A 72,089-nucleotide genomic window follows, 5' to 3' on the forward strand; every position below is an offset into this window, starting at 1 on the left:
AATGGAAATTTTCCCATTGAAAATAACATGGGAATCTGACCAATTTTAAGGGTACCCCCTGTAAAAATTTTAATCAATTTCGAACTTTTTCATTATTTTTTTATTTATATTTTCTATTTTTAGCATTTTCAAAATTTTAAATTAATCAGATTCCCATGTTATTTTCAATAGGGAAATTTCTATTTTGTGTTGTCAAAAAAAAATTGGTTACCATGGCAGAACGGTTGCCTATGGAGACATTTCTATTTGGGGTTTTTCAAGTAACACGAAGGTCTACCAATCTCTAGTTTGAATCAAATCAGTGCGTTACACTTCGGGTCGTCTCCTTGTAAGTCGTAGCGAATGCAATGAACGGCCCCTGGTAGTTAGCGGCACCCGGATCCCGGAGCAGTTTGTAAAAAAGCAAAGGAGCAAAGCTGCTTGGAGAGAGAGAGCGGGCGAAAGAAAGGGAAACGTTAATGGGGTGCTGCTGGTGGTTGGCTATCGGCAGTTTGCCGAGGAGTTTTTGTCACTCGTTACGGCAGTTTTGATCGGCGACTCAAAGCCGTCATTAACGAGCTACCACCCTCCCACCGCGATCCACCTTTCACGCGACACGAAAGAAAATACGCCGACTTCCTCGACAATGTCCCCTTTATTGGACGCTTTCTCCGTTTGACCAGCGGATAACGATTTGGCTTGACCACCCGCCAGGCTTTTGCGCTTTTTGACCCGTGTTCTACTTTCTTTTAAAAAAATCCTCAAGAAAATACTTTTTCTCGTATACTTCTGGATTATTTTCTTTCCGGATCTTTTCTTCTTAAATGGGGGGAGGAGGGTTGGAGTGAAAAATTTCGAACTCGTTTTCTCTCTCTCTCTCCGCTGGCCGATTTATCTTTCATTAGTGCGACGAGTCTCCTCCATTAGTGCGATTGCCAATGAAGAAACCTTTTACGGGTAATTGATAAGCCAGCCAGCGTGGCAGGGTTTGTCAAATTAAGATTAAATTTACAGAAAGCTGTAACGAGGACGTTGTAGAGGGTTAAATAATGCAGCGCTATTCTGGATTTATCTCCACATTGGCATTTGATTAATTGGCGGTAATTGACTCTTTGAAGGACTATTTTTCATCTACTAGCCCCTGTAGAAGTGTTCGACCCGCGGTACTTCGGTGGTCAGGGAGAAGTATATTTACAAGGTTTGTTAGCGCCTGTAGAAGTGTTTTCCGTTCGCTACAACAACGTGGATTAAAATAGATAGGTTAGACCAGCGGTTCTCAAAAGTTGTTCCGCGGAATGCGTGGATGGGTCACAGGGATTCCGAAAATTCACAGCGCGGCCATCTTGGTTGGTGTGAAGAGTCTTTTAAGATAAGTAAAAAAAATGAGTTGGGATACTACCAGAATTAGGTGGATCATTAAGGGTTCTATAGCAAAAAAATGGGAACCGCTGGGTTAGACCACCCTTTGATAACGCGTAGGGAAAATTGGTAGGCGTGTAGACGTAACTTTAAGTAAGTGTCATTTTTAATAGCACGACGACGTCACTCGTGATGGGAGGAGTCGAAATATGAAATAACAGTTTCGATGACCACTACAAAAGAAATACAACGCCGCTAGTTAACCGTTTTATAAAAACCTGTATACGAACTCTAGGATAGACACTGACAGCGAGGAGCAACAAACACAAGGAGAACGCAGCTAGGAGCAACAAACACAAAGAGTACGCAGCTAGGAGCAACAAACACAAGGAGTACGCAGCTAGGAGCAACAAACACAAGGAAAACGCAGCTAGGAGCAACAAACACAAGGAGTACGCAGCTAGGAGCAACAAACACAAGGAGTACGCAGCTAGGAGCAACAAACACAAGGAGAACGCAGCTAGGAGCAAAAAACATAAGGAGAACGCAGCTAGGAGCAACAAACACAAGGAGTACGCAGCTAGGAGCAACAAACACAAGGAGTACGCAGCTAGGAGCAACTAACACAAGGAGTACGCAGCTAGGAGCAACAAACATAAGGAGAACGCAGCTAGCCTTTAAACACGCTAACGCAGTGTTGTGTACAAATTCCATTGGACGAGCCTTTACGCTGAACGATTTACGGAAAGGGGGAAGACAATTTCCGAATTTTCCCCTTCCAACGGCAGCAGGAGCTAAAGCGTCTAACCAATGAAATCTGTACGCAAGAAAATGCACGACTTTTGACGTGTTGCGATCTCCTTGTGTGGGATGCTGTGTTTGTTGCTTCTAGCCATAACTAACATAATAATATAAGTGTGACACTGAACGACAGCCTTGTTTACATTGTTCATTTAACTGGCGTAGATACCGTAAAAAAAATCAACTTCGTTTACATTGTTCATTTGACAAAGTGAATAAATTAAAAATATCTTATTGTCATAGGACCGAAAAATGTCGTATTGAAATTACAAATCATGTCTTTAGTTATTTGGAATGAGCGCGCGTAAGATGATATTTATGCGCGGGTGTGGCGACGAATTTCAAACAGAGATCTCAGCCATGGCGCGTATGTTAACGAAGGTAATATTTTCTGTATTTTAAAAATATGGCGACAACAGACGGGTAGGTAGCAGCTTGTCACTCTGCGTGGGCCCGAAATTCGTTTGGAGTAAGCCGCTCGACCTTCTCAATGAATACTTAAACCTTTTTATGTCTATGCTTTCGTCTTGACTCTTTCCGTTCAAGTTCGCGGAAGTTGTAAAGTAGCGTATAATATTAGACCACGTGAATTTCTATACCTTTCATTGATTTTTCTGAATTTTTACAGAACGTGTTCTAAGGAAATATAAGAAAATATTATTGGGAAGATAGTACACTTTTAGTCTAACTAAAATCGCCGTACACGGGGAAAATATCAAGGCAAGATAGGGAAGCTTCTTATTTTAGCGAGGGGTTAGATAGAAAAAATTTCTACACGTTTCAGAGTTTATACGTTTCTATTGTATTTCTGTATTTTATAATTTTTCGATGGTATCTCTGATTTTTTCAAATACGTTTTAATTTTTCCGATATTACTTCCAATGTTTAAATTTTTTTGATATTATTTCCAATACGGTTCTATTTCCCATGTTTCTAACATTTCTAAAACATTTCCCTAGGTTTCTAACATTTCGAAAATATTTCCTTAGGTTTCTAACATTTCGAAAATATTTCCTTAGGTTTTTAACATTTCGAAAATATTTCCTCAGGTTTCTAACATTTCGAAAATATTTCCTTATATTTGCAATATTTCTAAAAAAAAACGATGTTTCCATATTTCTTAAATATTTCCCATGTTTCCCACAATTCTCATATGTTTTCAATGTTTCCAATATTTCTCAAAAATTACTCATGTTTCCAACATTTCTAAAACATTTACCAGGTTTCCAATTTGTCTCGAATATTTCCCATGTTTCCAATATGTCTAGAATATTTACCATGTTTTCCAATATGTCTAGAATATTTCCCATGTTTTCAATATGTCTGGAATATTTCCCATGTTTCCAATATTTCTAGAATATTTCCCATGGTTCCAATATGTCTAGAGTTGTTAATTTTAATTAAAATATTAAACACTTTTTAAGGGTTTTTAATGTTTTTATCTTTTTATCGATATTATCGATATAAAATGTCTAATATCAGTAAACATACTACAAAACATTAATAGTGTTACATTGTTAATTAGTTTAAACTAGTCTAGAAGTTTAGTTTTACTTTTAGATTTGAAAAAATTAGGCGAAAACGGCCCTTTATTTAAATTTTAAGGAAAAATGGCCTCGGTAATTACGAGCGGAAAATTTTACGACTTACAACACTAATGTTTTTCTTAAAAGGGTTTTAATTCGGAGCAAGTTTCATTTGTTTTACATTTTTTCTCAATTGCGAAAGATTTCGTATCCAATTTGCTTTTCAAACCCCGTTTTTTTCTTGTGTTTCTCTAGGTTTAATTCCGCATTTTCTTCCGTGTCTTTGCATCGTCTCTCGATCTTCTTATCTCGGATGAGATAAGGATGGGGATGCGGCGATTTTCTCCGCATTTTAATCTTGGCCGCGCGAATTGACACACCGCCACCATTCCCAGCGCCAGGCCTCTGCCACCGACACTTTTTCTTCTACCAAAAGACACCGGAAGGTTCGCCGAAAAGCGAGAGAGGAGATTGTCGGGGAATCCGCTCTCACTCCTTTAAATTAAAAATTTTCTTAGACCTCCATTCTTTCCTTATCTTTCCGGACGCGCAAATTCTTCATCCCCGGCGCAAAAATCCGCGACTCTCTCGACGATAACGAAGCGCGTATTTCACTCCGATCCCGCCTACGACCCTGCCTGACATTTAAAAGTGACTATCTGGCTCAAAAAAAAACCCGTTTTATTTTTCAAACTTGATAGGAGAAGGCCAAGCCAACTATTAAGAAGTTTGTCCTAGCGACACTTACGACGCCAAAGAGCGCGAGACTGGTATTTCGTTTTACAGTTTCTAAAAAATGCTGGATTTCTCGCGGCAAAGCGTCGACATTCGCGGTATATACATATCCGGTAGCCTTTTCAAATCTTGGCGGGGGTTCTGCACCGCGCGCGCGACGTACGCGTTAAATAAGCGAGATTTTCGCGGAAGTGACGCGTCGAGAAATGTTATCCGTTTTTAGATCGCGAGAATCAACGGCGTTATCTATAGCACCCTTCCAGCGTCTACTTTTACAAGCGACGAATGTACGAGCCAGTGTGAAATTTAGCTAATCACGGGTCGTTCTTGTAATTCCTGACGTCGTGTATATATATATCTTGTCGCGGATGACTTGCCGGAACACAACAACGTCCATAGATCCGCGAGTTTCCGCCGGTCTATTAGGCAAAGCTATGGGAGATTCGGCTCCCCTCCAAACCGTGTCCCGCCAAAATATATATTTGCCGGCCCGATTCCAGGGTGCCGGGTTTCGACAGTATACGCCTGTTTTTTTCCGTCCCAAATTGCTCGCTTACGTATCAATTTGTTCCAAAACGAAGGTTATCCTCCTTATTCCCGCGCTGAACCGAAAACGACACTCAATATTCGAGCGCTAACAGGGAGGCGCCTTGTTCCTGCCCAGGAAACTGTTTACTTCCCAGCTATTAGCTGCCTATGCGAGAGGAATTTTTGCCGAAAACGACAAAGTTTTCGATCGCCCATCTTGCTTACTGAGAAGAAAAAGGTCGTTTCAAATTTAGTTCGTACGACTTTTTTTTAGCTTGTCCGACTCTAATAAACAATCAGAGTGCCCTATATTGTCCGACTCGTTAAAAATCAATATTTTTGGTCCAAGTTTTTATTATATGCATAATTGTTAAGATATTATCACGAAACATTATACAGATTTAAAGTGTTGGTTGCGCGAAATTTGAGCTATGGATAATTAATGATTTATTAGAAAGATCAAACATTTTATAGCAAGTAGAAAATATGTCATCAAAATCGGTTAAACGGTCTTTGAATTATTATAAAAAGAAGATACGCATAATTGTGAAGCTATTCTTACCAAAAATTATACAGATTTAAAGTGTTGGTTGCACGAAATTTGAGCTATGGATAATTAGTGATTTATTAGAAAGATCAAACATTTTATAGCAAGTAGAAAAAAGGTCATCAAAATCGGTTAAACGGTCTTTGAATTATTATAAAAAGAAGATACGCATAATTGTGAAGCTATTCTTACCAAAAATTATACAGATTTAAAGTGTTGGTTGCACGAAATTTGAGCTGTGGATAATTAGTGATTTATTAGAAAGATCAAACATTTTATAGCAAGTAGAAAAAAGGTCATCAAAATCGGTTAAACGGTCTTTGAATTATTATAAAAAGAAGATACGCATAATTGTGAAGCTATTCTTACCAAAAATTATACAGATTTAAAGTGTTGGTTGCACGAAATTTGAGCTGTGGATAATTAGTGATTTATTAGAAAGATCAAACATTTTATAGCAAGTAGAAAAAAGGTCATCAAAATCGGTTAAACGGTCTTTGAATTATTATAAAAAGAAGATACGCATAATTGTGAAGCTATTCTTACCAAAAATTATACAGATTTAAAGTGTTGGTTGCACGAAATTTGAGCTGTGGATAATTAGTGATTTATTAGAAAGATCAAACATTTTATAGCAAGTAGAAAAAAGGTCATCAAAATCGGTTAAACGGTCTTTGAATTATTATAAAAAGAAGATACGCATAATTGTGAAGCTATTCTTACCAAAAATTATACAGATTTAAAGTGTTGGTTGCACGAAATTTGAGCTGTGGATAATTAGTGATTTATTAGAAAGATCAAACATTTTATAGCAAGTAGAAAAAAGGTCATCAAAATCGGTTAAACGGCCTTTGAATTATTATAAAAAGAAGTCAAAATGGTGGAAGTCGAGTTTTTCGGCGAATTTCCAGATTTCTAAAATTATTTTCGGCACTCGTGACGTCAGAAAATGCGAAGCGTATCATTGGCTAATTGTCTGAAATAAATTTTTTACATCTGGGATTAAAATCAGGTTGATTTAACAACCAGGGAAAAATCCTACGCGGCAGTAATTGAAATAGGCAGGGCTACGTAGTAGAAAAATGATATGATACCTTGCGCATAAAAACGTCGTGAGTAAGAAATATATTTTTTATTTCGATAATAAGCCTAAAATTATGATTAAAAATCTCGGGTTTGAAAACTTCTCCAAGTAAACAGAATCCCTCCAATACAGTTCCTTCTACTTTAGGAACAAAACTACGAGGAGAAAAATTCGCCAAAATTTCTGGATTTTGGGGAGCGAAAAAGGTCTGTTTCGGACCCAAAATAAATAAACTTAGGCTTAGAAATTTGTTTCGACGATGACATTTTTGGAAAGAAAACTTCCAGGGCTTCAAAACAAGCCCACTTTCATTCGATTTTATTACTATCAACTTTTCGTGCAACCAAAACATTTTTCTAAGACTAGTTTATTAATAAACAAATTTGTGTATGCTAAGGCGTTAAAACTTTATATTTTTAGCGATTGAAAATTGCCTTAGCTAATCTTTCATTTTGTTTTAGATGGTCCTATCTGTTAAATCTATATAGGTTTTCTACAAGATCTTAGAATACACATAATAGTTGTTTATTAATAAGCTATTCTCATGAAAAATTACACAACACCTTTGATTTTTCTAAAACTAGTTTATTAACAGACAAATTTCTGTAAAACATAATAAAATTACTTCGTCTAATTTTTGATTTGGTTTGCAAAATTGCTTTTTGTTATAAATATTCTTACGTAATAAAAATTGTTTTAGTATTTTGCTTGAAATAGATCTATCCTACTATAATGTCATGGCCAATCAAATTTCGCGCGCCATCTGTCTAAACTCGATCGACCCATTAAAAATAATTTTCACGTTCGTTTTGGTTTCCCGAGTAAAATCTTTGTTTACATTTATGTATTTCGCGTATTTCTAAGAAGCCATTTTTTGTATCGTATACTTTAAAGACATTACGAAAATAAACTGTTACATAATTTAAAAAATATAGGTCGAAAGAGCAGATAGACGTTTCTTATTTCAGTAAAAAAAGCAACGGTTAATTACAGCATTAAACAAACATTATGAATAGGTCTTGATAAGCGTGCAATTGCGGAGACTTGCTTCACTGAGAAGGAGAAAAAAAGGAGATGTTGAATCCACACGAGTTACGTAGGCCTATACTCAGTCGCGATCTTATCTTGGATATTATTCTACTACATTTTGGGCAAATATACCCACGCGTCTTTTCGGAATTGACAATTTGATTAGTTGAAGTTTGTATTTAGTATATATCCGCTCGTTTTATTTTAATTGGGGTAAAAAAAGTCCCCCGAGAATTATTTAAAAAACTAATTCTTTATTCGCATCTTTCCTTTTCTAAGGTTGTAACTGAGTATAGTATTAGCAGTTTTCTCAACAGGATTTTCGTATCGCGTCGAGCGTTTCGTTTTTAGCAGTCGCTGCTGCGGGGAAGAGATATTTTCCTGGCTGCACAGAGAGAGAGAGAGAGAGAGAGAGAGAGAGAGAGAGAGAGAGAGAGAGAGAGAGAGAGAGAGAGAGAGAGAGAGAGAGAGAGAGAGAGAGAGAGAGAGAGAGAGAGAGAGAGAGAGAGAGAGAAAGAGAGAGAGAGAGAAAGAGAGAGAGAGAGAGAGAAAGAGAGAGGAAAAAAGGAACCCAGAATGAGAGAAGAGATTTTTTCTTCCCGAGAATCCCATTTGCTCTCGTCCGGAGAAACAAAGAGAGGCATTCAGCATGATAGATTGAGCGCAGAGACGCGGGCGACAGCCAGTCTTTGAGCTTCTTTCCACGGATCCGCGCTAGCCGCGAACTTACCAACTTGTTTCTCGTGGCCCCGTACTCCGAGATCGAGGCGGTACGGCTTTCGAGTTACGCAGACCGCACTCGTTCCCCGCCTCTTCGTCAATGATCGAGGGACTCTCGTCCGAAGTATAGGAAGTGGGAGCCGAGAGAGAGCGCGCGTTCTAGGCCGGTGCACACGAGGCCAAGATCGGACCCTGAGATAACAGCGCCAATTAAGACGAACAAGAAATAGCGAGCGACCGTTCGCATTATATTTTAGTGACGCGGACGGCATCCCACACTCTTTGCTCTTCCGCTTTTTCTGGGAATGAGTGCTGCAGTGAGTGCAGAAAGGGAAGGGATATCAACGTAGCTTGATTGATGAAGGGCCCAGTATCATAATCGTCCGAGAAGTATGCCCTAACAGACGGCAACGGGCAATCCGATATATCCACTATAACACGCCAGAAGGAATCGACCCCTCGCAAAGGTTCACCCGGGCCACCTCCAAATATGCCTGCCTCCCATCACCACCCACTTCAAAATACCGCCTTTATGGGCTCTTCAGATTCTCTCCTGTGGTTCTCCGCTAGAGGATCTCGTTACTAGTAGTACGACTTTTCCAAGTGTAATTTTGCTCCGAAAATTGTTTGACGATCACAAGTACTTCGAAGAGTCGCGTTTAAGAGACAATATTTAGGAGAGTGTCATACTAAGTTAAATATGTACTAAAATCAATAGATATTAAATCTTAATTATATATTTCGGACATCAATATTAATTATTCGAATTTTCCAAACAATTTACCCTCAACACCTTTCACGTGTCGGTACTGGTAGCTTCACAATATCCCGATAGTCTTACACCATAATCAGCTATAGGCTAGGCTAATACCCGAGGCAACATCCTTAGGCCTAAGCCATCAAGCGACTTTTAAAGACATTAATTCATGTGGTCGGGTTAAAATGCGTGGAGGGTGGTGGCAAGCTCTTCAGGCCACGCTAGCCAACTGCTCCCTACTCTAACCATTTCGTACAAACCTGACCTCAAAGAAACTCCAGCCTTGCAACCAACGCGTCTCATCCAACATTACCCGCTACTGCCATTCAAGGACACCGGTAGCACCGAAGTTTGTAGATAAAACGCGTACGGGTGACCTTCGTCGGAAAACATTGCGACAAAATGGCGTCGCGAACAACGCTTTACAAATCTAAAGGGCGCTTTTTCGATCTCCGTCGTTGTACAAAGTGTGCCTCTGGTTTCAACGCGGAGATAACTCTGGTCTATCGGCGGATTCGGCGCTGGAAAGCATCGAAGCGCGACTAAGATAGGCGCCTGCCCTCGCGGTCAAAATATCTTTGACCAGGACATCGATCGATTCTGGCTCGCGGAAAGGGACTTTGGAACGAAGAAAGCACCCGGAGAAGTTCTTTTTCGGAAAATAGCGCTTTGTTTTTCGGCTAATTTCCTGTCGTGACCGCTTCGACCGTGTAAACTTATCGCCCCTGCGAAAGCGAAGATACAAACTACTCGTACCATTCGATAAAAAAGCCGTGTTCCCTGGCTTTCAAACGGAATACCCAATGGATAATTGATAGCGATGGCGAAGAATCGTTTTCGTTTCATTCTCTTTAGTTCGCATGACGACTCTTTAGTTTTCGAGATATGACGGGACCTTTGTAGGCGTTTTTCTTCGTCCTGGAAAGGGTACGGAAAAAGTCAGCTGGTTATTGATGAGCTTTTTTTCCTGTTTACGTTTCCACAAATATTAACTCGCCCGTTTACTTACCCGCCTTCCAAAAGGCGTTTTCTATATCTTAGATATATTTTACTTTCATTGTTCTTCTATTTTTTGGATGATAGAAATATAGGCTATCCTAGAAAGCTTTATCTATTAAAATTCACGCGTTCTTCGATGTATATTTTGGTTTTAATATGATGGCAAAATCGTTTAAGAATGTATGCATTTTCTCACGTCACTAAGCATTTTAATTTACGTCGGGGCATCCTACTGACGATTTGTAGAAAACGGAGATCTAGACCTTAAAAATTGAGATCTCAACCTTTAAAATGATTATCTCAACCTTTAAAATGATTATCTCGACCTGCAAAATGGCGTTCTTGACCTTCAAAATTACTATCTCCACCTTCAAATGATTATCTCGAAATTCAAAATGAATACTTCGAAATTCAAAATGAATACTTCGAAATTCAAAATGAATACTTCGAAATTCAAAATGAATACTTCGAAATTCAAAATGAATACTTCGAAATTCAAAATGAATACTTCGAAATTCAAAATGAATACTTCGAAATTCAAAATGGTGATTTCGCAATTCAAAAAAATTATCTCGAAATTGAAATGATTATCTCGAATTTCAAAATGATTATCTCGAAATTCCAAATGGTGATCTCGACCTTCAAAATGGCATTAAAATTGGGACCTCAATATTAAAATTGATTATCTCCAAAAGATATTAAAATTGTGATGTCAACATTCAAAATGATTATCGTCAAAAGATATTAAAATTTGTAAATAAAATTAACTACGTCTACTATAGAGAGATCTCGATCTTAAAAATTTCGAAATTTCAAAGTGTAAATTTGGTTACCCATGGTACACCGTGATACAGCGAATGAGGTTCGCGACGTCACTCGATACCCGATACCCTGGTCGTTGAATGTATCCTTTATGGGCCAGTTGAAATCCCCCGCTCTGTCCCAATATACCACGAAGAATGATTAATTTTCGAAGATGTCATATCCGTTGAACAGCCGTTCCTATTTACGATACGTGGCGCAGATACGAGCTGGAAGAAAGCGAACGATACATTTGGCTGCGTCGAAGGTCGTCGAAGGTCGTCGTGGCCCGTTTAGAACGCGGCGGCATTTTCTAAACAGGGCCGTTGTCTGCAAAATGGGCTCCTTTTGAACTTGGCAGCGCCGCGAAATATGGATCCCTCAAAATTGACTTCGCTACCGCCGCGTCGTAAGCCAAGCGTGAACGCGGTTTTTACAATTTAAAAATAATGTTTATTTTAAAACCATAAGCGTGCCCCGCGCTAAGATACCTCTATAAATAGTCGACTTTTTAAAACGTATCGTTACGTCGATCCGAAAATATGGTAACTCTAAAATGTTAGTTTCGATGACTTGGATTTCGTACGTTTAAATTTTTTTGAAATTGTCTTTATCCACGTTCTTTCCAAGATTTACAATATTTTAGAATTTAAATTTTCAGGTAAATTTTTGCGATATCGTAACTAACAATGTAAGTTACATACACTCTAAAGAGTTGTTTACCCCCGTACCGTAAGTAAATACATACCGGGGGTAACTAAGTTACAGCAAGAACGCATAGAAGTAACTAAGTTACAACAAGAACGCATAGAAGTAACTAAGTTACAGCAAGAACGCATAGAAGTAACTAAGTTACAGCAAGAACGCATAGAAGTAACTAAGTTACAGCAAGAACGCATAGAAGTAGCTAAGTTACAGCAAGAACGCATAGAAGTAACTAAGTTACAGCAAGAACGCATAGAAGTAACTAAGTTACAGCAAGAACGCATAGAAGTAACTAAGTTACAGCAAGAACCCATAGAAGTAACTAAGTTACAGCAAGAACGCATAGAAGTAACTAAGTTACAGCAAGAACGCATAGAAGTAACTAAGTTACAGCAAGAACGCATAGAAGTAACTAAGTTACAGCAAGAACGCATAGAAGTAACTAAGTTACAGCGAGAACCCATAGAAGTAACTAAGTTACAGCAAGAACGCATAGAAGTAACTAAGTTACAGCAAGAACGCATAGAAGTAACTAAGTTAAAGCAAGAACGCATAGAAGTAACTAAGTTACAGCAAGAACGCATAGAAGTAACTAAGTTACAGCAAGAACGCATAGAAGTAACTAAGTTACAGCAAGAACGCATAGAAGTAACTAAGTTACAGCAAGAACGCATAGAAGTAACTAAGTTAAAGCAAGAACGCATAGAAGTAACTAAGTTACAGCAAGAACGCATAGAAGTAACTAAGTTACAGCAAGAACGCATAGAAGTAACTAAGTTACAGCAAGAACGCATAGAAGTAACTAAGTTACAGCAAGAACCCATAGAAGTAACTAAGTTACAGAAAGAACGCATAGAAGTAACTAAGTTACAGCAAGAACGCATAGAAGTAACTAAGTTACAGCAAGAACGCATAGAAGTAACTAAGTTACAGCGAGAACCCATAGAAGTAACTAAGTTACAGCAAGAACGCATAGAAGTAACTAAGTTACAGCAAGAACGCATAGAAGTAACTAAGTTAAAGCAAGAACGCATAGAAGTAACTAAGTTACAGCAAGAACGCATAGAAGTAACTAAGTTACAGCAAGAACGCATAGAAGTAACTAAGTTACAGCAAGAACGCATAGAAGTAGCTAAGTTACAGCAAGAACGCATAGAAGTAACTAAGTTACAGCAAGAACGCATAGAAGTAACTAAGTTACAGCAAGAACGCATAGAAGTAGCTAAGTTACAGCAAGAACGCATAGAAGTAACTAAGTTACAGCAAGAACGCATAGAAGTAACTAAGTTACAGCAAGAACGCATAGAAGTAGCTAAGTTACAGCAAGAACGCATAGAAGTAACTAAGTTACAGCAAGAACGCATAGAAGTAACTAAGTTACAGCAAGAACGCATAGAAGTAACTAAGTTACAGCAAGAACGCATAGAAGTAACTAAGTTACAGCAAGAACGCTTAGAAGTAACTAAGTTACAGCAAGAACGCATAGAAGTAGCTAAGTTACAGCAAGAACGCATAGAAGTAACTAAGTTACAGCAAGAACGCATAGAAGTAACTAAGTTACAGCAAGAACGCATAGAAGTAACTAAGTTACAGCAAGAACGCATAGAAGTAACTAAGTTACAGCAAGAACGCATAGAAGTAGCTAAGTTACAGCAAGAACGCATAGAAGTAACTAAGTTACAGCAAGAACGCATAGAAGTAGCTAAGTTACAGCAAGAACGCATAGAAGTAACTAAGTTACAGCAAGAACGCATAGAAGTAACTAAGTTACAGCAAGAACGCATAGAAGTAACTAAGTTACAGCAAGAACGCATAGAAGTAGCTAAGTTACAGCAAGAACGCATAGAAGTAACTAAGTTACAGCAAGAACGCATAGAAGTAACTAAGTTACAGCAAGAACGCATAGAAGTAGCTAAGTTACAGCAAGAACGCATAGAAGTAACTAAGTTACAGCAAGAACGCATAGAAGTAACTAAGTTACAGCAAGAACGCATAGAAGTAACTAAGTTACAGCAAGAACGCATAGAAGTAACTAAGTTACAGCAAGAACGCATAGAAGTAACTAAGTTACAGCAAGAACGCATAGAAGTAACTAAGTTACAGCAAGAACGCATAGAAGTAACTAAGTTACAGCAAGAACCCATAGAAGTAACTAAGTTACAGCAAGAACGCATAGAAGTAACTAAGTTACAGCAAGAACGCATAGAAGTAGCTAAGTTACAGCAAGAACGCATAGAAGTAACTAAGTTACAGCAAGAACGCATAGAAGTAACTAAGTTACAGCAAGAACGCATAGAAGTAGCTAAGTTACAGCAAGAACGCATAGAAGTAACTAAGTTACAGCAAGAACGCATAGAAGTAACTAAGTTACAGCAAGAACGCATAGAAGTAGCTAAGTTACAGCAAGAACGCATAGAAGTAACTAAGTTACAGCAAGAACGCATAGAAGTAACTAAGTTACAGCAAGAACGCATAGAAGTAACTAAGTTACAGCAAGAACGCATAGAAGTAACTAAGTTACAGCAAGAACGCTTAGAAGTAACTAAGTTACAGCAAGAACGCATAGAAGTAGCTAAGTTACAGCAAGAACGCATAGAAGTAACTAAGTTACAGCAAGAACGCATAGAAGTAACTAAGTTACAGCAAGAACGCTTAGAAGTAACTAAGTTACAGCAAGAACGCATAGAAGTAGCTAAGTTACAGCAAGAACGCATAGAAGTAACTAAGTTACAGCAAGAACGCATAGAAGTAACTAAGTTACAGCAAGAACGCATAGAAGTAACTAAGTTACAGCAAGAACGCATAGAAGTAACTAAGTTACAGCAAGAACGCATAGAAGTAGCTAAGTTACAGCAAGAACGCATAGAAGTAACTAAGTTACAGCAAGAACGCATAGAAGTAACTAAGTTACAGCAAGAACGCATAGAAGTAACTAAGTTACAGCAAGAACGCATAGAAGTAACTAAGTTACAGCAAGAACGCATAGAAGTAACTAAGTTACAGCAAGAACCCATAGAAGTAACTAAGTTACAGCAAGAACGCATAGAAGTAACTAAGTTACAGCAAGAACGCATAGAAGTAACTAAGTTAAAGCAAGAACGCATAGAAGTAACTAAGTTACAGCAAGAACGCATAGAAGTAGCTAAGTTACAGCGAGAACGCATAGAAGTAACTAAGTTACAGCGAGAACGCTTAGAAGTAACTAAGTTACAGCGAGAACGCTTAGAAGTAACTAAGTTACAGCAAGAACGCTTAGAAGTAACTAAGTTACAGCAAGAACGCTTAGAAGTAACTAAGTTACAGCAAGAACGCTTAGAAGTAACTAAGTTACAGCAAGAACGCTTAGAAGTAACTAAGTTACAGCAAGAACGCTTAGAAGTAACTAAGAACTATGCACGACAACATTGTTTTATACTTCTGTAACTTTTCACAATGGAAACGCCATTTAAAATGGTCTGTGGCACCTATGAGCAACAAACACAAGTAGAACGCAACTAGCCTTTAAACACGCTAACGCAGTGTTGTGTACAAATTTCATTGGACGAACCTGAACTTTTTTCGGGCGAAGGGGAAGACAATTTCGGAATTTTCCCCTTCCTACGGCAGCAAGCGCTAAAGCGTCTAACCAATGAAAACTGTACGCAAGAAAATGCACGACTTTTGACGGGTAGCGTTCTCCTTGTGTGGGGTGCTGTGTTGGTTGCTCCTAGGGGGCAACATCTGGACAATGCCAAAGTCGTCTATTCCCCCCCCCCCCCCCAGAGCTGCTAGAAGATTCAAATATGGGAAGATAATTTTTTAATTTGTATTCGCTGACTGAAAAACTATAAATAATAATAATAATAATAGATTTATTCATTGGATCATCATATAAGTTTACAACTTCTTTACATAAGAGTCCAGTTATACATTAATTAAATTAAATTAAAATTAAGAAGGAGAAATTTCCAACAAGCGTCACTAAAATCACCATAATGACGAATTAATATAAGTCAAATAATGGGTGGTGATTAGGTTTTTGAAGAGATTAATGCTCTCAACGTTTTTTAAGAGATTTGGAAGTTTGTTCCAATTTTGGGAGCCTACTATTTTAACACTTTTAGAAGTTTTTGTCCGAAATGTTTTGAGGATTTTTTCTATATAGAAGTTATCATTAGCTCCTCTCGTATTAATATTATGGGGAGGGGGGAGGAATCTATCTAAGATATAACGAGGGACTTGATTCTTTTTAATTTTATACATAAAGATTAAGAGATTATGCCAATAGGTAAAATCAATAGAATTAATACGAGCAATATGTTTAGCTTCAGTTACTGACGAAAATTTTGGGAATCCGGCAATTAATTTCGTAGCGCTGTTTAGGACTTTCTGGAGATTAACGAGATCAGATTTAGTCGCCGACGCATAGAAAATTATGCCATAGTCGATGATTGGTTTAATAAAAGTATTAAAAATTAGTCTAAGAGAGTCGATCGAGATATGGCTTTGGAGCGGTTTCATAAGCCAAAGCCTACTCTTGACTTTGCTGATGATATACTGTATATGTGGGTGCCAATCCAAAGATTCTTCAAAGTGTAGTCCAAGGTATTTAAAGGTTTTAGTCCTGATGATGGCACCATTACAGATGGAGGTTATAGCACTAGCAGCAGCAGCCTTTTCTCGATTAGGGGAGAAGAGCATCATTTCTGTTTTTTCTTTGTTAAGGCATAAGCCTTTATTAGTCAAGGCTTGTTCGAGTGCGAATAGATCTCTTTCAGCATTAGAGATCAATGTAGTTAAGTCTGTACTGGCCGATGAGATGGCATTGTCATCTGCGTATTCATTAGCTACAGAGAACATGAGGCTCTTATGTAAATCCATAGAGTATACATTAAACAAGAGCGGACCCAGGACACTGCCCTGAGGCACCCCATGTTTAACTTGACGCATTGTTGAATTATGATTATTGTGGGAGACGACCTGATGACGATCCGTAAGATATGACTGGAGCCATTTATGGACAGTGCCATCAACTCCAACCATCCTAAGGGATTGTAATAATGGTTCGTGCTGTACGGTATCGAACGCTTTTGAGAGGTCAATGAAGATAACTAGTACATATAGTCCGTTTTCTAGCTGCTGAATGATAGTTTCAAGTAAATTAAATATTGAGGTCTGAGTCGAGTGACCAGGTCGAAAACCAGACTGATTCCAATATAAGGCCCTATTATCTTCAAGGTATGAGCTTACATTTTTATTGGCCAGTTTTTCACAGCATATGGAGGCAGCGTCCAAGACTGAGAGAGGACGATAGCTAGCCGAATCAGCTTTGTCTCCTTTTTTAAAAGCCGGGATAACCTTTGCAGTCTTCCAGGCATCAGGGAAGATGCCTGTTGAGAATGACATATTGATGAGGTTTGCAATAAATTTGGAAATAATAGCAGCTAGGTTTCTTAGGATGACCGGGGGAATGTTGTCTAGGCCACTGGCCTTATTGTGTTTTATGGACTTCAGGACTCTGAAGACCTGATCCTCCGTCACGATGTCAAAGTTAGTTAACTTCTTAGTTATAGTATAAGGTGGTAGATTATTACTTGCATGTGAGGTTGATATCTGGGTTTTATCGATCAATTTTTCAGCGACATCTACAAAATATGCATTTAGGTAGTCCACTACGCCCTGAGGATCCTCAATAGAATCATCATTTTGTTTAATCTTGGCAATAACTTGTTTTTTATGACTACCTTTAAGAAAGGGAGTTATCGTCTTCCAAAAATGGCATGGTTTTTGGTCTTTAGAGAGATTTTCTTTGAAGTAATTAGATTTAGTATTCCGTATTAAGGTGACAACTTTATTCCTTTGCTTTTTATAGGCCTCAGAAAATCTTTCACATAGCTTTGGGTTTCTGATTTTTGTCTTCAATTTGTCTATCAAATGCATCTCATATTTAACTGCCGGTGTCAACCAGGGAGTAAGTTGTGTTGATATATGTTTATATTTATATGGGGCTTGAGAGTTAAGTTCCTTTATTATAATATTTTGGAGTATTAAGGCGCCATCATTAGGGGTATTAAACCTTGCAGCTGCTAAGGCCTCTTGGATGTTGTTAACAAAGAGGACAGGATTTAGGTTTCTATAATTTCGTACCATTTTAGTTTCTTTTATGTTTTTAGGGCAGAGTTTTTTCCTTACGACACTTATGAGTTCGTGATCCGTGAAGCTAACAGGAACAACTGTAGTCAGATGTAATCTGTCCGGAAAATTAGAGTAGATATGGTCTAAAATAGTTTCAGACCCACTGGTAATTCTGGTTGGGGTAGTGACCATTTGTTTATAGTCCGGAAGGGCGTCTAGTAAGATTCTTGTTTTGGTAGATTTTGGTTTAGCTGCGATATCACAATTTGTATCGCCCAGGAGGATAAGTTCGGTCTTGTGGTCAGTCAGAAGAAGGTCCATCTGTCTACGTAACTCGTCAGTCAGTAAGTTATTGAAATGGCGTGGTGGTATATAAATTATACCAATAATAAGGTCACTTGAGTTTGGATAGGAAATGAGAGTCCAAAGGACTTCCATTATTGTTGGGAACTTGTCAGTTTGATCAAGGGTTTTCTTGACAATTTGAATGCCATTTTTATAGTATAGACATATCCCACCGCCTCCAGTTTCCATTCTATCTTCCCTTATCATAGAGTATCCAGGAATCGCAACAAGAGTATCTGGTATTTCTGGATATAAGAAGGTCTCAGTTATGCCAAGGATGTCGATCTGGTAGAATTGAAGTAAATACTCAATCCCTAAAATTTTATTTTTCAATCTATTCACATTCAAATGTGCAATCTTCAGGCCCTTAGGGCCATTCTTAAGTTTATCGGGTCATACTTCATCCGTTCTCATGTTTGGTTTCCTTAATTCCCGATAGCGTTGGATCCTATACGGGTAGGGCCAGTTTGTGCGATTTAATATTTCCTCATCTTGGTTTATCGTCGAATCGATGATATAAGACCGTTTCCAATTGATATTCTGCTTTGGTTCGGTAAGCGTTACAAAGTCCAAATCGACTCCTATGTCGTTCAGATGTTCGGTCAGTTCTTGGGTCGTTAAGTCCTTGGGGAAATTTGAAAGGAAATATTTGAAAGTTGGGGATGCTGATAATTGCAAGCCCTTAGCGTGATGGTTAGTTCCCCAAACTTTGGCCCTGTCCGTTGGATCTTTTTGCAGTTTATGGCATGACATCCCCACAGGCCAATTATCAGGGGAGATAATTGTATTTACTTCAGTTGTTGAGCTAAAGATATAGCATTTTGAAATGGCATCAGGGTCTTGCGACTTCCTAGTTAGTCTTATGGCACTAACATTAATTTCCTGGGATTCTATGTACTGAATTATGGAGTCCTCATCAGTCCTTAAGGAGCAGTTTCCAATAAAGTAGTCTGCTGTTTGCTGTTTAGTCGCAAGCTTACATACTGCAAGTCTATCACTAGGCATTAGGCCAGCAGTTCGTTGATTAATCCTGGTTATTTTACGATTGTTGGGATTTACATCACTAGATTTCTTGCCTTTCTTTTGAGTATTCTTTCCATGTGGTTGTTTCTGGGAGGCTGGGCGTTCATTCTTATTTCTGGTAGGGGAACGTTCTTGATATCGTGATGATTGGTCACAATCTGAGGATACTGTGCTGTATGGTTTATTGATGTTATTGTTTAACTTTTTGTTATATATGCTATTTTCAGCCACTGCAAGATAGTTCATCGGTTCCGGGGTCCCTTTGTTTCCATCTGTGCAGTTAATAAGTCTTTGGTCAATGGCCTTAAAACCTTCAATATGGGCTTGCTTGATGATGTTGATTTTTACTTCTAGTTCAGCCTTGGCTTCGCTTTTAAATCTCTGAAGATTTTCCTGAACGGCTCTTAGTTCGCTATTAAATTGTAGCTTTAAGATTGCTATTTGATTCTTTAATTCTATAAGTTCATGAGAGTTATTCACTATTTTAGCAGGTTCCAGGTCCTTGCAGAGGCATGGGGTGAAATAGAGTTCTTTACAGGTGCTACAGCAGTAGAAACGGCTAGCTTGTTTAGCAGTAATATTCACACAGGATAAATGGTATTGTTTAGAGCAAATATCACAGGGTACCATTTGATTATCTTCCTTCCGGTTGTACAGGCATTCTGAGGTACAGTGTAGATCCTCATCAACAGTAGTCATTGTCTAATTTTGTGGCTGTTTCATCAAAAGACACGATTTATTTATAAATAAAACCATTAAAACTAAACCAATTAAAGTTAGTTGCGTTAAAAATTATCTAAAATTTAAGTTCAATTATTTTGAGGTTAAAATTAGGCTTAGTAGAAGAGCCTAAAAGCACACGTCCTACCACGTCGGCAATTTTTTTTTTTATTATAAAATAATAATAATAATAATAATAAAATATGATAATAATAAATTATAATTTACTCCGTGTTTGAGATTGTATGAAAGTGTAGGCACTAGGGGGCGCCAATCAATATCCTAAGTTTGAGAAGTATCACTTCACGGGGCCAGCTAGGAGTAACAAACACAGCACCTCACACAAGGCTCGTCCAATGAAATTTGTACACAACACTGCGTTAGCGTGTTTAAAGACTAACTGCGTTCTCCTTGTGTTTGTTGCTCCTAGGTGCTAGCATTTATAATTATTATAGTTCTTAGTTACAATATTTGCATGGATATTTCAAAATTTAAATTTGGAAATATAATATTAATATTAAATTGAATATTAATTAATTTAAAAAAAGGAGCGAAAATCCAATTTAGGATATTTTTGCACCGAGATATAACGATATATACCTTTCCCTTGAGGTTTAAACTTGAAAAGTCTCCGCGAAGATTCAGTTTCTCAACGAATATAAACTTGTTTCTGTACTTGTTTTTCGTTAAAACCTTCACTTTGCGGTATCATTGCCTCTACGTGACTAGCGTTCTGAAACGGATAGTTTTGTAAACTACGGGATCATTTGACCGTAAAAGCGAAGGTAGATAAGATGTACGAAAAAGGTAGGGCTAAAATGATCAAGTGAATATGGGATTGGGATTTATTTTTGAAAGGAACCCCTCAAATGAAAGCTTATAGAAACAGCAAAAACACTAGACTTAAATTATGCTTCAAAATGGTTTGAAGTAAATTAAATCAGTCGTTTTGGAATTTCTGCGTTTTTGCTTCGTGGCACGAAGTTGGTTTTGAGTTAACACCATGTATTACAGTATTTGTTTATGGTTTTGTGCCGTTTACGCTGATTTCCAATTAAATGAAGCATAGATCATTTTATTTCAAAAGGAAAAGATTTATTGTAATATAATCACGAGTAAATAGTTGTTGTTTTTTTAATAGAGAGGTTAAGTCACCCCTTCTAAACTTGTATGAGGAAACGTTTAGCCCCTATAGACAGCTTGTTTTTTTCATCAGCTCATATCTTCGTGAAAAAGTGTTATTTTCCAATGAAACCAATTTCTTTGAACATTTTCGACAACACTCTACAACTTTCTCATTGAACGTTTTTTCTAGCACCTACCGGTGAAAAAATATTTTTTACAAAAACCCGAAATTATTTCCGATGTTTCTGATATTTAGGATTTAAAGCGATCCCACGCTAGAAATAATACCCTGAAAATTTCGCAACTCTATCTCTTGCAGTTTCTGAAAAACATGCCCAGTCAGAGCAATTCAAAACACCCTGTATTTTTAACAAAATGTTGTAAAATATACAAGGAAGGAAGTGAAAAAAAGTCTACCAATTTCAAGCCTATAAGACATTGTGAGGTTTATCTAAAACATCTTATGTTCGTAAATTCAGGGATACGTTAGTCGGATCGACTTTTTTAAGTATAATAATTATTTTATTGGTTAACTTTTGAAGTTGGCATACTTATAAGTTTATGTTAAGTCAGGAGAAACCACCTATGGACTGTGAGAAGGATGATAAAATACGCGAAAAAGTAGATAAGTCCATAATTAAAGGGATAATATAGCTAAATCCTAAACAAATTTGAAGAGTAATAAACTAAATTAAAAATAAATAAAATAGCCAGAAATTCCAACGGTAGACCGGTTTCGTTCTATTTGGAACTCATCAGTACCGTGCGGGAAATCTGGCTGGCGACTGTCAAATCTAAAAGAGAAACTAAGCCTAAACATTAAAAATTTCAAAACGCGTTGCATATAGTAACGGAAAGCCGAAAGGGGGGGGGGGAGTGTGGTGGAGAATAGTATATACGATAAGTTAAGTTAGAATAGACCACCTATGGACTGTGAGAAGGATGATAAAATACGCGAAAAAGTAGATAAGTCCATAATTAAATAAGTTTATGTGTTAGCTTATAGAGTTAGAATTCTTTGGCATAATTTTCCAAAAATAACACTTTTCCAAATACTGTAATTCTAATTTTATAAACTTTTTTTAGAAATTGTTATTTACTTATACGTTTATGTGTTAGTTTATAGAGTTATAATATTTTTTCAAGAAAGAACACTTTTCCAAATACTGTAATTCTAATTTTATAAGCTTTTTTTTAGAAATTGTTATATACTTATAAGTTTGTGTTAGCTTTTAGAATTAGAATAATTTGGGGTAGGTGGTGCGTTATTAATTACCTTCCTAATTAAATTATGGCGTACGTGGATTCAGTTTTGTTCCGCATTATAACGCGTAACACATACTGTATACAGTATGTGATTAAAAATTGGGAGCATGCGAGTTCTAATAGTGCGAACGAAACTCAGTGAATCGCATCACGTAAACCACTATTTAGTTGAGCTAATACAAAGCGGGATGAACCCGATCGGGTCCGAGAGGATGATCTTCGGGCCGCAGTCTAGGAGTATAATTTTGGAGGTGAAGAGTACTGAGAGAGAGAGAGAGAGAGAGAGAGAGAGAGAGAGAGAGAGAGAGAGTTCCCCTGGTGGGAAGATTGCCACGTGTCACTGGCTCTCCCAGAGAGGAATCAGGGGATGGTTTATTTTCACCGTCATGGCCTCCCGAAATAAAAGCAACAGCCAGATTTAAATGGATGTTCCCGTTTATCCTTCCGACGAAAAGAATCCACGATGCCGTGTAATCGAAATACCTAGCGGGTTTCACAAATGATATAGCTACCTTTTGTATTCCCGCCAAATAAATTCCCTAATAATACCAAAGTGAATTAATCAGTTTTAGACTTCGGATTTTTAAATGATAGGTAGAGCTAGTGTTCGGCAGTCGATTAATTTTTATCCATGAATAAAATAAGCTCGGCTATATTTAAATAATATTTATTTAAATAACCAATAGTTGAATAAAAATTGTAAAATGTTTAAATAATCGAAAGTGAATAAACCTATTATTTAAATAAAACAAACAATTATTTAAATAAATACCACTTTTATTCAAATTAATGCTTGGTTGCGTAAAAAACATAATTAAATAAGTTAAAATGATATTCGTTTTACCAACGTTTTTTTAAATAAATCGGAAAATTTGTGGATAATGAATAAACAATTCCGAACTTCTTGCCGCGCTAAAAGGGTTCAAGTATTAAATTCCATTTTCACTGTTGTATTTTATCCATAGGCTAAAAATATAGGAAATATAGGACTAAAATGCACCGACAGGTTTTTATAGGACCATTCCAATTTAAGGAACGACGGTAGTTCCACGTATTTGTAACTACAATTAAGCGTTTTAAGTTTTTATAGTAAAGTAAAATTTACTCTACGATACCAAGAACTTTAGTTATACTTAATAATAATCAGCTAGGCTGAAAGTATGCAGATTTTGGTTAATTTATTTCAATCGAAGATAAAGTTATTCGTAAAAATGCTATTACAAGATTTCTTCAAAATATAATATTAGTCCTATGGTAAGAAACTAAGAAGTAAGCTAACCAGTAGAGGTTTTGGTAATAGTAAGTGTAGGGAGCTGTTGGCTCGCGTGCCATGAAGGGCTTGCCACCACCCTCCTACGCATTGTAACCCGGCCACCTGTTTAAAGGTATAAAAGTAGCTACATGACTTGGGCCTAAGGTGGTGCTGTTTATAGAAATAAATTATCGATAAAAGGTAGGTATTTCAATTTCGCGAAACCTGGGCTGAAGAGGTGCTTATCAGCGAGATAATGTTATTCGTAAATGAGTTTTAAATTACTCGCCAAAAATGCCATTACAAGGTTTCTTCAAAGTATAGTATTAGTCCAATTAAACGAGCATTTAGAACGAAATATACACCGGAGATAAAAGATACGCCCTCAGATTGAAATCTGGTATTTTTTTAAATCCGCCGAATTCTGGTCGCTTATCTGAGTTCGCTGGTTTTTCTAGCTCTTTGAGTTGCCAACATTTTTGGCGTGTCAAAAGTGTCAAGCTATATCATGCTTCCCCGTTTGAAACCTAGATGCGATATTCAAATCTTGGAGATCTCTTCTCGTCTACGATGACGCCTTCATAAATCAAGCCGCGGGGATAACTCTCCTGTCTGTCTGTGCCTGGAATATAAAATACGGGGGAAATAAATTCAATTTGAAACGTTACTTAGATTAATCCAACCATACAGATACAACCCTTTTTTACCTCTCCGAGGGGACTTTGTACCCTGGAGAGGTATTACAATCACCGTGTCTGTCTGTCTGTCTGTGGGTCTGTCCGGGCTGCGAACGCGTTCGCATTTTCCGTGCAAAGGTTAATCATTGCGTACGCAGTTTCTTAGAATCAGAGAAAAGGTTTTTCCAAAAGCGCCCTCTTTTTGTCATTGGGTGTAGTATAATTTTTTAATCGGCCGGGATTCGAACCCGAGCCATCTTCTACCGCAGAACCACGGATACAGTTACGCTTCACTGAAAATTAAAAACTCTTCCGAGGAGAGGGGAGAGGTATATTTTGGCTTGCCAACTTGTTTTTCTTTGCCGGGAATTGCCGTCACAAATACAGGGTGTTTCGATCAACCTTCACCCTTGTACTTCAATGAGTCACCACCCTATTTCTATTAATAGTGTAAATTAATGATGCTTAGCACACAACATTAGTAAAAGTTACAATTTGGAAATTTTTCAAAATCTGATAATTTTTTACTTTTTGAAATTTAATTTTTTATGGAATTACTATTTTTATTTTGAATCTGAAAGATTTTCAATATTTCTAATCTGATAATTTTTAATTAATTTAATTTTTTTTAGTCCGATAACTGTTTTAGGTTTTAGAATCCAATAAATAAAATTTTCCTTTGGAGTCCAGTAATTTCAAATCTTTTGCATCTAAAAATTCTTCAGTTATATATATATTTAAGTGGCAAAAGACTGCAAACAAAAAATTTAAAATTATTTAAATTCCCAAATTTTTTAAACTGTTAGATTTCAAAATTTAAAAAAAAAGATTATTAAAATAAATTAAAATTATCAGATTTTGAAAAACTGAAGAATTTTTAGATGCCAAAGATTTGAAATTACTGGACTACGTTTGAACTACCTGTTTAGCTTTCCCCGTACACTGTACACTATCACCCTCGAGTATGAGAGACCAACCCCAATGAAAGTCGTAAAAACTGAAATGTCTCGTAAATTTTATTTGATTCTGTTAAGGGCTTGTGGCACATTTTTCTTATATCAGCTATTTTATGTGACAGCCGTATCTGTTACTGGTTTAAAAGCATCCAATAGGAGTCCACCTTAATTCTTACCTACTTTTGGAAATTACGTTGGAAATTATGTTAATAATAATTATAGATAAAAACAAAATCACCACTGTTTGTACAATTTAGCCTGACGAAGGCGCTAGTTTTGGCGCCGAAACGGCCGTAGCATAGTTCAATAAAATAAACGTTTTTATTGTACAAACAGTGGTGATTTTGTTTTTATCTATTATAACATGTACAAGACAGTCCGTCTAGATAGTTAATAATAATTATAAAATTATATTATTTTAATCATCAAAATTTTATTATTATAATTATAAAATTAATATTATTTTAATCATCAAAATTTTATTATTATAATTATAAAATTAATATTATTTTAATCATCAAAATTTTATTATTATAATTATAAAATTTTATTATTATAATTATAAAATTAATATTACTATAATTATAAAAATTATATTATTATAATTATAAAAATTATATTATTATAATTATAAAATTAATATTATTATAATTATAAAAATTATATTTTTGAATTATAAAATTTATATTATTATTATTCTCAAAATTATATTATTACAATTATTAAATTTATATTATTATAATTATAAAATTTATGTTATTATAATTATAAAAATTATATTATAATAATTAAAATTATATTATAATTATAAAAGTTACATTATAATTATAAAATTTATATCATAAATAAAAAAATATATAATCAGCTAAAAAAAATTAACAAATTTAATTTTTGATCTAAATAAGCCATACAAATTACGAATGTTAAAACATGATACAAAGATTTTATATTTAAACATGTCTTATTATATATTGTACCGCCTCAAACTGAAATGATTAATATTAACCTAAAAAAATATTTATAAATATCATAATTAATAATTTCTCAAACTGTATTTTTTACATTATAATTTTATTTCATTTTTCGATTCGAACTGAAAGGATTTAAATAAATACATATCAGGATTTTTTTCCAATTTATTTTACATCAAAAATTTTCGCGTTCAAATGCAGTTCTCAGTTTTGTAGGCCTTTTTAATTGGGGGATTTGCATTCAACGGAAATCGAGGTGCATCTTTTAACAACTTAATTATAACGACTGTGTTTTGAAACTCAAAATATTTTAACAGCCTTACGAAGTTTAACGGGACCACATTTAAATTAGTAAAAATTCTTTAATTTTTTTCCCTATCAAAGACGAAATAAATTCTGCCAAACAGTAGAAATTTTACTAAATTTCTAATTTGAAATTTAATATTCCCATTACAGCAAAATGGTTAATGTTTTATTTAATTTTGGAAGAGATATCACAGACCATTGTGTCAATAATAGATAAAGAAAAAAAGAATACTTTTTCGTATGACATTTAGACATAAAAATTTATGAAATAAATTTTCTTTAACTGATGAAATTGACGATGCGACCAAAATCATTAAATTAAAAAAAGAAATTGAGATATAGATATTTTTTTAGAGGGACCAAAAGAAAAACCAAATTTCTTAACATTTTCTCGATTGATACCTTTTTTTGACGTTTCTACATTTAAAAACTGAAGATTTATCGTCCAAAAAAAGAACTGTTTTTTTATTTGTTGTTGTTGCGAAATAGTCTGCTCAATAAGATTTCCAAATTTCAATGTGGGGGAAACAATATGAAAAATATAGGAACTATATCTAGGCTACGGATCAATTTCTAACGGGTTTTTTTTTATCGACATTAACATTCCGTTAATTAGAACACCATTTTTTTTTTTCAATTATAAAATGTCACCATATTATCTTCGTCCTACAGAAAGGGCCAAGACATTTTGTGAAATTCCAGTCTTGGGCTTTGCAGAGAATTTCGTCTGTTCGGAAACAATTTTGGTGTTATTCGTGACATTCGCGTTATTTATGGCCGCCAGGGGAAGATGAGTTTACAGGAGTTTAACTATTTATATATACACAAAATTAAATATATTTATCTCGGTAAAAACAATTTTTCACTGTTGACCCTTTGCCGGGGCATTTTTTATATATATATCTTCGTAATTTTAGCGATGTATTTACGTATATACACGAGAATGTAGCGAATTTTCATTTCACGTTACGATTTGTCCAATTGCGCGACGGGACTGCGCGATTTTTCCAGTCCATTCACCATTTTTTCAATGTTTTTCAAATCGCTGGAAGGTTGACTGGCACATACCGAACTGAACGGGGTCGAGTCGGAGGAACTTCCGTTGGGCGCGGTCACCGGCGTCGGCGAGGTGGTCCCCGCCTGGGCCGTCGCGCTGGCCGCCGGAGGGCTATGGCGGTCGCTGTCCCTTCTGGTCGGGACGGGAGAGCCGTGGGTCGTGGCGGACAAGGAGCCGTCTTGCCTGCTGTCGAAGGGCGAGACGGCGGGCGAGGACGCCATGTCCGAACTGACCGAAGTGCGCAAGGAGGAAGTGGCGGCGGACGCGTTGGCGAAGTCGGCCGCGGCTTGGGCCGCCGCCGCCGCCGCGCTGAGTTGAAGGTAGTAAGGCGAGAACCGATGCTGCTTTAACCGATTGGCTAGGAACAAGTTCGCGTCCGACTGGGACGCGGGCGAAGCGGCTCCGGACAAGAATCCGGGCGGGAAACCCTGATGGTTTCCGGGGTTCAAGAACGGGTTTCCGGCGGCGAACGCTTGCAGTTGGGCGTTTAAGAGGGCGTTCGAACTGAGCCCCGCTAAGACGCCGGCGGGCGGCGAACCACCGGTTAGAGTCTGTCCTGGGAAGGTGGCGGCGTTGGCGGGGTCCGCGGCCACCTGCGAGAAGAGCGAGTGGAAAGGGTGAAAGCTCGTCGGGTGTCCCGCGCCCGTGACGTGTCCTCCGCCGCCGGTTGAGGTTCCTGGTAGAAAGAGTTGAGGTAGAACCGGCAAAGCGGGATGTCCCGCCGCTCCGGCGCCCGAATAAAACGCCGCCGCGGAAGGATACAAGTACGGTAGTAAATGAGGGTTGTGAAGCGCCGCCGCGTTGAACTGGAAGTTCGAACCGAACAATTTCGGATCCAGAGGGCCGAAATCGGTGCCCGGTGGTAACCTCAGTTTCGAGTCGCCCAGGTCGAACGAGTCCCGGGCATCTTCGTCTCTTCGTGGAGATTCCGGTGCCCCGTTAAGTCCTAATTACCGGCGAAACCACACCATAAATACCACGCTTTTTCATAGCCACATTTCACAAAATTAACCAAGAAAAGAAAACAATTCGAAATCGCTTACCAGATGATCTGGGGCCTAAGGCGCTCGACGGTCTCAGATCGGCGGCTCCCCCGACATCCACCCTTTCGTCATCGTCGCTACTGTCGTCGTCTTGCAAATGCAGTTTACCAGAAGTTCCACCTAAATTCCTCAGCGCGGCTGGCACCGGTTGCGACGGTTGCCCCAGTAGCATCGCCTGCCTACTAAAAAACAAGATTAGTTTACCAGGATCAACACCCGAGGTACGAAACCCAGTGATAAACAAAAAATAACTCCTTACTTCTTTTCTCGTTTTCCGGCACCCGTGTCTCTGAAACCTTTGGCGAACGGATTGTGGTCGATTTTCAGCTGCGTAATCTGACAAAGACAAACACGAAACAATCCCGATAAGTCACTCGTGACGAATATGACAATTTGCGAGCGTTATATTCGAGATGTAAAATATAGCGGTTTTTGGGGTAGACGTGATTCGGAGATAAGGACTTAACGACGGGGCCCTTAACTACAGCCCGCGCTCAAAAAGAAAGCGGAAGAGATTTCGGTGGCGGATGAGGCCGTCCCCTTTTTCTGGATGTCGGCCATATCCCGGGCAACTACAAAGCGGATTTTCACAGCTTTGGCGTCGCTAAGAATCCAACGACAGCCGAGAAAATTCTCCAATTCGATAGACACGCGTGTAACACCCAGCGCCAGTGTTCTCTATATATTCCTCTCTGTTGGCTTTTTTAATAAGGCGGCCGGCTACAAAAAAAGCGCTTTGCTCTCGTTATAACGGCCGTTTGTTCGAGATGGTAACTTGCCTTTAATCCCGTCATAGTTGGACATCCCGATATAAAGCCGGTTATTGAGGGATGCTCCTCAATAGCCACTAACCACTCTCAACGCGGGAATCCCCGTTTCCTTCGTAGTGTAAAGTTTATTTTCAGTAATTACCAGCGCAACAATTTTTTTAAAGCTTTTAACTCCAGATGTAAGTAAATATAACTACAATCACGAAGGTGATCCTTTTACGAAAGAATTGTTCCGAGGATGTCTTCAATTTGTAGGAAGGCCAGGATAATTGGGGACATCCTCGTAGGGGTGGTCTATTAGACGAGGCCCGCGAGGTCATTAGAAGCGGTAATAAAGAAAGTCATCCCACCCAAATAATAATACGAATAAACGGGGATATGTTGTTTAAGTATAGCCGTACGCGAAAGCCACGAAAAATTGTCTTCCAACGTATAATTCCAGCTTCCGTCGCTTGACAATATTCATTTCCAACCGCTAATTTGCGTTGACAACGTAGTTTAAAAGTATTTTTTTGTTCGGCGCAAGGGGGCAGGAGGACAACTGGCCGTCTGTCCTCTAAGTCGTACAATAACGGGAAATAAAAAACATCCGAAGTACCCGAGCTTGCGAACCAAATTACAGTACTTTGGAACGAATGTATAGCCTCCGCTCGACCCCCTGATACGTGTACGTTCAAACACGGAGACAGATCCCCCTTCCGCTTGTAAAGTTCTTTATGGACGGTGAACGCTTCAATAGCGCCCCCACCCGTCAGCGCGGATCGTCCCAACCCGAAAAATTAGGGACCCTATTCTTTGGTCCTTTACGGACGACAACCTCGCCGCGCGACGCTCCGACCATCCTCGATAGCTGCCCCTATAGGCGCCGCCGTCATTTCAAACGTTTGCTTAAAAAATAACAGGTTCGTCATCGTACCAGCAGCACCGCCATAATTTAATTAAGTCTAGGACTACACCGGAGAAAATATCAATATTCCCACGAACCCACGCGCGGTTGACAGTTTGGCGTTGGTAATTATAAACATCCTGTTGTCTCAGTACGAAGAAACGCGTATTTTGGGGGAAGAGTTATAGGGTTGAAAAGCGACTTCCGGTTATTAATCTTCCTACTTCCGTTCCGCGGAGTCTTTAGGGTTTTTTTTTTAATTATAGGTAGGGCACGTCTTTTTCAATGCGAATAAAACTCTCTTAAATGAAAGGGCGGGGAGGCAACGATGTCGAGGAACGAAAGAGGGGTGGGTTCGTAGCCCTCCCCCAGTACCCCGGGGGTAGGGGTCAACGCTGATGACGGTTCAGAGGTCACCCCGAGTCAGCGCTAGACCGGCGCCAGAAGGACCTCCCCGGTTTTAAACCCCCGCTTTTGGAGATACGCGTCTCCTGTCGTGTCTCTGAGAATCAGAATCGAGCATCTTTCGGTATAGCACTACTGTCTCGCGGAAACAAATGGCGTGGTTCTTCCGAACGGCGACGCTCAGTTGGCATTTCTGTCGAACGCCGGAATAGGCTAGTCCCGTCTTACGCGCCCGCTCTCGGTGGCAGCGTCGGAGGCCGCGGGCGCCAGCGAAACTCTCTCGGTGGTGGTGGTATGGTATTCTCTTTGCACGCTCGACCACGTTGGCAAGGCCCGGTCAAGCTACGCTTGGCGTCGGCGCCAACGTTTCTCCTAAAAAGTGCAATCTAACGAGCCGCGACATTCCCCGAAGAATGGCTCCACCAGCCAGACCACGGGCACCCCTTTCCTTAATCCCTTTTAGAAGATTCCGCCTCCATTCTACTCTCTATCGAACCATTCAACCCTGAAATTTGACAAACGCTAGATCCAAAATGATTCCGATACTTATCGGGGCTTTAGAACCGGACGTTGTAATTTTAGTTTTGGGATTGACCACCCGGTTCTTTATTATCGCGACACGCGAAAGTTTTAAAAGAAAATGATATTTTCACCGCGAAAAATATTTAAATAAATAAAACGTTTTAGTTGGTTGAAATAAACATAGATGGCGCTAGCGTTTCCGACAATACGCTAGGAAAGAAAAATAGTAAGCGCTTCGACGGCGACTAGCAACGGGGAAGAAATCCAAGCTCCTTCGATAATTATTTAGTCTAAATGAAACGCTAGGAACCGCGTAGCTAAGTACGAAAGCGTTTTATTATTTATTTAAGCGAGTCGTCCGAATCGAAAAACTCTTCTTTAATTGAATCATCGCGGTAGTTCTATTATAAGCGAGAGTCGCTCGAAATTATCATAATGACAATCCGGTAGCTATTAAAGCCACTATTAAAGACTCGAATTCCCCAATGCTTGGCTTCTCTTCGGACCATTATTATACGGAAAAAGAGAGGTATCATTCAAATTCAACAATTCCATTTTCAAAATTTCCTTTTGGGCCTAAGGGGAAAGCCACTAAGGGGGGCGCGCTAATGATTTTAGGCTTATAGCAACGCCGAGGCTTAACTGACAATTCGTTGAAAGGCCTAAGCGATAGAACTTGCCTCCTTTCCCGCCTACTGTCTGGTTAGTTCAATTTTAAATCTGCATTAATATGTCCTCCTTGAGTGCACCCTTATGTTACGAGTCTTTTAGGTTCTTCGAAAAACAACTTAATCTTTTGGGGGGATTCATACGTATAATAGACGTATGATTATTTTATGAGACTCGGAAATGAACAGCTGAAAAGGAGTTTCGCGTCCTACTCACTGACTTCGCGTTTTAAATATAAGCTAATAAGATTTTAGCCCGATTACGAGATATTTTGTTGTAATAACTATTAAAAAACAAAATGAAGTTTGATTTTCAAGAGAGTTTTGACTGATAAACGGCGCATTTATGTAAATATAAACTCTAATATTATTTATTTTTGGTTATTTTAATTTTCGAAGGTTTTTACCCGTAATTTTCCCAAATATTACAAGATCATTTATTTCAGCTTCTACGTTTTAAAATAAAATTATTTTTAATGTTATTTTTTTAGTAAACCATAGATTATCTTACCGGAGGTCATAGTTTCTTTTTGTAAATGTAGAAGAATTTAAATAATCATAAGGCCATATATTCAACGCGAAGAAAACTAATCTACGAGGAAATCTGCGTTTGGATTTAAACAAATCGTTTTTCAACCAGCCATTAAGCTCTACTTTAATAGACTTCATACCATTTGTATTATTATTAACCGTGTAAAAAGTAACGAAACGCCAGGTAAAACGTTCTAACTATTAAGGCTGGTTTTCATTAGGGCAAAAACGCCACGACGGTGAACGTCGACGCGAAAAATTCCCGTCAGGCCTAATGCAATATTTTTGCGTCGACTCTCACCGTTGTGGCGTTTTTGCCTATAGTGAAAACCAGCCTTTAATGGTTCTTCTAACGTGACACGCTGGTAAAAGTCATTTACACTGTATTCAAAACCGTATCCTCACGTATGGAACATTTATTTAATCGACGTAGTTAGCGCTTACGTAATAGCCAGCCATACTATTAAAAATACCTTTTAATATGTTTTTTATTAGCATTTTGCCCGTTGCAGGTGCTAGCTGAGACCCAGCACTTCGTTAAAGGTGTGATAACCCTTTTACGTTCGCGCCGCGGTGGTTTTTACGACTTTTAATATCGCCGTAATGGTCGGAAGCACGTTCGTGGTACGAAGCAGTACCTCACCCGTCAACCCAACCTCATGTTTCACAACAAAAAAGTAGCTTAGCCAAACTCGGACATAATTACGAAACAGTCAACTAGCAATAGTTTTCAGACACATGTGGTTGCTTTCCCAAATTCACTATGATGTTGATTATCTCATGGTGTATTAAATCTCTGACCCCCCCCCCCCTCATGGATTTTTCTCGATAATTTTAGCGCGTTTTACGCCAATACATTTTTCTATTGCCCCACCAATTATGAACGAAATTATTATTATTATTACTATTAGACTGACTGGGTCTGCTCCAACAAATTGGAGGTTTTATAACTACAAGCAGTTAAAATGAGTAGTGTGTGATAATAGGATTATGTGATATGTTTCTTATAATATATTCGCCGGAAACATGATATACCTTCGCAAGCTCCAGGTTTCGAACTTTTGCGGAAAATTCGTTATTTAAAGGGAGTATAACCTTTTCAGGAATTTGGAGCAATACATAATTCCCTTCCCTCATTTTTCTAATCACGTGTTATACGTAGTGGGAAATACAGTGGTTTTGAGGAATTATTCCACTAAAAGTATCCCCGCTTTGGTAGTGCTTTAATTTACCATATCTACTAGAACGCCTTTCGTGAATTTAAAACCACGTACCTCATTATTAAGAAATTATATTTTAATACATATCCAAACTATAATGAAAATAATTAATTTATAGCTCGGATATTGTTGTTTATATGTTAATTAAGGGTGCATTTAAAAAATAAACACTAAATATGAAACAATAAAGGTTTCAAGTGAGAAAACCTCTTCAGGCCGGGCACGCTTCCTCTACAGGGTTGCCACAAAATTTTCAGATTCAAATTCCCTGACTATTCCCTGTTTTCCCTGACCATTTTAAGAGATTTTCCCTGACTTATTAAGGGCAAAATTTTTCTTTTATATTTTACTTTTATCAGAAGTTAATAAATTTGGATGGACTTATATTTCAGTAAAAAGGTTATTGCAATGTTGAAAAAATTAGCCAAACATTCAAGGAAATAAATGATAATCGTGGAATTTGTCATACATCTAGAGTTAAATTACCTTCAAAAAGTGCCCAGATAAAATTGAATTCCCTGACTTTTCCCTGAATCTTCAGAAATTCTTAAAATTCCCTGACATTTCCCTGACTTTTTAGGCCCATTTTTAAATTCCCTGTTTTCCCTGACGTGTGGAAACCCTGCTCCAACAGTAGAATTGGGTGTTTCTACTATCGTTCTAGACTAGCGCCATGAGCGAGAAAAGAGAGAAGCTATGGCGCACCCTACCAAACAAGGAGGGTTTTACTCCCTTTAAGTTACTTTCTAAAGGTATAAAATCGGTAAAATATAGTTTATAAATAAATAAATATCCCTACGCGGTGGAAATTTTTCATTTTAAACCGTACGTGGTGATGTAGTTCAGCTGGAAATTCACGCTCATTGCGAAGGTATGGTCTAGATGGATTTGTGTACTTCTTGTAAAAGCGGCAAATTTAAATTAATTTAATTTGCTCGATGATTTTATTTTTCTTTAATGGTCTATACGTAATTGAAATTTTTAATTAAATAGTTTTAATACCAATTACATTACCACTGATTCCGTTACGTATTAAGAAATTACATGAAACAACTATAACTTGGATGGAAAGTAAAAAGAACTAAGGCTTAACGATTTTTAATATCTTAAATGCTGTATTTCAACGGAACCAATTTAAAAAGAAACGGTAGTGAATTACCTTTTCGTTCTGGTAGGCCGTGACGGCGATGAACTCTGTCTCCTTGAAGACGTAGGTGCGGAAGGTGCTGTAAGGCAACTTGAGGATGTCGTTGGCCCGGACCAAGTGGAAGCGAGGCTGGTACTTGTGCATCGAATTCAGAATGGTCTGCAAAGGTTAAAAGGTTTTCAGTATACCAGACCATTTATACGAGCGTATCTCTATGGTACAAATAGTTATTCAGTCCTAAAGGTAACATCTTTCACCGTACCATTAATACGAGCGTATCTCTAGGTAAAAAATGGTAGCCTTATAACCGTAGAGGGGGGGATCAATTTGATTCCCTCCATTCGGCTTGATTCGTTAAAGGATCTGCACCACATTCTTCAACAATGCGCTACAGAAAATACCGCTTATTGATAAAACTGAGGGGCCTCTGCAACGAATTTTATATTCCAAATTTGGAAGAATAGTCTCGAGTGGGATGGACGGAAACTTGATCCCAGTGGCATACATTGCTAAACCTCCGTCTGGGTTCGTTGAAACTTTATACGCCATTCCATATGTCTCGTAGGTAAAGCTACAACGTTTACGGAGTCGCGATATTGGTCTAGCTTCGCCGTCCAATCGTAGAACCGTTTGATATATTTTGAACAAGGACTTCTAACATAATGCGGCCGCGTAAAATATGGTCACCGTTCTGTCGCCGTAGATCAAAGTCGAACGACTTTCCCCGTACCTTGCTCCCCCACTCCCTCTTCCCGAGTTTGAGATATCTATGCGTTTTTCCGAAATATGATTGTTCGTCCTTAACAATACGCTCCGAGAGCACGTGTTTTCAATATTTTTCAAGAACCTCCCTCCTCTTGCTTTTTCGGTTTCCAGGCGACTTTTGGGACCCATACACCCCGCGCATTCAATTTCAAAGTTATCGATGGAAATATTTCTGATATACGCTATACGCATAGATTGTATGGACCATAAAATGCGGAAAATTTTCCGCAAATCGGAAAAATTAAAAATTGAAACATGAATTACTTTTTAATAGTTTTTAATGTTTTTAACTTTTTATCGATAAAAAATGTCAAATATCAGTAAACATACTACAAAACATTAATAGTGTTACATTGTTATTCAGTTTAAACTAGTCTAGAGGTTTAGTTTTACTTTTAGGTTTACAAAAATATTAGACTAATCATGGAATGAAAACGTTTTTTTATTTTTTTCGGAAAAATACCAAAAATTTTCCAGAAAAAAGACCTCGGTCATTTTCCGACTTACAACACTAATAGGTTGTATGGACCAGGGAATTCTTAAAGCGAATGGCTGCAAGAGGGATTTTAGTTCGTTTCGGACAAATGTGGCGGCGCTGTTATTAATTATCACAGCGTTTAGTTAAATCGTTGAAGGGAGTAGTACCCAATCACCCCCGCTTCTGTTAGTTGGCAGAAGTGTTAAATTCGAAAATCCAACATATTCCCTTTAAGGAAAATTCTTCTAGCGTAGTGGAAAAACTACTATTGTAATTTTGTTTAAAGAATTTGGGTTTTTATGTGGTTATTTTGCTGTAAAATTACTGTTATTTTATTAATATCGGGGAATCTTCTTAAATGTTGGGTGTAATTGTTATTGTCGTTTTTCGTTTGAAAAGGTATAGATAATTCTGCCTGTTTGAAGCAATAGCTTTGTACGGAAAATAATTTTAAAATAATCTTGTAGATCGTGTGGACGGGTTCCAAATTTTCACAACGATTCTACGTTTATTTATATTACGTTTGACAAGGGATAACAATGTTTCTACTAAAATTACTCCGGTAAACAGTCGGTAAATTAGGACCGGAAAAACTTAATTCTATTTAAAAGCTACTCAGTGTCTCAATCGCTTTTTAGAGCTACGCCATAGAAAAGGCGTAATTTCTAAGGGAAACCATCAGACATCAATATGACAATATACAAGGTAGACAATACGTCGGTTTATCACCTTTAAAGGCCTTATGACAAGCGGGAATTTCGTAGGAAATGAAAAGGAGAAAAGGTCGATTATACAGTAATTTCCCGTCTATAAATTTGCTCAAACAAAAAGTGGCGAATTTTCCACGCCAAGTTGATTCGGACCTTCGAGGCGGTACCTAAAGCGTATAGTTATGAAAAAAAATATCGCCTATCGTCGTAATGAGTATGTAAAAGGTGTAAAGGTAAAAAAGCTCAGTAATAAAGTGACATATCCCGCGTTTGTCGCAACTTGATGGCGTGATTCTTGCCGCCTTCTAGCTCGTTCTCTCGTGAGGTGTCGAAGATAGTCCGATTTAAACGGGTGCCGTGGGAGAAGGGGAAATATGGTGATGTGATTGCGTGCAGTCCGGGTAAACCATATATCTCGCTAATTTACTGACGTGTATCCGGTTTTGCGGTGGAGTATTTTAAAACCAGCCTTACTGGTTGTCTCTCTCTCTCCCTGTGGATGTGTGTAATGGTTTTAAAAGGTTTTATCTTTTTTCGTTCGTTACGCGGTGGGTGCCCCGATAGCGTGCACCGGATGCCAGCGCGCCTCTAACCTTTTTCGCCCGGATATTTAGATCATCTCTCCACGACGACTCCTACACCATTGTGTTCACACACGCCGGTATCACGCCAAAGTCATACGTTACGAGTTTAAGTTAGTTTGATTACACGTGGTTATTTACTTGTCGCTGGAGTATGTACAAATCTAGTTTGTTTTCTAAAATCAGAGGTGCCACTAACACGTTTCTAACACCCATCATACAGGGTTGCCACATTTGATTCACAATCAAACACCCTGACTTTTCCAGGTTTTCCCTGACCATCTCCGGAGATTTTCACTGACTTACTTAGAGGGAAGATTTTGTTATTTTTAACTTATATTTTAGTAAAAGTTTCCTATTTGCAACCAAAATTAAATTCCCTGATATTTCGACTAATTTTTAAAATTCCCTGACTTTTCCCTGTCTAATATACCCATATTCAAATTCCCTGACTTTTCCAGGAATTCCAGGTACCCTGATTATAGGTGACCAAAGGCAAATTGTTTTAGATCCTCTCTTTAAAGGGGATATGAACTAAATCAAAACGTAATTAGCTACGATATCTTTTTAACGTAACTAGCGCCAATAATCCCTAGCTTATGTTAAAACTGGTGGTACAAAATATGAAATTCATTAATCAACCGTAAGAACTAGCTTGAAAATTACACTATCACATATTACATTTCAAGTTTCAAGACTTCCCAAATATTAATAATTTTATATTTTAATAGGCCTACATAATTTCCATGTGCATTTTGTGCAATTTATGTATTTTAATATTATTCGGAAAATATTAGCCTATGCTCAAAACATTTATGATTAGGGGGTCCTATTTCCAATTGGTAAGAACCATCTCAATTTCAATTTAATGTTTTTTACTTCTAATAATAATAATCTTATATTTGTCGTTAATTAATCGTTAATTTTGATGATTGTATGCATAACCCCCACGTTCGACGTCCTCGTACACCGGCTAACTTAAGCTCAATCGAGAAGGGAAGGTCCAAAATTATAGTTCGATGTGCGTGATAACTAAATGGCTTCGTTTTTGACACTTTTTTGGCTGGTTCCTTCCCTGTATTAGTATCTAACGAACTGTGCAACGGGAAATGACGATGCGACGCTGAACTCGCGCCTTGAATCGCGCGAAGTAGGTGAGAGGAGGGGTGATGCAATAATCGCTATAATTTGGGCTTGTTCTTCGCGTACACGGTACACCTCGTCCCCAAGCGCCTTCGTAGGCAGCGGCGGTCCGACATGAAAGGGTAGTAGCGGAAATCGCTATTTTTAGGACCTCCATAGAGACGCGTTCCCCGTGGAATGTTGATTAGAATCGCGGGAAAGCGAAATTTTCTTCCCTCGAAAATTGACGACACGCACTTTAATCGTATGCGTGTACTCCGTGGGAAGGACATAAAGTGGACGAATTTGAGTCCCCATGTTACCCTTTTATCTCTATCAACCAAAAATATATATTGAATTACCAGCACGAGATGTACGGATATTCAAATCCTCGAAGGCCGGGATTGAAATGAGTATCTAAAATGATGGAGTTAAAATTAGAGAATTGTTTGGTATTAGGTAACTCAAACGGAGATACTAAAATGTTAACTAACCGTTAGATTTATTAATTTCCTTTACTTTTCAATTGAAGGTTGCATACCAATAATATTAATGTTAAGTTGCAACCTTGGAAACTCTAGTACGGATAGCGCCAAGATATTATCAAGCATTTCCGGTACCGGGTCGAAGGGAATTTCAAATTCAACCGGTTTGCGGTTATTTATTATGAGTGTACCTGCGCGTGTTAATCTTTCAATTAAATAATCGAAAATAGTGTAAAAACTTAATTTTAATAGCTTATGTAAAAAAGGAAAATTAGAGGTTTACGTATTTTGACATAAATAGTTTTGAAATCTTACGCGAAAATAGAGCTTGGTAGAATTGGCTAATATACATTAAATTGACTTTTTATTTTTGATTTAATATATTTATATTCAATGTACTTATCAGTTTTAATTAAGGATAACATTTACAATTGACTATCTGTATTAGAATTTAGAATCTTCTAGGGTTGCATTTTACTATATAAGCAAACAGGAAATTCTAGCATTTTTCGGAATTTGGTTTGTTATTAGATCTATATCAGCATACAAAGTATATATTAAAAACTTTAGTTTTTGAATTTCATTTGAACCAAATCAGTTTTGTTTTTGGTGTAAATTGTGCTTGAATGTCGACTCATTATATGGGAAATATATCTCTTACTTCTACGTTGTTTTGGAATTTTTAGACCATATTAATTGTGTCGTATACCAGATGATTATATTTGTACGTGAAATGTTCATTTTTAAAAAAAGATTGAAGAGGTTTTTTTTTAATCTATGCTTAAAATATTTCAATAATCAATGCATTATTCTAAAAAAGGTTGCATCCTACATTATTAATTGAAGAATTTGTAAATAAATTAAATTTTGAATTTACATATTAAGGGGGAAGACTACTGTGGCCATTGTCTACTTTCGCGCTATTTCAAGCTGAACTCTTTTAATTTTGTATTTTAACTTATAAAATTAATATTTAAATGTAGAACAGCCTCTTATTTAGTGCGTAAAATAAATTTTACAATTTTAAATTTAAAAGTAATTAAGTTATTACGTTTTAATTCGAGCCCCCGGAGCTAAACAAGTTCGGCAAGCGCCCAAACTACCCTTTAGTTAGGACCTTATATCTCGTTAACTATTAATATTAGAATTATAAAAATCATTTTAAGCACCAGAGGAAGGTTCAGCCTAATAAGAAAAATATAATTCAATTATGTGATTGTTAAAACAGAAACGTTCAGCTTGAACGAAAAAGAGGCTTTTACTGTATTCTTCCCCCTTAATTGCTAATTTCCGATCTATTTTTAAGCACATTTTTCCAATATTAGGTTTGCCGTACCAGTTTTGAAAGTAAAAAGTAATACATCGAACGCAAGCTGTGGTGTTTCAATAAAAGAGAAAATATATAATAAATGACATATACTAATATCATACACCAAACCGTTATATTTATGTCCCATTCGAAGTGCCTAATGTTAAAGTATAAACACACAATGTAATGATTAAAGGCCGCGTTCTGTGTAACCCGCAACCTAGTCGTTTTATATATGAAAGATATCTACAGAATCAAATTACACATTGCTGTTCATGAATATTTGAATGCGAGGCGACAAATATACGGCGTAAAAGTCTGCCGTAAGTATTGCTTTCACGATAGTGTTAAGGCGAGTGCAGTTCCCGAAATTCGTGTTGAAACTCATTACAGCTGCGTTGTATATTTCGATATAAACGTATTGAGTTTTATAATTCGTGTAGCTACTTACCTAGACAGCGTTAAAAGTATAAAACTTTAAACTTTGGGAAATAGTGTATACAAAGTTAATAAGGACGATGTGGTCGTAGGACGAGGTAATGTTACACGTGTCACCAAATGCAGCTGCAAATTAGGCTTTAACACGGAAATTTGCCTACGTGCTGACACCTCAACTGACATCGTTTATACGGGGCATAAAGTACGTCTATAGAAATATGTTTTAATTTTGCCCGTTGTAAACAAATTATACTTAAATAAGTAATAAAACCTATTCCACTAGGCCTGGAAAATATCACTACTCCACTTCTTGACTCATGTATTGGATCTCAAACACAACGAAAAAACTACGAAAAACTTGTTGAGGGTAACGGTGATAGTGAGTGTAGGGAGTTGTTGGCTCGCGTGGCATGAAGGGCTTACCACCACCCTCCTACGCATTGTAACCCGGCCAACTGAATTAATGGCTTTAAAAGTCGCTCGATGACTTAGGCCTAAGGTGGTGCCTTGGGTATTATCCTAGCTGATTATTATTACTATTATTAGTGAACGCCACTCTTTGTAGACATATTGCTTCATCAATCCTCCGTGTTATGACGAAACGCGAATATTAAGTTTGAACCCACGGGAAGAAATACTGTACTCCCTATATAATAACTTATATAACTTATCAAAACGATCTCCGAAACTACCTGTCCAATAAATGCACGCTTCGTGCTATGACGAAGACCTAATTTGTAATTGAAAATTCGGTCCATGAGCTGAGATATGGGAGGTCAAAAGTAGTTTGATGTTAAAATGTCCGTGTCACAACAAATTGAAAAGAAAGATGGTAGTATAGACAGCCATATCCAAAATTAAATACCCAGAATATAATTTGAAGTAGCGACGGAGCATGGAAGTATTTACCACCTTATTTAATTCAAGGATGAAATCACCTAGTGTTACTTACAATTGTTACCGTAAGAATCTCCCTCAATGTCCTAGAATCTGTCGATTTCGGAAGGTAATCGTCTAACTTGCGGTAGTTAAATTAAACCATCCTAATGTTTACTTTCTTTTGGATTATTCGAGTCTTCTATTCTGACAAACACTTATAACTCAACACGTCCTATAGTATATAGTTCGATAACATTTAGATTATTTCATCATTGTAACTCAAGCCTTGGGGCTATAGGGTTTTGGAAACGTGGACTTTATTATCTTTAATAATTGCACGTGCAAAGTTATTATCAAGAATAGAATATCGTACTTGTAATAAAATCCAGATAGGCCTTCATTGACTCAAATCTTGTAACGGTTACACGATTTAAATCAATTATTTATTTTATAAATAAATAAATAAATTTAATTAAATAAATATTTATTTAAATCTTGTACCGTTATGAAAGCGTATCTTACCAAAGTACCGCGATTTGAATTTGATTAAACCATTTGGTCTTATAAAGTCCCCAACGATCGAAATATAAGAAATATAGATCCTTTTTATTATCACGATAAACGATCTTTTCGAATAAAATAGCCAAGACGTAACCTAATTATCTGCGAGGTTCGCGTTTTTCTCAAACCGTAAATAATATGAATCAATATAGATTCAAATGCCGTCGCTTTTTGGAAACGATTCGCGTGGCGCGATTATCGGCAAATATGGCAAATCAAATTTGTATACGTGAATGTTCAATTTTGTGGGAAAAGGTTTTTTTGGCGCATACTTTTAAACGCGTACCAAAGTGTGTCGAGCTTTCGTGCCACAAGATGGTGCTGTGTCACTTTACTTTAGCGACTAGAAACCCGTAAAGTACACATCCGTTTCAAAGAAGTAGAAAAAACTGTAGAATAGAACTATTTTTTATATTTTGTGTCCGCGTGATCACGCGATTCTATGTACATAAAACGAGAGTAAAGTTGAAGATAATGCGTGTAAACGTGTTATTTTTTTAGTTTGTCCTTGATTTGGACGATCCGAAATCATTAAATTCAGAAACAACCGCCTTTACCCGCCAAAATTATAAGATTCACCTATTAGAATTAGTTTTAATTTTAGAATATATTTAAGAATTACAATTCTTTTAATTATTTGGATAATAGAAGGAGTATCAGAAGTTAATTACGTAGAAGTATATAACGCGTTATATAATGTATACGGCAGTTTTCAATGATTACTTTCCCGTGCAATCGCGGCTTAACATTTGCCGCTGGTATTACTCCACGTAAAAATTAAAATTCAGTAAAACCAGAAAAAAATTCAAAATAATTCTGTAATATTAAGCTGCCAGAAAATTTACGTATTTTTAACAGTACAATTTATTTCTCGGTGCACCGCATAACATTTACCGCTGGTATTACTCCGCGTAAAAAATAGAAAAATTACCCTACTTAGGGATATTTAACTAATGAAATAGTTTTAGAAATATCTATACATTACATATTTATATTTCTGGTAACAGTAACTATTAATCCAAACAAAAAATACCAAACAATTAAAATTATTCTAATTCAACGTTCTTAAAATTTAATTTAACAATAAATTTCAATAACGTTTTTAAAGACAAACGCGTAACTAATTTTGATCATTCTTCGCTTACACGGCCGTATATAATTAAATTACGAACGCGATGTATAAAATTAAAACAAGCTCTTCAAATACGCTTTTTGGTAACTTAACCATTTTAACGTGTTTTTTCGCAAAGTCCCCCCAATTTTTTTTTTTAATATTTGTGCTTGGTTGATTCGTCGCTTCTTCGCGATGGCATTAAAGCAAATATTACGTGAGTGGCATATCGTTCATTGTTCCAAACGCCATTGTCTCCAAGGTTTTTTTAAACGGGTGATATTCGGAGGAGTCGACCGAAGATTTTATCAAACGCAGTCGCCCATACGAGGCGTTGCAATTTTGAAAAACCCGTGTTTAAACACCTGTCGGCCAAAATTAATTCGCGACTAATTGGAATAATTATCCTCCATTTTGGAATTACGGTACTTAACTCGGTAATTTTTCGGTTTTATGAAATTCGGACTGCGTGTGAATTTATTCCGCTTTCCGCCACCCCTGAAATATTATATTTTTCTATCCCTTTTTTGGCTATACGCAGAAGTTATAAAACAATATATTCTTCCTGCTATTTATTTTAACGCGTTATTCGGTGTTTAAAGTGAAAAGTGGCTTTGTTTTTTCTGCGGTACTTTTTTAGGGAGTTTAATTGGCCGTTTATAAGACATTTTTGGTTATTTCTGCATAAGGAAAGTCTTGTGGTTCGTCGTTATATTTTTTCGACCTTCCTAACTCGATTGGTAATTTCATTTATAGAATACAGGGTAAATTGTTATTTGATTATAATTGAGACATTAACAGTTTCAAAAGGCGCCTAAAGCCATAACTGCGTCATTGTTTCCAAAATTGAGGAATTCATAAAAATTACCGTTAATTTAGCTACTTTATATACGAGACGTACCTATCTTAGGAATTTATTTATATTATTTTCTTCAGACGTTAAACTAAAATTATTATAATTATTATATTGGCAATTGTATCTGATTTGATACGATATTTTGTAATATAGTAATCATATGTTTTTTTATATAATGAAATAGCGAATGGTCGCTCTATAAAATTCATCACACATTTTTCCAAATGTTTATTTTTTATTTTATTTAGCTCAATTTATTCCAAAACAAGTTCTCCCGAATAAGATTAATACCCAAAATCTCCCCCGACGTATTTTATCTATAATTATTCCTGAAAAGAGCATTTCTTCCAAAACCATTGCTCCCAAAAGTTTTTCGCTCAAAATTATTTCACTTAAAATTATGTATCGTTTAATCCAAAATTATTTATCCGTAAAGCGTTTCTTCTAAAACCCATTTCATCCAAAATTATTTATCCCAAAAGCATTTCATCAAAATTATTTATCCCAAAAGCATTTCATCAAAATTATTTATCCCAAAAGCATTTCATCAAAATTATTTATCCCAAAAGCATTTCATCAAAATTATTTATTCCAAGTGTATTTAATCCAAAATGTTATATCCCAAGTGTATTTAATCCCAAATGTTATATCCCAAGAGTATTTAATCCAAAATGTTTTATCCCAAGTGTATTTAATCCAAAATGTTTTATCCCAAGTGTATTTAATCCAAAATTATTTATCCCAAGTGTATTTAATCCAAAATTATTTATCCCAAGTGTATTTAATCCAAAATTATTTATCCCAAGTGTATTTAATCCAAAATGTTTTATCCCAAGTGTATTTAATCCAAAATGTTTTATCCCAAGTGTATTTAATCCAAAATTATTTATCCCAAGTGTATTTAATCCAAAATTATTTATCCCAAGTGTATTTAATCCAAAATTATTTATCCCAAGTGTATTTAATCCAAATTTTTTATCCCAAGTGTATTTAATCCAAAATTATAAGTACTGACAAATTTTATATCGTTTTGCAATAAATATGAACCAAGAATTATACAGCTTAGCACTTAAGTTTAATATCATTTCATGGGCATCTGGTGATTTTCCTGTAGAAATATTTTTGGTCGTAAGTACCAATAAAATATGTGCTATATACTCGCTCCAATTTATTAATTTTATTATATATGGTGATTCGTGCGATAGTGATAAGTACATATTTTAGCAGCTCAAATAAAGCGTGCACCGTAACAAGCTATCTCCAGATACCTTATGTAGATCATATCATTTTTAAACCTACTAAAACTCATCTCCAAATGTCACTAATAATATCTCTTAAATCTTATAGTGATCATTTTTTTCAATAAAAATTTCTATTTATCCAGTATATCCAAAATTTTCCCTCGATTAGCACGCAACCGTCTGTATTTCTTCTCCTTATTCTTACAATGAAGCTTTTCATTTCTTCAGAATGAATATCTTCACTCCAGCCTAGCGGAACCGCTCGCAACGAAATTCCAAACTACACGAATATCATGAAAAGAAATACGAAGGTGCTTTTGACCCGTAAATGGAAAGCTTCGAATTAATATTTCTCTTCTTTTCAATAAACGAAAATATATCTCTACGCGTGGTTGTCATAATAGACAGAAAGACGAAGCTAGTGACTCGATTCAAAGAGCACACCGCAGGAGAAAATGGAATCTTTTTAATTTTCCATTCCTATAATAGACACCCTATATGTGTGGTTATCCATTAACAAGTTGATAACTTTGTTAAACTTCGCGCTTCACTTCGAAAATTAATTAATTTAATTTTGATAGAATTAAATTGTTTTAGTCGTATATCTTTAAACAGACACTACGATATGTGGTTATTCCGCAGTGTTGCTTTGATAATTAACAATTTAGTCTACTTCTAAATAGGTATTTTTGCTTATATAATCATCAATCAAAAAATATTTTTAATTGTTCAAATTGTTCCAAAACATTTATCTTTTTGAACCGAAAATTCCTAAGCGAATGGCGAAATGTTACTTAAATAACATTAAATATGTCTCTATTCATTTATAATACGATCATTTATTTTATTAGGAAAGTTAAAAAGTAGTTTACTTTGCTTCAGTATTGGGTCTCTAGAAACAAGCTAGATAGTTTTTTAAAATATGAAAATTATCGTCCCGAAATCAGAATTAACGTTTTTTTGCCGAGCGAATTTCAAGACACAATCACAAAGATAACACGAATCAAACAATCAGTTGTAAAAGTGAAATATTACGGTAAAATTTAACCGAAGTCTAAAAAAGCGATAATTAACAGGAGAACACGGATAGTGGTTTTAAAAGTCGGGAGGCAGTACGGTAACTAATTTGAATAACCTCGAAAGAGGAGTTCGCTTGGGTGTGACACGGGGGAAAAGAGTGCTTTCTTCTTCTGTTTACGCGCAATCTCGTGTAGTTTTATGGAAAATGGAAAGATTATTATAACTTGTCAAATCTTTTCACGTTTTGGCTGCGTTGGGTGATGTACGCGGCGTCTCTATGCAGGCCTGACTGGGCAAGGATAAAACGCTCAACTAGATTTTGGGGAAAAAGACACGACTGTTTCTGTAGAAACAGCCCCTTTTTGACAGCGATTGCATGTGTTAGCCAAGAATTATGATTATTTATTTCCATTCAGTTGACGCGTTACCACGAAATTAAATTTTTTTCAGAAAATTCCTCGTCGACTCTTTCACGCAACTCTTACGTTCTAAAGTGTTTTAAGCATCACGCGTTCGAACGTGAACGGGCAGGCTTCCACGAAGCTTTACACCCGTACAAAAAAGCGCGTTTAACTGCTGTCTAATGTTGAATTCGACGAATCTTGTTTTCGCCCCTTCGAAATCCCTCGGTCGGAACTAACCGATTATTTTTCATTTTTACGCGTTCCTTTTACACAACCACCATTCGAAGATGAAAATATAGCTTAGCAAACAAATTATCCGCGACTTTTGTTAACTTTTACAATAATTTGGCGTTGATGTGTACTAATTGAACTGACATAAAGGAACTTAAAGATGGGGTTAAGATGACTTAACGTACATCATATTCTTACGATTAGATACAGGTTTCACACTGCATACCCGGAATTACTTAAAAGATATATATTGGAAGAATAGTACAATTTTGGGGATTACCTCTAAGTATATAGTGCCGAAAATGACTTTATCCACTTCTATTTTGGACCCAACTATAATCAAGATTCAGTTGGAATCCAATTTGGTTTGGATCAAATAATTTTGATCAAGTTGGAACAAAATATTGGATCAAATATAACACATTTTGAATTGTAATTTTTGATCAAAGTCGAATTTGTATCTGTCCAATTTTGGAATCAAATTTGAGCCACCATTTTCGTAGGGATCGCCAATAATGGGAATCCTTTTGGGCTCAACAGAATTAAAGTTATTTGGCTCGTTAAAAACAAACTTTTAACTAATTAGTCACCGTGTACGCTTTCTAGTGATACTAGTTGAAAATCGCAACTGATGTAAATTACAATTTGGAACTCCGAAAAGTTGAAATCCATAAACAGAGTGGCAGGTAGTCAAAATAATTACCAGTGTGTCAGAATTTATAGCCCGGTGTACCTGGTAACAGGGGCCATACCACCGGAGGTCTATCATCATAGTGCCCTACGCCAGCGTCCACCTAGCCCGGACAGGTGACAAATCCAGCATGGGTAGTAGTACCCTACTACTGACGGTCTCACCTTTGACGCGAGCCACTCAAACAGCAGAAAGTGCAGCAATGGGACGACCAATCCCCACTTCGCACACAGCAGTGGGATTAAGAGTGGATGCTATATAGAAACTACAACCGACACCCTGCCTACGTAGGTAATCATTACCAGTCGCTTAATTCCCCGACGCCGAAGATTAAAGAACCATTCTCGATGTACCTCTTGGTGGCTGTAGAGCCTCTCAGTCTTTGGAATTAGCCCTTTAAAATCGCATCTCGGCATCAGCTCCATCTTTCCCATTCCGCGTCGCGTCGCCGCCGATGGGGCACTAACTTGGCGCTCACTTCTCTCTCACGCGACGCCTGCAGGGCCTACGTCGACCGACCAAGTGTGAACCACTTAACACTCTCGACCGGCGCTAATTATACACGGCCAATTTAGCCGGTGCATTCGGTACCAGGCAGCCAGAGAGAGTTGACGAAGACCCCTCTTCCCGAAGGAGCCCCTAAAACGCGCCAATGCGTTTGTCTGTGACCAATTTGAGTCCTTTCTCTATTAAACCACTCTATGTCCTCTATCTGGCAAACGTAATTAGAGGATGTCTTGAGTTAAAGTGCCCCCCGTTTCCAGTTCTACGCTTCCAAAGGCGCTATAGTTGGACTTTAAATTGATTCTCTCTGTCTGTGTATATATCGTTGTAGTCTAATTTATCTTTCATCTTCCCTTTTACCCTCGAGGATAGTTCGATTTTAGGACGCGATCCATTTGCCCAATTAAGTTAGCTGTTTAAACAACGGTGATTGTATATAAGATGTTTATTGAAAAGTGTTAGGAATTGGACGATCAACACTTAAAAATAGGGTAACTACGGAGTCGCTAAGGTGAAATTTTACAATCGCACCTTACTTACACCTTTTTAACTCCAGATAGAACATTTTATGTAAAAACACCTTTCTGAGTTTAACGTTTTCTCATAATGGTGTTAATATGGTGTTTAACAGTAAAGCAACTTGTTTAAATTATATTATGCCAAAATTAATTTGTGAAACTTACACCTTTAAAAAAGAAAACAATACTGTTATTCACACCTTTAATGGAGTTAAATGTGCTACTTAAGAAGGATAAATATACCGAAAAGGTGTAAAAAAGGTATTAAAGATTACTTTCAATTAAACATTTTTTCTTGAATATTTGAGTAGTAGTGTAAAAATGAAGTAATTTAACACCTTTAATGGGGTGAGTTAACACCTCAAAACAGAACAAATTTGGACCCAAAAAATGTTCTTAAAAAGGTGTTGAAATACACCTTATTTTTTTTAGAGGGAACGATATCTCAATTAGGTTTTTTGGACGACTGATAAACGATTTACAATTGAAAGTGGAATTTAAAAGGTTTGGTGTATATTAAAATTGGACTTTTCTGTTAATATTTTGACGTTGCTTTTTCAAAATATATTTAGGAAGGCCAAAATATTAAGAATAGAGAAGTGACATTCTAAAGTCATTATTTAAAATAATTTTACATCCTTATTACACTGTTAAAAAAATTGTTCTAATTTGAACAAATCGCCGTTCAGAAGGTTGTCCCTGTAACAGAACGCCATTTTGTTCTAAAATGAACAAAAAATATTCGTTCGATAAAGAACGATGGTTTATGGTTCAATATTGAACTTAGATGTTCTATATTGAACAAACCTTCTTTGTTCAAATTAGAAAGTTTGTCGTTCGCGCTGGGACGCTTTGTCGTTCGACGTGGATCATTTTCTCGTTCGCCGCGGAACACTTTGTCGTTCGCGGTAGAACGCTTTATTGTTCGACTTGGAATGCTTTATCGTTATCCAATACAAAGAGTACATTAAGTTATCGCTTTCATAATTTTAACTCATGTCTCCTGGCGGCGGTTTGTTATGCTAAATTAATAAAAGTAACCTAACATAACACATGGCCCACCGAAAAGGAAAACCCGGCCTAAAACTAGATTATTAGATATTACATTCTATTCTCAGCCGAAAGGCCCAGAACTGGTAATAGACGATTTTAGAATTTATTTCTATGCTGAAAACGTCAAACCAAATTGCAGTATATTACGAAATATTTTCTGTAAATTTTAATTCTGGAACTTGGGCAATTACATTTCCGAACGAATTTCGTCTACCTTGCCAATCGAATAAAAATATACTTAAAAAAAACGGTGCGTGTCCTATAAATTTGGACCTTTCACAACCCTTTTTCGTTTTCCACTTCGTTAGGACACGGAGGTTATTTATATCGTTATTTGTGTTAAGTTTCTTTTCAATAGGTGGGGTAGTTTCTGAGAAACAGCGTTACAGACCCAACGCCATTTGAGTCGCTAGTGAAGGAGCTACGCTCCAACAATGAAATTGAATCTTCGGTATATTTCCAAACACACTGTACATACAACTATAAAACCTCTTCATTACAACATGTTCTAAATCACCCTGTAAATAAATTACTACGAGTAATAGTTTAATCAACCAGTACACTAACTTAAAACAACATAATAATATACGAAAAAACTACCTATAACAAAGTGCACTCTAAACCACTCATTTATTACTTTATGGATGTTATACTTGTTTGTTACTTTTGGCCATACGAAGTTTTCCGCAAAATAGTGTCACACTTATTCGTTACTTTTGGTCATACGTTGAAAGTGTCACTCTTATATGTTAGTACATGTACATGAAACCAATACAAATAAAGGATTGTGTGTAAAACATGTCCTAACTCTTGGAACGAATCTATTCTATTGTGTAGTTTACAAACCTTCCTCCAGAGGGCGAAAGAGCATTCGTTCTTATTTGAACGAAATAAAATATCTTGAACGCACCGTTCTCTGTTACATACCTTTAGAACGCTATCGTTCATTTCTGAACGAATTTTTTTAACAGTGTAGGTTGAGCCGCGGCGTAGTACAAGCTGTGTATTTTTAGCGGCAATGCGGTGTACGCTTCCGCGGCTTAGCGGAAAATTCACACCCATGTTAACCCACGTCGGACCATTTATACTTTTCCATATACTTTTGATTTTATTTAATATATCGCTTAAAATATCGGAAAATCCAAATATTATAATTTTTAACTTTAATACTTTAATAGGTCGATCTCGGATGACTCCTCGATCTATCTTCAACTCCAAGTTCTGGTATGACGCGTACGGCGAAATGGTTAGCACTTACGCCTTGCAGCAATGGGAGCCGGGTTCGATTCCAGCTTGTGACACTGGATGAAAACTCGGAACCACTCTTTCCGCGTAGAGTTTGCAAGTTCTCTCCCCATTGGTTAAAGGGTCTTTCACCAGAGTTCTTCGGTTTCCCCTTCCCATAAAAACACGTAGAGGTTAACGGTAATAGTTAGTGTAGGGAGTTGTTGGCTCACGTGGCATGAAGGGCTGGCGACCACCCTCGCTACGCGTTGTAACCCGGCCACCTGTTTAAGGCATTAAAAGTCGCTAGATGACTGGGTATTAGCCTAGCTGATAATTATTAATCATGGGCTTTATCTTTCCCAAATAGATCACTCTTCAGGCATTCACCGGAACGTTATAGATTCTATCTCATTGAAAAAAGAAAAGCGCTATTCGGTTCGTCAAGCATAATGCGACTTCACGTTCGAAAAATGATTCTCCCAACGAAGCCGCTTAGAACGGTACCCTTTCTAAATAGATTGAAAAACTCCCCTTCTAAATCGCGGCCATGATAAATACAAAGAAGTCGAGGTTGCCTATCTTTGTTCCTAAGTAGTATCCAGTTTATGTAAAGCAGAGGAGGGGGTGCCAAGAGATAGGCGCCGAGAGATCTTGTATTCGGGAGCATAGACCACATCGAGATAGCCCCGACTGATATCGAAACCAAGCCAGCTCGCTTGTTTGTTTAAGCGGCGATGGACAATCTCTCCTAATCACCGAACCCGCGCTTGTTCTTTCGCGAAAATGATGCCGTAAACAAAGACACGTTCTCTACACCATTGTCGTCTATTAATTGTTATACTTTCTCCTATTCAGAGAGAGTTTGTAACTGCGTAATTGTCACGATTATACTTGATGGAAGAGGATAATTGTAAATATACCTTCAATATGAACTTAAATATGAACTTTCATGTTTATGGTCGATTTATTCCATCATGTTTAACAAAATGTACCTTTAACTGTTTCTTAACTGTGGGGTGGCGAAATGGTTAGCACGTTCGTCTCGCAGCAAGAAGAGGCAGGTTCGATCCCCACTTTTGGCACTCGATGCTACTCCTTTCGCGTTGAGTTTGCAAGTTATCTCCCCACTTTTTAAAGAGGTTTTCCTTTCCATAAAACTTTTTGTGGTTAACGGTAATAGTTAGTGTATGGAGCGGTTGGCTCGCTAGATGACTTGGGCCTAAAGTGGTGCTTTGGGTATAAGCCTAGTTTATTAGCATTATTATTACACGTATGAAAGTATGCTTTATCCGTAATCAGTTATGTAATTACGTTATTACAGTCAAAGCTATAGTCTCGATTATAATTATATTTACATAGATAACCCAACTGCTGTTGAAATTCTAAACACACTGCCTTGACCACAAGCTTCTGAATTTGAATGATTTACTTTACTGACGTCAAAGACAGAAGGTTTTCATAAGAATCTATAATTGGTCAATACTTCAAAAGGTCTTCGACAGGGTTCGTACGGAACCTGGATATCCTGGATAACCTGGATAAGTCAGGGATTTCAAATATTAACAAAAAGGTCAGGGATATTGCCAAAAATTAATCAGGGATAACCTGGATAAGTCAGGGATTTGAAATTCGAAAATTTCGTACGAACCCTGTTCGATACCTTTAATAGGATATGTTTATTGAAAAACGCGTATAAATTTTAAAAACGAAAAACGCGCGACAAAATAGCGTGAATATTACCACCATTACGTTTGTTGCGCGAGCTAATTTTCGCAAACTTAATGGATAGTGTCTACGAGTTGCCATTATTATTAAATAGCAACTACAATTGTATAGAAACAAATGCGTGGCTGCAAAATATGGTCACGTACTCGGCGATTTCGACGACTTCTATCCTGTTTATTATTAATATATTTACCCTCCACTACGACCGAATATTTAGAGATAAAAAGAATGACAATGGGAATAGAGTATTTTCAGCGACATAAAATATCATTTGTGGGCATTTTCGTTTCGAGCGCGTTCGCACGTACGAGCTTCTTAATCATATTTCGTAATAAGGGGAAACCAGCCGAAATGTCATTCAAAGTCTACTCGCGAAGGTATTGGAAATCATTAGCGCTGGAGTGAATCTGTAGGGAAAAATACGTGCCAATTGTTAGACAAAACCAGCGCGGTTTATTGTTTATTTCTTCTCTTTTACGGTTTTGATTCTGGGAAATATCGCTCGTTTTTCTCATTCGCGACTACGTGATGTTTCGGTTTGACGAGGTTCACCGCTTCTTCAATTGACATTGCTCGGAGACTAGGTTGGTCGAATTTCCCTTGATTTCTTAATTAAAATTAATGGATGAGAAAGTATGCTCGGATAAGTTAAGGCGGTAATCGTTTTTCCCCGCAAATTGTAGTGATCAAATATACTCGTATGTTAAAAAGGTGGTTGAAAATGTCGAAATTCTTGTTTGAGGTTTAAAATCGTTCGTTTTCCAGGCGACGCGTGACGCGCCGACAGGGTGGGATCGACATTTTTTACCCACAGGTTAATATAATATTAATTGAACTATTTAAAAATGTCGATTAGCATTCTTTACCTAAAGATGTAGCTTAATTGTCTCGCGCTATAAACGAAGTTTGGCCAATTGACATTCTAGTCTCATCTATTTCACACGTATACTCGCGATAATAAGAGAATCATAGGCCGGTTTGCACGATGGTAACCTAATTGGAAAACTGCTTATTCTGTTGCGTGGAAGATGGCTCTGATTACCGTAACGTTATACTGCAAAACTGACTCATTAAAAATCCCACTCAAACTGCTTGTATTTTAGTTTTAGAATATTCTAAATGCAAATCCAATTAATCCATGAATAGAAAATGTTGAATACTTTAATTCTTTCTGTATCAATGGATTTTTAAATATTACTTTTCTATTTTTCCAAATTTATTGATTTTTATTCAATTAAAAGCTTTTTCCTAATTGATGGGCACTGCGCGTCAGTTTCGGAAACTAAAATTTAATATTATTTTAATAAGTTAGTTAAGTTTAATGGCTATTTGTCAATTTCATTTGTTCACGTTTGCTTTAACTGGAATGGTTTCGGAGCCCATTTTTTAGCATGGTAAAACGATACGCGATTTCGATCAAGATTTTAATCTTGATTTAAATCAGCCGGCCTTGTTGTATAGAAGAAAGCTGTTCAAAAACACTCGTAACTTAATCTCGTATTCTTTTCACTTACCAATTTATAGCTTTTATCCGCGTTTGTCGCCCTATTGAGCGCGAGAGGGCGTCATATACATAAGCTGGAACACTCTATTCTAACGCCGGGTAATTTGGCACCTTCAAAAGGTGGCTAATGTCAATACAGCTTTCCAGAACAGAAACCCAAACCGGTTTATAAAGTACCATTCTGTTTTATACAAATCCCGGAGGTCAGTGTTTGTTCCGATTTCTTCTATAGGTAGCTTTCACTTGGCGTCATTATCAGCCACTTTCATCCCCCTCACCCTGCCTTTGAGCGAAGGCCGCCATATAGACTAAATGTATTCCGAAACCTTATACCGACTTCTTTGAATTTCACTGTTTTTTCCGCATCCCGGTTTAGATAAAAATGTAGTTCGTAAGAGGTGAGCCAAGCTGGAAATGTGAAACACCAGGTTCCCGCCTGTTTTTTCCCGTTCAATACCGCTGAGTTTGCCGAAAATCAATGTTTGCTTCTGGCCCTTTTTTTTGAGAGCATAGGCGCCGTTTTCGCCGACTGCGCGATTCGCACTGTGATTTTCAAGCGAACTTTGAGCGGAATTAACCAAATTTCAATTCACCCCGTTTTTTTCTCTGCACTTTTTGCAAATCGAGGCGAAAAATTTCTGGCTTTCAAAAATTCACTCGATAAAACTAGAGCGATTATATACGTTGACTATTTTCTTAAAAAAATTTAATTTATTAAAACTTAGCAAAAAAATTATTTTAAGTTACATCCTGCTAAGGTTATTTGCTTAAAATGTGTCCCTTCAGAAGTATGTTTTTATATCTTATGAGATAAGTATCCAGCTCGATATCCTGCTAAGGCTATTTGCTTAAAATGTGTCCCTTCAGAAGTATGTTATATATCTTATTAGGGAAGTATCCAGCTCGATATCCTGCTAAGCTTATTTGCTTAAAATGTGTCCCTTCAGAAGTATGTTATATATCTTATGAGATAAGTATCCAGCTCGATATCCTGCTAAGGTTATTTGCTTAAAATGTGTCCCTTCAGAAGTATGTTTTTATATCTTATGAGATAAGTATCCAGCTCGATATCCTGCTAAAGTTATTTGCTTAAGATGTGTCCCTTTAGAAGTATGTTTTTATATCTTATGAGATAAGTATCCAGCTCGATATCCTGCTAAAGTTATTTGCTTAAGATGTGTCCCTTCAGAAGTATGTTTTTATATCTTATGAGATAAGTATCCAGCTCGATATCCAGCTAAGGTTATTTGCTTAAAATGTGTTCCTTCAGAAGTATGTTATATATCTTATGAGAGAAGTATCCAGCTCGATATCCTTCTAAGGTTATTTGCTTAAAATGTGTCTCTTCATAAGTATATAACATATATCATATGAGAGAAGTATCCAGCTCGATATCCTGCTAAGATATTGGCTTGAAATGTATATATTGCGAAACTCGGGATAAAAATTATGCCGTGATAAATAGATAATTTAGAAACTGTCTAAAACTATTAACATCTGGAAAATATTTTATTTTGTCCAGTTTAATTTGGACATTTTTACATCGTTAGACGTAATACGGGTAATGTTTCGAGCCCTGTGTGGTTAGACATCCGAGATTTGGAGACTAAATTCCCTCCCATTGGAAATCGCCGCGAGCCTCCTATATGGCAACTTCTCTCAAGTAATATATATTATAAGCCTCTGGTTTGATTTAAAAGTGCGTAGACTGTACAGATCATTAAAGTAATTTTTAGAAACGTTTAACAAGTCAATTCCCCATTTGTCAATTAATAATAGGAATAATATTAATAACTTTGCGTATAATTTCGCCATTACACATTTCATCCCCAGAGGGAGCGACGTACGGAAATAGTCCTTATCTATACGATAATATTTTGGTCTTTGTGATCGTCAATGCTTTGAAATCCAATGATTGATACCGATATTTAATTATAAGCGACCCTTAAATTGTTCGTTCCACGGCGCTCCGGTGTTCGGGTCGAACTTAATTTGCAGAGTTATATTTGGTATTTTAGAAGCATAATTTTCTTAGTTTCCCGCCAGCGGATAAATTTTAACGGAAACGTCACTAAATCGTTAATAATAATAATTGATAACAATTTAGGATAAATTCACGTTAAAATTTTTCGGATGTATTTACTAGTCGAAATAGCGCATATTTTCTCAAATAAATATGGTTAATTTTTTAATCAATAAAAAGTGTATTATATACCCAAATATTACATTAATTTTGGGTTGTAACTCATAATTATTTTAAGTCTTACAACAAATAAGCAGACAATATTCGCTTGCGAATTTAACTCTATTTGCACTAACCACCTAAATTATTAATAGTGCTCCTAATCAGAAATATAATTTGTCTTAATTGAAGTCTGTTAAATTAATTCTTCTGCTACCCTAATTACTCTGAAAAATATCTTTACGTTATATATATTATTGGCTCTACACTACTCTAAATTTACCAGTTCAACGAATAACTGTATGTTTTTTTCTCAAACTAACCGCTCAAAATGCGAGTGGCAGCTCACTCCAATTAGGAGACCCGCGTATGATATAATCATGATTAGATTAGATTAAAAGTAAATCTGTAGCTTTATATGTACAAAGATTAAAAATGGTTAAATGGTGATTATTAGAACACCCTGTAACCAAGTGATCTGCCCCTCGTCAAAATTTTACTCTAATTAAGCAGTGTTGCGAAGTTATATTTTATAGGCAGATCAAACAGTAGCAAATATGGAAAATTATTGTAAATAATAAATTACCCTTGATTATTTGCAACACTAAATTTAAATTGACTAACAAGGGGAGTACCCGAGGTGTTTATGGCCGATTTTGTTCGAAGTTGGCCGTAATGTAGACCCATTCGATTTGCCATGGCAACCGAAAATGGTTTTGACTACTTAAAACAAAAATACGATTTTTTCCTTATTTTACCCCAAAAAATGTTCCAATTCACCCAAACTTGATGAAATTTACCTAAATGTGGTCCAAATTACCACACATTAAACACCTCGTTTACTCCCCTTGTAAGTGAGCCGTCCTACTGTTTTTGTGACGTATACAACGTTTAAATGATTTAAATTGTGAGTTTTTAGAGTTTTTGGACATTTTATAATGGTTTATGAATGATCTTAACAAAGTATCGGTGTATTGCGCGTTTTTGACGAATAATTTCTGCTTTAAGTATTTTATATTGGACACGTTCAGTCAGAAATAACCTACTAGCAGATTTGCTGCCTCGTTTTTTACACAAAGTTTAATAGGAAAGGTACTTACGAATCCGTGTTTGTCGGAGATGTTGTTGGTGAGTTTGAGTTTGTGGAAGGAGACGACCTTCTGCATCCACTGTTCGCCGGTGCTGGGCGAGTCCGGGTGGATGTACATGCGCTTGGGCATTTCCGGGTCCGCCTTGCCGGCCACCACCCATCGGCTGTTGTGGAACTTGTAGCGGCAGTCGTCCGCCGCCACGATGTCCATCAGCAGAATGTACTTGGACTTCTTGTCCAGACCAGTCACTCGCACTTTGTACGCCGGGAACATGCGCCTACCAAACAAACAATAACCAATTTACTTCATTTATTTATATAAATATATCGGGATGTTAAGTCAATATATTTAGTAATATCTAACCCTTACTTACAAATGTTTTAAAATATTAACGCATTTTTGGCGCAATTTGTAAACTTGTAATTATAAATTAATACATTTATACTTCATTTACGCGTTACCCATCATTTCAAATATTTCAGAATTTATGATATTTCAGAATTTATGATATTTCAGAATTTACGATATTTCAGAATTTATGATATTTCAGAATTTATGATATTTTATTAACGTTCTCAGCGTCATTTAGTAATTTAATATTTGCACTCTAAAAAATAGTGTAACTATAAGGAGTCGTAAAGGTGTAATACTAATTTTACAATCGCACCTTATTTACACCTTTATAACTCCAGAAAAAAAAACATTTTATGACGTTTTCTCATAAGGGTGTTAAAATGGTGTGTAACAGTAAAACAATTTGTTTAAATTATATATTATGACCAAATTATTTTGTGAAACTTACACCTTTAAAAAAGAAAACCATACTGTTATTTACATCTTTAATGGAGTAAAAAGGTGCTACTTAAGCAGGATAAATATACCAAAAAGGTGTAAAAAGGTATGAAAGATTACTTTTAATGAAACCTTTTTTCTTGAATTTTTGTGTAATATAGTAAAAATTAAGTAATTTAAAACCTTTAATGGTGTGAGTTAACAACTTTAATCAGTAATCAAAACACATTGGGACCCATAATTGTTCTTAAAAAGATGTTGAAATACACCTTATTTTTTTTAGTGTAGTTTCTGGCAAATAATCCCGGGTAAAAGGAAATTTAGGCTGGTAATATAACGCGAATATCTCTCCCTTTCGATGACAGATGGCGCGATATGTCCGCCAAGTCGATGTTGACGACGAAAAAGAGCGCGTTTTCAAAAACCAGTATCTTTCGTGTCTGTGCGTTTTTGGCGACATAATCTAATATCCAAGTGGGCTAGTATCACTTAAGAACTCGCAGTGGGTGTAGTACCGAAGGTAGGGGTTTTTCACTACGGATAAAATATACTTTACGGTAGAGAAGTCGAGAATGAAGAATTTTCCCGTATTTTCGAATACTCGGGTATTTCTCTGGTATCTTTTGGGAAGTACTGGCGTCATACATTTAATTGAACGCGAAGAACGTCTAGGATGGGGAACTTGTGTAGGGCGGGCGACGGAGCGCTGAATATTTAAAAGTCTCAAATCAATTATTTAAGAAAGGGATGTCGGGAGAGATCCGAAGAGACGGGAATCCTTTTTCGAGGTTAGAGTCCGGCCCCTGCACAGTCGTCTTCGTGTCACGCACCGAAGCCTCCTCTTCTTTAAGTCGCTTAAAAATTTATACGTCTTCTTTGTGACGCTGTTCCGCGTGCACGCTCGCTTCTCCTTGGGCTCTGGCGTATTCCGCGGCGGCCCACCCTTTCGATCGAGGGGCAGCTCTCCGCCGCGCCGCAATGGGGATTTGAAGATGGAGGACTGACGTTGTACTTGGGCCCACCGACGTTCTCGATCCGCTATTTTACGCGCTATCCGTGTCCCCGCGTGTTTTACCACCTCAGTATTCATTTATAAAGGCGGAAAAGTTCTTTTCCCAATTATACCGTGTTATCTGTCTTTTGTCAATTTGAGCCAATACGATGAGAAATCTCCCGACTTCGATTTAAATATTGATCGTGCCATTTGTCGCTTTAGTTTTAATTGTTTGATTTAATTAAATTTAAATATAGTATAGCTCCGTAACATAATAATGTTGCTAATTGCATTATATTTTTTTGTATATTACTTACGGATTGTTATATTCTTAATTCAATTATATTTATTACGTATTATTATATATAAGTGAAATTATGCAAAATATTATTTGATATGTTTAATTAAGGGAAAATTTAACGTTGCACTTTTGTAAATACACAGTTTATTGTCAGATGGCCTGTACCGAGGGGTAAGACAGTCTCAGATAATCTGTACACCGAGTTCGTGCATTTAGCACTGTTAAAGGTACATATTTTCAAGATTTCGCGAGTTCCATTTAGCACTGTCAAAGGTACGGCAGTGTACACCGAGTTCGCAGAGTGTCTTACCCCTCGGCCTGTACACCGATTACGGATACTCAACACTGATAAATCTCTTGGTACAATCAAAGCAACGGACTTGTATACCGATTACGCGGAGTAACTAGCCCCTCGCCTTGGGTTGAGTTCAAAACTTGTAAGCGTGCATTTAGCGCGTTTAAAATTATTTAATTGATACAATTGTTCGGTGGAAATGAAGGTTTTGGAGGAACGGCTAGTTTGATAGAAATAACGAAGCGTGCGCTAATTAAGAGAGAGAGAGACTGACCTGCCAGATTTGGTGATGACCATTTCCGTTCCAAAAACGTGGAACTTTTCCCAGAGGTCTTTGGATTCGAGAGTAACTTTCGGGTCGTCTTGGACGCCGTCGTCTTCGGCCATGAGTTCGAATCCTCTGAGAGGCCGTAGTTGCGACTGATGGGCCAGCACGTCCTCGGCGGTGATGCGCGGCGGGCCGGGCAACGGCGGCCCAGCGGCGGGTGGCAGCTTCGGGAAAGGAGTGGCGGGGCCGTATCCGCCTCGCGCCGCGGCCGCCGCAGCCGCCGCCGCCGCCGGGTTGAACGAGAGGGCCGCCGCCGACAAATAGTGTTGAGGTTGCGTCAGGATGGAGTTCATACTGAAGTCGGTTTGTCGCGCGGCCGACGGCGCCAGCAGGAATGGGTTATAGGCCATCCCCAGATGTCCGAGCTCGGAGTGGTCGAAACGCATGGAGGTGTCGGAACTCCGTCAACGGCCGCGGGGTGGCAGGAGAGGGTGGAGAGAGAGTGAGGAGGCGGAAGGGTGGCAACCCGTCGCCGCCGCCGCCGATGATCTCTCCTCGAACGCGCGAAACTGCGAAAAACGCGTCAAGTGTCGGAGCGCCGCGAACGGCGTCGGCGGAGGTATCTCGCGGCGGAGGGAGGCGGCCGACTCTCTCGGCGTCGACTCCGACGCGCTACCGCTACTACGCTTAAACGACGCCCGCAATTATTTTTCCAACATTTTTTCCTTCTTCAGTTAGGTTTCGCTTTTCTCTAGTTTTTTATCGAATCTGTCGCTCTTTCGAACGCGCTCTGGGGACGAATACGCTATAAACAAAAGAGTTTCGAGCCGCGGAATAACGGGGGTGTTGACGATCCCCCACTCTTCGATAGAGACAGGGGGGCCGCGGGGGGACGAGCGATACGAGAAGTAATGATTGTAAATGTTCCAATTGTTCGGATGGTTTTTATCACTCAGTCGGGAAGCCCTTCCAAATATATATTTCAGTGTCGTACCCGGACTATTTTTTTTTGCAGTTAGCGAATACACTACTATATATAAAAATAATAAATAGTTGTCCGATTTTTATCGCGGATTTTTTTTTTGGTCCGCCCTCCCCAAAAACGATGAGTTCAGATCACGAACTTTTTGTATTTTAAGAGATCGTAAAAGACCATCTCCGGTTCTATAACCTTTCTTCTCATTTTTTTCAATCCTTATTTTTATATTCAGTTTTTTCCCCCGCCGAAACTCTGTAGCGATGCCCGTGACAGTTCATTTCGACATTTCTCCACCAAAAACTTTCCAACTCGTTGTCTGGCCGTGATTTAGAGTCGTCGGGTTAAAAAGAAAGAATACCTTTGCAGATACGCAAATAAAAACCAGCGAACGCCAACCCATCCGGCTTCGAAACTTGGAAAAATCGACGCGACGTAATTGTCCCCTGGCGGTGGCTACGCGATATACGTGACTGCCTGAGATTCACGCCGATTTTCGCGGCGAAAATGTTCTCTCCGCGAGTGACGCCGAGGCCGCGTGTTCAGTTTGGTTGGGGTGTCGATGCTCGGTAAATTTTTTCCCCTCCGTCCGTACCCTTCTCGCTGGCGGAGGCGGTTCTATTTCCCGCGAAAGTGACAAGTTTTAGCAGACACGATTATATGAAAAAAAAAACTCCAGCAGGGGGGCAGGCGCGGCTGAGGGGGGCAATCGCGTTGTCTGGGAGTGAGGGAGGGGGTAAAACTTCGATTAGCGTAAAAGGCAACCGTGATAGTTAAAACCGGGCAACACCCGATCAAGGCGATGACGTCATGGTCGGTCGTGATGTCACGACAATAGCGTAGCGGAGATGACGAAAAATCGTCCGCATTTTAGAAACGCCATTGTACGATCCCGGTATATTTCGCGCGTCTTACCGTATTACCGAAAGGCAACTTGTATCTCGAATTTAAACCGCACGCTCTACAATACTCGCGACCATAATCAGATGAAAATTCGAGCACCTACTCTCCCCCCCCGTTCTTCACTCCCCCTCTGTTCCCTAAAAATGGGAGGTGCGAAGAGCCAAGTGCCGAGAGAGAAAAGTGGAGAAACCGCGATTCTAAACGGGATGAGAGCTGCGAGACGAAAAGGGGGGGGCTAAACAGTATTAGGGATGCGTACGAAACAAGGGGGGTAGGCTCTGTAAGGGGGGCACGCGATTTTAGGCCGTCTTCGCTCGCGGCCTAGCCTTCCCCAATACCCGCACTTGATAATTTTGACACCTCCTAGCGCCGCCTATATTTTTGCGTCAAAAGGTGTACACCTTTTCCCCAACGGTCGGGATGATGGCTCTCCTTTCTCTCGCGCGCTCTCCCATCTTTCGCAGTGCGTTTACAATTCGTTTATATACATATTTAGTTTTTTGTCGTAATAAAAAAAATATTGATCGGCAACAATGGGGATATTTTTCTTTTATACCACGAACAAAAAATACTGTTGGAGAAAATTAGATTTTTTTTCCAAAGCCGTGATTTCGTGTTCGAATAAGGCCCCCGTTTTTTTCCTCGAGAAGAATGGAAGATGCTGAATGCGGGGAGGGTGGGCGTTGAAGGGGGGTTAACGGATCGTTTCCTTCCCCCTCGCCCGCGCCCCCCCCCCGCATTCTGGCGAGGCCGAGTCCTATTCTTTTCTTCCTTTTTCCGCCGTAGAGTGGCGCGTCTGACGCAAGAGCTGCCAGTAATAGCACCGCCTGGGTGGGATTAACAAGTCCCGCCTCACTGGGCGCCTGGCATCGGCGCCTGGCCTGCCAATCTAGCACCGTAGCGGAAGTGCTTGGCACGCCGCAGCCAACCCGAAGCCCGAATTCGCCGCTTCCCGTTCGACGCCTCTCGCCGTTGAATTTCGCCCCGAACCTCCGACTCTCTCTACTTTTTATTCTTCCGCAGCTTCTTTTCTTGTACATTTTTTCTAGCCTTCTTCGGATTTCTATAGTCGAGTTCGATCCTAATCACGACGCCGTTCGTGGCGCGTTGCGAGGGGCGTAGACCGTACCTATCCCCCGATTTGGCGTCAACTATCTTTTGACGTTGATTAGGGTTCTTCGGTATACTGGATACGTCTTTTTTTTGGTGGAGGGGAGGTGGTAGTCCGGGTCGTTCGATTTTCGGTCGATATCTCATCTTTACAAGTCCCCCACTTGGTTCTCGCGAATATACGAGAGAAGAGTGAAGAAGGGGAAATAGGAACCGCTTCCGTTCGAATCCGTTGACGGGCGCCATCTATCGGAATAAATTGTAAGCTTCCCTTTTTCCCCTCCCTTTGATTGTTCTAATAGCGTAGAGCAGTCTCCGGTTTGGAAAATAGTAATTTTCTCGACAAAGCTTACCTCGTCCGAAGTTATTCGCCAATGAGGCTTTTAGGCGGGCATTTCGGGCCCGGTGGTCCTGGCTACGGGGTTCATTCTGTTTTGTTACGGGTCGCTACTGTAGCTACGCGCTAAATTTCGTTTCCTTAATGATTAGTTAATTACGATATAGTTATATAGATTGAGAGGAAAACAATCGTGTTGGAAGCAGTACGCTTAATTACTACCCGTACAAGTTGTCGGTAATTAGGTTTTTGCATTAATTAGCTCTTTATAAAGAAGTCCAGCTTCTGGCTGATTTTTTAAATATACGTTTGGCGCTGGTGTTTTTGTTTGTGTTTGAATTTTTAATTACTTTTCGAAATTAGCTCGTTCGTACGGACTAGCTGTTACTTTACGCTAATTACCGAATGACCAGGTATTATTTGGGTATAAATATATTATTATATACCGTGTAATTAATGATAATTTCCATCGGATTTGTATATTGCCCTGTTGAACTTTTGGCTAAATCCGACCCCCCTTCGCTGTACCCCTCTCACGAGTGCCCGCCCAAGCCCCTATTAACTCTATCCTCGCATATATTACAGAGAGAGGATCACCCACCTCGTTTTATGAAGATATGTTTAAATATCTTTCCTTTTTACGTGGGTTTAAGATGACAGTGGCTGTATATAGTGGTTTATGGGGTAAAGTTTGTTCCTTATTTCACTACAGTGCCTTGGTTTTTAAAACGGTCGCTTTCATATTTCCCATATCTTTGAAATATATGGCACCCATTATAATGTTAAAATATACCAGGGTTTTAAAAACGATTGTCTAAGTTTGTCTATCCAAAATGTTCGCGAATTTTTTAATAACCGTCTATGGTAAACAATACATGTATAGATTACGTCCTTTTAAAATAAAAATTTATCTTAACTTTATAGCCAATTTTATTTAATTATACTTGATCCTGAGTATGTCGGTAAGCCCGTAAATACGAAACTACATCATTCATTTATTCCACAATACGAAAAACGCATTATTTTCTCTATATTACTGAAAATATTACATATCAAAATTGCTAACTTTTAAAACCGTCAATTACTATTTTTCAAATGATGCTTATAGGCATGCTTTGAAAACAACCAAAGTTTAATTTTTATATACCGAAATATGTATATAAAAATAAGCTTTGATAGAATAATCTCTGTATTAATTTTCTCCATAATCATTTTCCCTTTGAAATACCCTGTATATATTTTTAATTTACTCCCATTACAAAACGATTTGTAATGTTTTGGATTTGTTTATAATGCCCATAAAGTTCCCCCTTAATTGATGCTTTCACAATTGCCAACCATTGTATTTAATCTAAATATTTCGGTTTTGAACTCGATTTAAAGTTTAATAACTTAATGAACCCCAGTCATTGATTTGCCTACAGCCTTCTCTTGCTCCGTAATTTGTCCGCCTGTACTAACGCGCGCACGTTATACGTCAATTAGGTTTGGTCGCGTTGTTATCTCTAGAGCTATTGTTAATTTGGTTTAAACGCACAAATTGAAGCGCGTAAAAAGACAGTTTTCTGAAAATGAAATTTTACTGGCATTTTATTTTGACGACAAATAGCTATTTGAAATGTAATGGGTTAAAATATGGTAGAGTTTCGTTCATTTTCCCCCATTATGGCGTCTATCACGTCACATGAATAAATTTTTTTACTTCAGAATTATTTTTGTAAAATAGGCCAAAACGCCAGTAAATGTGTTGGAAGGGATATACATCGGGGTTTAGAGGGAAGTTAATTTATAGGGGCTAGTCTACTAACGCCAGCCCTACCCAGCGCCTGTATAAGTGTTGAAACTAGACAAGTGTTGTTAATTTTTCGGAAAAATAAAATGCGGAAACATTTTTAAGGGCTTTTAATTTTTTTAACTTTTTATCGATATAAAATGTCTACTATAACTGTAAACCTACTACAAATAATTAATAGTGTCACATTGTTAATCAGTTTAAAGCTAGTTTAGATGTTTAGTTTTACTTTTAGATTCGAAAAATGAGGAGAAAATGCCGCTTTATTTAAATTTGCAAACAATATTAGACTAATCATGGAATGAAAATTGTTTTTCGGAAAAATACGGAAAATTTTCCGGAATATTTTAGGACTTACCACAATATGGAAACGCGTATACAGCAATGTTTAGAGGAAAGCTAATTCGCAGGGACTGTTCTACTAACGCCATCTTTATCCATTGCCTGTAGAAGTGTTGGAAGGGGAATACACCGGGGCTCAGAGGGAAGTTAATTAACAGGGGCGGGTCTACTGAAGAAGCGTTTCACGCGCAATAATCAGGTTTTGGTAAGAACTACTCATCGTGCTTTAAAATTTAAAAACAAATATGTTGCTCAAATCGAGGGGCAGTTCACTTCGATGATTAAGTTAGCACCCTTCATCGATTATTTCCGATTAAATTATGATTAAAATGATTAAATGGATTAAATCTTGATTAAACATCGATTAAGATGATATGGACTAAATCTCGATTAAATCATGATTAAGATGATTATATGTATTAAATCTCGATTAAATCATGATTAAGATGATTATATGTATTAAATCTCGATTAAATCATAATTAAGATGATTATATGGATTAAATCTCGATTAAATCACGATTATAACATGATTAAATCACGATTATAACATGATGAAATCACGATTATAACATGATTAAATCATGAAAAGATTATTAAATCGTGATTAAAAAATTAATATATTCCAAAAATTGAGTCGTGATTTAATCGATTTAATCACAATTAAATCATGATTAATATGATTTAATCACAATTAAATAATTATTAAGATTATTAAATCACGATTAAGATGATTAAATCATAAAAAATCTGATTTAATCGTGATTAAAATATCAATATATTCCAAAAAATAGATCGTGATTAAATCACGATTAAGCTCATTAGATCGTGATTATAAGATTAACTTGTGATTAAACCAAGATTAAAAAGATTAACTTGTGATTAAACCAAGATTAAAAAGATTAACTTGTGATTAAACCAAGAATAAAAAATTAAAGATTAAAAAATAAAATCAAGATTAAATAGATTAAACCAAGAATAAAAAGATTAAAGATTAAAAAATAAAATCAAGATTAAATAGATTAAATCAAGATTGAAAAGATTAAATCAAGATTAAAAAGATTAAATCAAGATTAAAAAGATTAAATCAAAATTAAAAAGATTAAATCAAAATTAAAAAAATAAAATCAAGATTAAAAAGATTAAATCAAGATTAAAGAGATTAAATCAGGATTAAAGAGATTAAACCAAGTTTAAAAATATTAAATCAAGATTAAAGAGATTAAACCAAGTTTAAAAATATTAAATCAAAATTAAAAAGATTAAATCAAGATTAAAAAGATTAAATCAGGATTAAAGAGATTAAACCAAGTTTAAAAATATTAAATCAAGATTAAAGAGATTAAACCAAGTTTAAAAATATTAAATCAAAATTAAAAAGATTAAATCAAGATTAAAAAGATTAAAAAGATTAAATCAAGATTAAAAAGATTAAATCAAGATTATAAGATTAAATCAAGATTAAAAAGATTAAATCAAGATTAAAAAGATTAAATCAAGATTAAAAAGATAAGATCGTGATTAAATCGGATTAAAAATCTAATCATTAATCCGATTAAGTATGCACCCGAAAGAGGAGTGATGTGCCCCTTGGTTCTGAAGTCCTCGACTAGAAAACTATTCGATTTTCATAAATATTTATTCAAACGTCGGTAGGGCCCACGAAAGAAAATATTTATAAGTTTTTTACAATCCGTTCAGTTGCCCATTTCCATTATCAGATCAATGTATAAAATGAGGTGGACTTTTTAAATGGTAATTTAAAAAAATACAACGTTATAGTCGCGGAGTAATTTGAAAGTACCAGTCGGTGCTGTCTCTGTTTAGACGATAAAATGAACGCGCTAAATCCTTTTTTTTTGCATTAATTTAAAACAGGTGCCGTCTCGCACGCTTTGCGGACAATCAAAAAACCGCCCCCAATTTCCGTGACACTTCCCTTCGTCAACTTGTCCTCGATGTCCTAATACGCGCTCCTCAATCGCAGCCTTTCACCGCGCTGCCAACCGTGCCAGTGACGGAGTGACGCGAGCATCCCCCTCTTTTGTCACTTTGGCCTATACTTAGTTGTGAGAAATTTCTTTTGATTTTAACGGTGATGGTACGTACCTGGTCACTCGACTCGAATTAAACGGTCGACAACGCGGCGACGTTGGCCATCGTAGTTGGCCCGCCTGTCCAAAAATCGATCGGCGCGTGGACACGGTCGTGACGGTACAATAGATAAGGGTTTTCGCGGCGCGGACTTTGTTTCGGCGATCCCGCTGGGATTTGGCGGGAAAATAAGGCGCGTAGAATAAATGATTGTCTAAAGGCGTCTTATTAGTTTCGCCCATACAGTGTTGGGAATTGTAAATATCAGCCGGCATAAAGCCCTTTTCAATATTACTCTCCTCGCCTGCATTGCGAGCAACACGTCATTTTATTAAAAAGAATTGCCCTTAATTTATGTGTACTTTACGACGTTATCTTTGTTTTAATACGGACTGGGAAATAATGGGAAATGCTGATTAATTTTACACATTGGCCATGAATATGGGAAATAATTTGTCACACTGCATACGGAAATGGGGATTAATTTTTCACATTGCATTCGCAAATGGGGATTAAATTTCCACACTGCATACGGAAATGGGGATTAATTTTTCACACTGCATACGGAAATGGGGATTAATTTTTCACATTGCATACGGAAATGGGGATTAATTTTTAACATTGCATTCGCAAATTGGAATTAATTTTTCACACTGCCTACGGAAATGGGGATTAATTTTTAACACTGCATACGGAAATGGGGATTAATTTTTAACATTGCATTCGCAAATTGGAATTAATTTTTCACACTGCCTACGGAAATGGGGATTAATTTTTAACACTGCATACGGAAATGGGGATTAATTTTTAACATTGCATTCGCAAATTGGAATTAATTTTTCACACTGCATACGGAAATGCGGATTAATTTTTATCACTGCATATGAAAGTGGGGATTAATTTTTCACACTGCATTCGCAAATTTGGATTAATTTACCACGCGCCATTTGCAAATGTGTATTTATTTTCCATGCTGCATTCGCAAATGGGGATAATTGTTCCACACGGTATTCGGAAATGTATACTTATTTTCCACGCTGCATTCGCAAATTTGGATAAATTTTCCACAATGCATACGGAAATGTGTATTTATTTTCCGCAAATGGTCATTATAAATAAATACATTCTGGGTTTAACTAACGATAAAATTTGGTAAAGATCGATAAGATTTTAATGGTGCGGACGTGGCTGATCTTAGCCAATCGATGAAAAAGATGGTTAATAATAAAGAAAATGTTTTGTACGTAGTCGTATATTTTATATAAAACAGAATATATTTGTTTTCCAAAAAGTATGTTAGAAAATTTCCTACAGAGCTGTAATGCTAAAAATTCTACCTTTTTGGAGGTATAATATTTAAAATATAAGACATTTGGACCAAATATAAATACTTTAGCAGATAGGTTATTTATAGTAGAGATACAGTGGCATCTATGACAGATTTTAGTAAATATCAACCGAAGAATAGACGTTTTCTACGGACATACTAAAGATTAGATTTATTGTGTTGGTTTTCATTGGCATAGGCTACGTTCAGTAACGCCCATCAAAAACATCGATGAGTAATCGATGCTAACATTTTGCTAATAGAAAAAAAGGTTTTTTTTTTATGTCTGGACGTCAAACGCGTCGGTGTTTACAGTTTAGCTGGCGGAGGAGTAAAAATTATACAACTGTAATTTTAATCAACACTTCTACTGGTTTGGTCAAAGGCCTATCCTTTAATAGGAATGCCTCAGCTACTGCAATGGCCGTTTTCGCTTTTTTAATAAAAAACCGATCGTTGCAACAATAATGAATATGGTCGTCAACAATTTCGTCATTTACCAACTCATAAATTATTGAAAATAATATTTTTCACTTCCTCTGATTTATTTATAGCCGCCATCTTTAAAAAACAGCGCTGACTAGAAATAACCCCGTTCAGTAAATTCCTACGTCACTATGACGACAAGCCAACATCAAGTAAAAACCTATTTTTCCCAGATTTGCTTTACTGAAGGTACCCCTTGACTGAACGTTACTAAACTCAATGCTAATAATATTTATTATTTGTCCATATCTTGTAACTCTATAGGACGGAATTGAATTACCCTTTAAAGCTGTTGAGGTGACGAACCTTATGAAATATACAATCCGATCACGTTGTAACGAAATCTGCCTTGGAGCTCGGTTGTCTGGCCTCCATACGGCGAGCGCCATTTTTTAGGAGCCCCAAGCTTGGCTTTGTCGACTTGGAAATCTCTTCATGGGCGGCGATGAATTTTCAATGAGGATTTCGCGCCTGGCTAAATCGCGGAGCCGACATCGCTGTCCAATTCCCTCTATTCCAATCGAGAGACTCCCTAGAAAAACGAAAAAGTATATTAGAAGTTTTCACGTGACGTCATCTACTCTATAGTGAAACGATAGTGTCGTAATATATCCACCATTCCGCCTATCCTTCGAACAATGGACGCCATCTTGGTAAAATTTCTGGTGAAACGCGTAGGAATTTTATCGTACATTCCACTATTTGGGCAGTGGTTCGTAATTTTAATCCTTGCCCGTTATCACTTCCAAGAATTTTTGAAGAGTGGGAGGTTTTAGGGTTGACGCTAGAGAAGAAAGCGGGGAAACGAGTACGGTCTGCGTTCCGGGTTTACCATCTCGGAGACAACAGATTCGGATTTTTGTATTCGGTTGGGCCACCACTCGGCGGCGCTTCTGTGGCGAAGACGCAACGTGACTGGCGGAGGCCCGAAAGGAAGAAAAAAGCGATCGTCGCGCCGCCTGTCGGAACGTGGCCGAAACTTATAAGGGATTTATTTTCTTCCGAGTTCCTTCTCCGTAGTCATCAAAAATGAGCGCAGCCGATAAAAATCGACATCTCCGGCGACATTGTCGGCGAAATAATGAAGGCGGCCACATCAAACGGCGCGGACAGAGCTCGGGCGTCTTTTCATCCACTCTTCTTTCTTGGCTCGAGCCCCGCGTCGCAGTTCGCGCTTTGGCGGCTCGCTTCTACGGCGCGGGAGGTATTTAGCGATAGCACAAGGGACAGTTTTGTGCCCTGATGGCGGTACGCCTTTTTACTATAATACACAAAAGGACCCTCGAGCCTGAATGTCGCCACCGGTATTAAAAGTTTGCTGAACTTATCCAAGCGCGCGTCTTCGCTGTTGCTAATAATTTTGACACGCGGTGAATGTCTCCGATTTTGCACTCGGCTTTGATCATATTCGTTTAACTCGTACTGGGACCCCGTCTTTGGGGATTATCTGCCACGGACAGTTGCTCTTAGATTTTAATCTAGGAAAACACTGTGAGGGTGAACGGGGACCACCGAGAACGTGACTTATTTATACGTAGGTCAAAGGTCCCGGGTACGAGAGGTCATCGTTTATTAATCTTTACCTTCTAACAATAATAATACGGAAACATTGGTAATGAAATTGCTTAAAACCGACCTGATGAATTATAATAGCTATACAATAACTGGTTTTTTTAGTTGTCTATGCAGAAAATTGAGAAAAATCATCAATTTTATGTACAGTTTGTATTACAGCTATAGGTTTTAATAGTTTGTAATTTCAAAGTTCATTTTACACCTATTAAATTGGTAATTCAAATAAAATAAAGTTTTGACAGCGTTCCAAAAAATATGTATTCGTTTTTATTTTGCGTACCACTGGTAAATAATGGAAAATAACAGTAAATATCGCTTAAATAATTCATTAACAGAATAAAATCGTTCAAAAATCCCAAAACTCAAGTTTTTAAAACATAGTATACGTCCCTGAGTCACTGATAATTTTGTAAATAATTGTTTATAATTTATTATTTACCATTGTGTACCATATTTAACACTTTTTAACTTTTAAAACCATTACCTTTGTTACCAGTATTTAACACCTATACAGCATACCACTTCGCAACACAGTGTGGATGATCGGAGTATTTTAAATGTCATTTTGTAATGGACAGGGGGGGGGGGGCTGCAATGGCGTGTCATCCGGATTAACCCCTCCCCCCTGTGAGTAAACCCGAATATGTATAGCCAGTCGCGTATGGAAGCCTAGAGCGGACCTGAGGCACAGCGCGTGACAGACACGGTACTCAATCGTATAAGATGGTCTTTTTATCGGTTTGTGTGTAGAAAATGATACCGTCGACTTTCGCTTATTTATGTACCCATTTCATTTAGGATCATAATACGGTAAAGGTAATACGGTAAAGGTATACACCTATGGAAAAATGGTTGATTTAAAAGTCATGGTGTTCCTCGAGGCAAAGTGGTTCAGGGTGTTTTTTCTTTATTTCTAGTAGGCGAATTGAGAGTATGAGTTTTCCCTAAAATGAAATTTAAACATTTGAATTTTAAATTTTCAATAATATCCTGGCCTAAGAAATACACGCTTTTGGTTTTACGTTACCTATAGGACCCAATAGTCTAAAGGTCTGTAATGAAACTTGACTAATCCAATGTACAACTGGAATAAAGACACATCCATATTAAATCCAGTTCGGTTTGGATCAAATAATTCTGATCAAATCGGAAAAAAAGATGTAAATAAAGAATGGACTGTAATTGTATAAATATAACACTTCAAATCGGAAAAAAGTTGTAAATAAATAACACATTTT

General features: G+C 37.4%; 1 protein-coding gene across 2 annotated transcripts; it reads right to left on the reverse strand.

Moving 5' to 3' along the window:
* Positions 1 to 26,836: 26,836 nt before the first annotated feature.
* On the reverse strand, positions 26,837 to 60,611 carry LOC149922990 (uncharacterized). Of its 2 annotated transcripts, none has more exons than XM_090163579.1 (6): positions 59,917 to 60,611; positions 57,270 to 57,537; positions 34,587 to 34,733; positions 28,685 to 28,761; positions 28,426 to 28,604; positions 26,837 to 28,328 (listed from the first exon to the last, which is right to left on the reverse strand). In XM_090163579.1, exons 1-6 carry the CDS (start codon positions 60,354 to 60,356, stop codon positions 27,292 to 27,294), a joined length of 2,148 nt encoding a protein of 715 aa, XP_090019705.1. In that variant the 5' UTR covers positions 60,357 to 60,611; the 3' UTR covers positions 26,837 to 27,291. The 2 variants fall into 2 exon arrangements, with proteins under 2 accessions (XP_090019705.1, XP_090019704.1); XM_090163578.1 differs by having other exon boundaries at positions 28,426 to 28,607.
* Between the last annotated feature and the right edge of the window lie 11,478 nt (positions 60,612 to 72,089).

Source organism: Leiobunum rupestre, chromosome 11 (genome assembly GCF_980474605.1).
Source record: "Leiobunum rupestre chromosome 11, qqLeiRupe1.1.hap1, whole genome shotgun sequence".
Taxonomy (NCBI): domain Eukaryota; kingdom Metazoa; phylum Arthropoda; class Arachnida; order Opiliones; family Sclerosomatidae; genus Leiobunum; species Leiobunum rupestre.

Excerpts from the sequence above, each read along its gene's own strand:
- LOC149922990 (XM_090163578.1), bottom strand. The coding sequence starts at position 60,356 with ATGCGTTTCGACCACTCCGAGCTCGGACATCTGGGGATGGCCTATAAC. Across the intron at positions 57,538-59,916 it reads GTCATCACCAAATCTGGCAG|GCGCATGTTCCCGGCGTACA; the intron begins GTCAGTCTCTCT and ends TTTGTTTGGTAG. Across the intron at positions 28,762-34,586 it reads CGGCCTACCAGAACGAAAAG|ATTACGCAGCTGAAAATCGA; the intron begins GTAATTCACTAC and ends TGTCTTTGTCAG.